Raw genomic sequence first — 72,089 nt, 5'->3', positions numbered from 1 at the left:
ACAGACGAATCGAGGTTTGAGGTGTTTGGATCACACAGAAGAACATTTGTGAGACGCAGAACAACTGAAAAGATGCTGGAAGAGTGCCTGACGCTATCTGTCAAGCATGGTGGAGGTAATGTGATGGTCTGGGGTTGCTTTGGTGCTGGTAAAGTGGGAGATTTGTACAAGGTAAAAGGGATTTTGAATAAGGAAGGCTATCACTCCATTTTGCAACGCCATGCCATACCCTGTGGACAGCGCTTGGTTGGAGCCAATTTCATCCTACAACAGGACAATGACCCAAAGCACACCTCCAAATTATGCAAGAACTATTTAGGGAAGAAGCAGGCAGCTGGTATTCTATCTGTAATGGAGTGGCCAGCGCAGTCACCAGATCTCAACCCCATAGAGCTGTTGTGGGAGCAGCTTGACCATATGGTACGCAAGAAGTGCCCATCAAGCCAATCCAACTTGTGGGAGGGCCTTCTGGAAGCATGGGGTGAAATTTCTCCCGATTACCTCAGCAAACTAACAGCTAGAATGCCAAAGGTCTGCAATGCTGGAATTGCTGCAACTGGAGCATTCTTTGACAAAAGCAAAGTTTGAAGGAGAAAATTATTATTTCAAATAAAAATCATTATTTCTAACCTTGTCAATGTCTTGACTATATTTTCTAGTCATTTTGCAACTCATTTGATAAATATAAGTGTGAGTTTTCATGGAAAACACAAAATTGTCTGGGTGACCCCAAACTTTTGAACGGTAGTGTATATATATATATATATATATATATATATATATATATATATATAAAAAACATGCAAATTGATGTTTTTTGGTCACCTTAGCTCTCCAAAAAAATAGAATAAAAAGTGATCAAAAAGTCACATGTACCCCAAATTGGTATCGTTGAAAACTACAGCTTGCCCCGCAAAATTCAAGCCTTCACACTCACTAGATTGATGGAAAAATAAAAAAGTTATGGCTCTCAGAATATGGCGAAACAAAATATTTTTTTTAGCAAATAGTTTTATTTTTTTAAAGTGGTAACACATAAAACAAAATATATAAATTTGGTTTCGCTGTAGTTGTATCAACCTGTAGAATTAGGTGAATATGTAGTTTTTACCACCTGATGGACTCTGTAAAAACAAAATCCCCCAAAAAATGACGAAATCGCTGTTTTTTGCCAATTTCACCCCACAAATATTTTTTTTGCAGCTTCACAGTAAATTATGAGGTACAATAAATGGTGCCATGATAAACTACAACTTGTCCCGCAAAAAAACAAGCGCTCATATGGCTATGTCGACAAAAAAACTAAGAAGTTATGGCTTTTGGAAGGCGGGGAGGAAAAATCGAAAATGACAAAGGTCAAATTGGCCGTGTCCTTAAGGGGTTAAAAATGGCGCCCGTACAGACCGGACCTTTCAAGGTATTTCGATTGGGGGGGCGACTCTGAGGTTGGCTCTTTTTGCGGATGATATCCTCTTATTTATGGCTCACCCGGATACAGAGCTGCCCAAAGTACTGGATGTCATATCGGATTTTGGCATTTTTTCAGGATTCAAACTGAATGTGTCAAAATGTGAGGCTTTGTTTCTGGGCACGACAGATCCACGGGGTGGGTTACCCACTCAGTTGCACAATATTCCAGTGGCCAAACGATCCATCAAATACTTGGGGATACATATTGGGCGCACAGCCGACTCCCTTTATCGTTTGAACTATCTCCCCTTATTTACGAAGATCTTACATGACTTGAAAAGGTGGCATGGTTTACCACTCCCTCTATTGGGTAGGAATCACCTTCTCAAGATGATGAGCTTCTCGAAGCTATTGTACCCTTTACAAACCCTGACACTTCTTTTAAAGCATACAGATGTCTCAAGACTACAGTCGGCTTTGGGTCACTTTCTATGGAAAGGGAGGAGGCCTCGAATCCGTATAGACAAGCTCATGGCCACTAAGGAGAGGGGGGGTATTAACTTACCTAATATACGAGGGTACAATTTGGCCTGTCTAGCAAGACATGTTATAGACTGGGTGGCGTCTACCAGTTATCATTCAGATCACACGCTTGAATCACATTTTTGTGCCCCATGGGACCTCTGCACGCTCCTACATTCGTCCCTATCAGCCATGGCTGGGTACATAAAGCAATCGGTGATCTGTAGAGATACTTTCATGACGTGGAGTGCGATGAGACAGAGTTATGGTTTATCTTTCCAAGTTTCCAAATATCTTCCCCTATGGAATCATCCGGAATTCGCTCAAGGAAGACAGAGTAGCCTTTATGCAGAATGGAGGACGAGGGGCATTTTAAGGGTGGAACATCTACTCCATGACACGGATCCGAGATGGCTTACGGGTCAAGAATTAATAGACAAATTTGGGTTGAGACCTTTCCAAAGTATCCAATATGCTCAGGTCCAGCATTTCTTTAGGAATGCGCTAAGGGAGGTGGGTCGAGAGGTGATCGCAAATAAAATGGATAAAGCAATTTTTCAACATACGGGAATGCTGTCTGTATCACAAATCTACTGCAAAATTAGGGACAGTTTGATTGTTACCCCGCCGGAACAATTTTTTATAAAATGGGAGGAACAATTAGGAGACGGGGACCTCAGGGACAAAATTCTGATAGGATGGGGTTCAGTTCGGAAACATGTGATGAGAGAGGTGTGGAGAGATACTCAGTTTCGCATAATGCACAGGGCAATCTTAGGTTTTAATATACCACCGAGCAATGCTATGCCTGACCGCCTGGTGGCCTGTCCTAAATGTCATGTCCAAAAAACAGATCTGTTCCATGGTTTATGGCAGTGCTCGGCAATTCAGCCCTTGTGGTCTCAGGTCCGTGACATGATGGATACACTATGGGATTTGGCCCTGCCAATGTCGCATGTCCTTTTCCTTTTCCACTATTGGGAGGAGGAGACGGATGGTGGCAGAGCGGAAGGGAGACACCTGCCCCAACTGTTTCACCTGATCTGTTTGGTAGTTAAACGACTACTGCTACAACAATGGTTGGTATCAACAATACCAACTATGCAAAATGTAGTGAACCAACTAAAGCAGTGTCTACACATAGAACGATTAGATGCGGAACGTATGAAAACCAAACGCACTAAAAGATTTTTCATAAAATGGAAGGCATTCATGATACGGCATTTATCTGAATCGGAACTTAAACAGGCGGTGTCTCCCTTCACGCTCACCAAATGGTACTTATTGGAAGTCTTAAAGGGTATGCTGGGTCGTCTGCATTTGCGGGACAGCTGAATTTCTTACCAAACTACACTTAGAATTTCTTCTTCCCGAGAAGGTGGGAGGGGTTTGTTTCCCCTTTTTCCTCAGTACTGCTTTATGAATATTCTTATTTTTTTAAAATTTTGATACAAACTAATGTGCAATTTCTTTATTTGTTATATTACACTTTGTGGTAATACTGTTTAATATGTTTGAGCCTGCGTGCTCTTATTAGTTGTGTGGTTTTGTATAACTTGCAGAAAAAAAAAAAAAAAATGTAAATAAAAAAAAATAAAAAATGGCGCCCGCTCAGAAGTCGAGCGGGCGCCATAGACACCGGGTGTCTGCTGTGTTGCACAGCAGGGACCCAGCGGCAATGCTTGCGATCAGAAACATTTCTGATCGCAAGCATTTAACCCCATTTATCCTCAGTCAGAAGTGACCACGGCATCTGTGGGGTTTTTACTGCCCCTTTATCTTCAGGGCCGGTCACCAACTCCCGTGAGGCGGGCTCGCGGGAGACGGTGTATTCCTATAGCAGCTGTGAGCAAAATTTAAGCCCTCTATTAAGCAAAATTTAAGCCCAGCGGCAATGCTTGCGATCAGAAACATTTCTGATCGCAAGCATTTAACCCCTCAGATGCCGGTGTCAGATGTGACCACCGGCATCTGTGGGGTTTTTACTGCCCCTTTGTCTTCAGGGCCGGTCACCGACTCCCGCGCGGCGGGATCACGGGAGATGGTGTATTCCTATAGCAGCTGGGAGCCTTGTGAACGCTCCCAGCCCTGCTATAGGAAGATTGCTATTGAGACCTGCAGACCTAATGATCGCAGGTTCAAGCCCCCAAGGGGGGGGGTAAAAAAAAGAGTAATAAAAAAAAAAGGTTTTAAAAAATTATAAAATTCAAATCACCTCCCTTTCCCTAGATCACATATAAACATAAATAAACAAAAATATACATAAACATATTAAATATCCTCGAGTCTGAAAATTCCCGAACTATAAAAATATAAATATATTTTTCCAATACGATGAACGCCGTAGTGGTATAAAAAAAGGTCAAAATGGCAGAATCACAGTTTCTTTGCCACTTCAACCCTCCAAAAAATTTTTATAAAAAGTGATCGAAATGCCAGACATTCCACAAAATCGTATTAATAAAAATGACATCTTTCCACATACAAAAAGACGCCTTACACAGCTCTATACACAGAAATATATTTTTAAAAAAACGTTACGGAAGCCACAATATGGCAATCCAAAAAATTGTTGATTTCTTTCAAACTTTTAGGCTTCATTTACACGAACGTGATATACGTCCGTGCGACGCGCGTGCTTTTCACGCGGGTCGCACGGACCTATACAAGTCTATGGGGGCATGCAGACAATCCGTGAGTTTTGCTCAGCGTGAGTGCGCTGAAAAAAACTCACGACATGTTCTAAATTTCTGCGTTTTTCGGGCATCACGCACCCATTGAAGTCAATGGGTGCGTGAAAACCACAAAGGTCGCACGGAAGCACTTCCGTGCGCACTGCTTGATTCGCGCAAGAGCTGTCAAACTCTGAATGTAAACAGAAAAGCACCACATGCTTTTCTATTTACAAACATACAAACGGAGTGTCAGAATTTAGAGATGAGCGAACCGAACTTCACCGGGTTCGGCCGAACTCGTTTTGACTGAACCCGGCAAAAAATGTTCCGGTACGCGACGTCAGGAGACAGTCACTGTCCAGGGTGCTGAAAGAGTTAAACTGGTTCAGCACCCTGGACAGTGACTTCCGATCACAATATACATGAACGTGTAAAAAAAAAAAAGAAGTTCTGACTTACCGATAACTCCCTGCTTCTTCCTCCAGTCTGACCTCCCGTGATGACAATTCAGTCCAAGTGACAGCTGCAGCCAATCACAGGCTGCAGCGGTCACATGGACTGCCGCGTCATCCAGGGAGGTGGGGCCGGATGTCAAGAGAGGGACGCGTCACCAAGGCAACGGCCGGGAGACCGGACTGGAGGAAGCAGGAAGTTCTTGGTAAGTATGAACGTCTTTTTTTTATTCACAGGTTGCTGTATATTGTGATCGGAATTCACTGTCGAGGGTGCTGAAAGAGTTACTGCTGATCAGTTAACTCTTTCAGCACCCTGGACAGTGACTGACGTCGACTAGCCTCATCTCTATGATGGCGGCTGCGCGAAAATCACGCAGCCGCGCATCATACACTGATGACACACGGAGCTGTCAAGTGCCTTTTGCGCACGCAAAACGCTGCGTTTTTTTGCGTGCGCAAAATGCACACGCTCGTGTAAATGAGGCCTTACACTGTATTAAAGGTACTAAAACATAACAAAAGCGATATAAATTTGGTATCACCGTGATCGTACTGACCCGCAGAATAAAGGTAATGTGTCATTATCACCGTACAGTGAACACCCTAAAAATGAAACCCATAAGAAAATGTTTCTTTTTTTCAGTTCCGCCCCATTCTGAATTTTTTTCCAGCTTCCAAGTGCATAACACATAATATTAAATAGAGCCAATAGAAAGTACAATTTGTTCCGTAAAAAATACGCCCCCATATGACTGTGTTAATGAAAAAATAATAAAGTTATGACTTTTGGAAGGCAGGGAAGAAAAGACAAAAGCATAAAATTAAAATCAGTCTGGTCCTGAAAGGGTTAAGTCTATTATCACCATATGAAGAATACATGATGAAGACCAGTGGCGTAACTACCGCTCTAGCAGCCGTAGCGGCTGCTACGGGGCCCGCGGCATGAGGGGGCCCGTGTCGCCGACCGGCACGAGCCCCCACCATGGCCGGAGGCTCCGCTAGCTGCCACTATGGCAACTACAGCGCGACGCGACTTAGCACTACGGCAGAGCAGGGAGGTATCTCCCCGCTCTGCCATTAAAGGGGTTGTAACTACAAAAGACGTGTATCCCCTATCCACAGGATAGGGGATACATGTGTGATCGCTGGCAGCGATAAGGAGAACAGAGGACCGAAAGTCCCCTGAAGTTCTCCATCACAAACCTCGGACTTCCGGGTCTGTGTCGGCACCTCCGTAGAAATGAATGGAGCGCCGGTCGTGCTTGTGCGCATGCGTGACCAGCCCTCCTTTCATTTTTATTGAACTGCGCAGACGCCGGAAGTCAGAGGTTAGTCATGGAGAACTTCGGGGGACTTTCGGTCCCCCGTTCTCCTTATCGCTGCCAGCGATCACACATGTATCCCCTATCCTGTGGATAGGGGATACATGTCTTTTGTAGGACAAACTATAGATCAGATTTTTTTGGGGGGTTGGGGCTGTACGGCGTTACCTACAGGGGGGGCTGTATAGCGTTACCTACAGGGGGCTGTATGGCGTTACCTACAGGGGGGGAACTGTATGACGTTACCTACAGGGGGGTTCTGTTTGGCGTTACCTACAGGGGGGCTGTATGGCGTTACCTACAGGGGGGCTGTACGGCATTACCTACAGGGGGGCTGTATGGCGTTACCTACAGGGGGCTGTACGGCGTTACCTACAGTGGGGTTCTGTATGTCGTTACCTACAGGGGGGTTCTGTATGGCGTTACCTACAGGGGGGCTGTATGGCGTTACCTACAGGGGGGCTGTATAGCATTACCTACAGGGGGGGCTGTATAGCGTTACCTACAGGGGGGGCTTTATAGCGTTACCAACAGGGGGCTGTATGGCGTTATCTACAGGGGGGCTGTATAGGGTTACCTACAGAGGGGGTGTATGGCGTTAGCTACAAAGGGGGCTGTATGGCGTTATCTACAGAGGGGGTGTATGGCGTTATCTACAGAGGGGGCTGTATGGCGTTAGCTACAGAGGGGGCTGTATGGCGTTATCTACAGAGGGGGCTGTATGGCGTTATCTACAGGGGGGCTGTAAAAAAGGCACTATCTACAAGGGGGGGTTGTGTAACACCCAGGGGAGGGGGGCCCAGTCTTTCCTAGTTACGCCCCTGATGAAGACCCTCTATGTAGCCGGCACTAAGCTCTCATTTTAGATTATAGACTGGAGAAACCATTTATGCATAACAAAGCATGGCACGTGCCCTATTCAATGTTATATGTACCATTTCCTGCCAGGGATCCCTCGTTGATGCCCAATCATTCGACACACAGTAAAATGCTTCCAGGATGAAATGATTATGAATTAAGGAAAATATGTTGATATGGACGATGCTACCTACAATGCTACCATGATTCTGAGAATAGAATATAATGGGAAACTGAATGCCAAGTTTTGACTTTGATTTGCCTAGAGTCAATCATAATCCAATGTATCCTAATACATGGCACATCCCCAATTGAATCGGAAATCAGTAAATCTCTGAATTTGCTCATCTCTACCTGTAAATGTCTGACCTAGTTTTCACATAAGTCTATAATGCACTGTAGTATACAGGTAACAGCACCACAACTCTCATAATCCGATGGTTTCATGGGTCAATGTTTGTGTTGTGAGCCTACAGGCAGTTGCTACTTGTCAGATGTTAACCTTGGTATATGGTATGTGCCACAGGCAAGGTGAATATAAAAGGCTACAGTAAAAGCTTCAAAGTTACCAAACAGGTATGTTGCCTCAAGAAACTCAACATGTAAATACAGGGTACATATAGCATAACTCTACGAGTAAAATGATGAGAAGATTCTGTGATATCTGTCAGATTATACTGTAGGGAATAAGAGAAACAAACATGTCTCAGAGGCATGCCTAGCGCTGAACTCATCCCATATCTATTTTTAAGGAATGGATTTGTTTCAAATAAAAAAAAAGGAAATGATCACCTAACGCAAAGCCAAACAGCTGAGTAGAGTACTGCATGGCGGTATTATTTTTGCACATGTGTTGGTATTATTTGGACACTATATGGTGGCATTATTTGTGCATGGTATAGCACTTTGATGTCGGCAGTATATGAGACTATTATTTGGGCTTGTGTTCCACTGTTATTTTCACATTGGATGACGGTGCTTTTCTCTTGGCATGAAGAGACATTGACGTAGCTGTGACCATATGGATAGAATGAGCCTAAGGGGTCATGCTTTACGTGCCTAGGATGGCAATCTGGTACTGTACACCAACAGTATAAAACAGGTAGATTATATTATATTCTGCGTCTCTGTCTCCAGTCACATCGTATAGCCGGAAGGATATAAGAAGTATGATGCAGGCAGCTGGTTCTAACACGTTTTAGTCTATATGAGTATACTATATCCGAACACACAACCATATAAACTTCTATTAAGCAGAATAGCTTCATTCCAGAATGTGTGACAGACTTACACACCTCTGGGCTGGGGTTATTACGCATTTTGTGGCAAAGGTTGAATGACTAAAGTGCATTTCATTTCTGCAGGGGTTGTCTCAGGGTGGCAGCCCGTGTACATATACCCTATTAGGGCATATAGGCCTCACAGAGGGGGGATCCTCTCGCCCAGCACCCCTCTGTGCCGAAGAATGGATTCTGGAAAACCCAATTCATCCATGCATTGTATTGACGGCCATTCATTTGAATGGCCACTATGTAATGCTACAGGGGAAATGTGCCTAGATATGCCTGGGCAAGTAAACCCAGATCCACAAGAGATCTGCTGATTACATGCCATCTTAATTTAGAAAAACATAGACTTTTTGACACTATAGAAACAATATCTTGCAAGTCAGGGAAAGAAAATCATCAGTCCAGTTGTCTCGAGTCTATGAGACCCTACCAAACAGCTCCCTATACCTCAGCATCCTGGAACTCTTTGACATGGGGGAAGAGCAATATTGGAGTTAGCTACAGTCCCATCTTAATTTTTGAGGTTTTAAATGGAGTTAGGCTTTAAAAAATGTCCTATCATTTGTATGTAGTGTAATCTAAGTTGTCACATTTTATGATTACGCAGTAATAGGTTTTATTTTTAACTGCTCCGTTCTCTCGGTCCATTAGTCTCTGTTATGGAAGGTGAAATATATTTGCATAGTATTCTACAACGGCCACTTAATATTGCTTTAAGTGCACTGCATTGTATACGTTTCTAAATTGAAATCATTTTACTGGGATACTGCAGTACATGATTTCCTGAAAGGGAAGCTTTTTCTCCGCCCATCCCCTGGCTGGGAGCCCATGATTGAACGCCGCCAAGGATCTGTTTTGAAAAACACAAAATGACTGCCAAAGCAACCAATCATCTTTCCCCAAGGAATGCCGGATGGGTTAGTCAGCTACATTAAGGCTTTTAAAAGAAGATAATGTAGACGGTGCATGACATCCGAAAAATCAGCAAACCGAATTAGATGATGATATCAGGAGAAAAATTGTGAAGAGGCCCAGTGGCACAAGACAGCGACTTAGATGGGGCAACACCATGGTATCTTATTGATTGTGTTGTGATGATTGGTCTATGGAGAGATTCTATTATAGCAAACATTTTTCTGCTTGTGTATTAACTATTAGGCCTCTTGTATTCATCGCGGAGCATTGGTAAACGGAGGAGTGTAACAAAACGCTTAGATCTGTGGTTTAGCTGAAACTGTATTGGCTATAGCCCTTCTGCCAATGTTATCATGCCTACGAGCCACCAGTTTAGGCAGACCTGCGGATACTACTGTTTAATGGCTACAAGATGCTAAGGGCTAAAGCCATGATGACACTCCTCCCAGAGTTGTAAATGATCCCCCATGCTACCAACTGGGCAACACTTCTACATAACTTGTGCACCACCAGTAGCGTTTGTTGGAGGGCACTCAGATTTCCTTCCTACCTTAACAGATTCGCTATCCAGCAGTGTCCACTGGATCAAAATGCTACTCTAATACCAGGACTGGATCTGCTGCGGGAAAGCGGGGTTCCCTTATTGCTGGAAGTAGTTGGCCCTGGACTTAATAGCCCTTTGTCAACTTTTTGGTAAAGAAAATCAGTGCCCAACGTCTGGTGATTCTCCAAGCAAATGAAGAGTACAGCTAAAAGTTACTGCTGCTACTATAGGACTTTCTCCAAAGACTTGATAGTCCATTCTCTGTCTTTTCTCATTTCTTTGTATAATCTCTCTCTACATATTTTCATTCTACAGTCTATACCCCCCATTTCTAATGCCTACAGGCTGCCAGAGGCTAAGACCATGATGGGGACTCGTCCCAGAGATGTGTTTTGCGTTTTCCCCATGCTGCCAACTTGGCCACACTTCTATTACACTCACATACCCACAATACCCTTTGTTTGAGGGCATTTATTTCCTTGCTATTTGACCTCAATCAATGGACTCTGCAGCAACATGTTACTTTGGAGTCCCTTACTGGATCTGCCAATTTGGGTAACTGAGTCCACTGGTGGTTCCCTTTTCCCTCTCTGTGGAATCTGAAGGAATAGTCTACACTTTGAGAGATCCAAACCACTTTTCATCAGGGGCTCGGCTCCCCGATGTGAACCTTCCAGGTTGGTCCAAACAGTGAGTCCTGGACCTAAAACCCATTTATCAGCTTTTGGTATGGTAAAGCCTTCAGTGCCTAAGGTCCATTGACCATCAAAGCAAACAGAAATTCCAGCTAGAAGACCATTCTGCTACCTTAGAACTTTCATTAAAAAAATGATTACGCTTTATTTACGTAAGACTGAACAGCCCCTTTAATACAAAGGTCATTCCAAGTGAAGGAAAAGTCACTGGTTCCAAATGTTGTAGTGTTTTATGCATGACTAACTATTGGGATCTTTCTAGATGAACAAAACACACTTTAATCTGAAAAGCTGATACATAGATTAATAGAATAGGTATTTTTGTGTGGGTTCCACCTCTATGATCTAATAACAAACACAGTGTATTGTAACACATCAGGTTTCCAGTTAGACAGGCTCCGGACAATACATTTGTGTCAAAGAAGAGAAAGCATTTAGTCATGGGCAACTTTATGTGGCATTCACAATTTAAAGAGGCTCTGTCACCAGATTTTGCAACCCCTATCTGCTATTGCAGCAGATCGGCGCTGCAATGTAGATTACAGTAACGTTTTTATTTTTAAAAAACAAGCATTTTTGGCCAAGTTATGACCATTTTTGTATTTATGCAAATGAGGCTTGCTAAAGTCCAACTGGGCGTGTTTAAAGTAAAAGTCCAACTGGGCGTGTATTATGTGCGTACATCGGGGCGTGTTTACTACTTTTACTAGCTGGGCGTTCTGACGAGAAGTATCATCCACTTCTCTTCAGAACGCCCAGCTTCTGGCAGTGCAGACACAGCGTGTTCTCGAGAGATCACGCTGTGTCGTCACTCACAGGTCCTGTATCGTGTCGGACGAGCGAGGACACATCGGCACCAGAGGCTACAGTTGATTCTGCAGCAGCATCGACGTTTGCAGGTAAGTCGATGTAGCTACTTACCTGCAAACGCTGATGCTGCTGCAGAATCAACTGTAGCCTCTGGTGCCGATGTGGCCGACACGATGCAGGACCTGGGGCAGGAAGTGAGTGACGTCACAGCGTGATCTCTCGAGAACACGCTGTGTGTCTGCACTGCCAGAAGCTGGGTGTTAACGAACAGAAGTGGATGATGCTGATTCGTCAGCATCATACACTCCCATTCCTAACGCCCAGCTAGTAAAAGAAGTAAAAACGCCCCGATGTACGCACATAATACACGCCCAGTTGTACTTTTACTGTAAACACGCCCAGTTGGACTTTTACTTTAAACACGCCCAGTTGTACTTTTGCAAGCCTCATTTGCATAAATACAAAAATGGTCATAACTTGGCCAAAAATGCTCGTTTTTTAAAAATAAAAACGTTACTGTAATCTACATTGCAGCGCCGATCTGCTGCAATAGCAGATAGGGGTTGAAAAATCTGGTGACAGAGCCTCTTTAAAGGGAGGTACATGTTACTGGAGTAGTGGTCAGATGTGCAAAAGAAAAAGTAAAGGTTGTCCTGTCCAAGAGTAATTGTTGGAAAAGTGTCTTAATTTAGCTCTAGAAATGAAAGAGTTATTCTACTTTTATGATCAGAAGAATAGTTAAGGATTAGAAGCTCAAGGTACAGGGTCTATATCCCAAGTAATGGGAAAAAATGCTATAAGAAAATGAAAACAAGAACAAGGATAGTTTGACTGGTGCAATTGGAAGTGAACAAGGTCCCAGCTACTACAGAGAGCCACAGACCCCTTTTGTGGTGGGTCGCCACCTGAAGCTGTAAGTAAAGTGGATTGCTTTACATTCCACTGACACCAAGCAGCTTGCTCATCTCAGTGTTTCACATTAAGTGATGTCACTGCACAGTCTGATGATGTCATTCTGCCACTGTTTAGTGGGGTTGTGGCTTAATCCGACTAAACACAAGCAGTAAAGGCTAAGGCTGGGTTCACACGACCTATTTTCAGGCGTAAACGAGGCGTATTATGCCTCGTTTTACGCCTGAAAATAGGGCTACAATACGTCGGCAAACATCTGTCCATTCATTTGAATGGGTTTGCCGACGTACTGTGCAGACGACCTGTAATTTACGCGTCGTCGTTTGACAGCTGTCAAACGACGACGCGTAAATTGACTGCTTCAGCAAAGAAGTGCAGGACACTTCTTTGCCACATAATTTGAGCCGTTCTTCATTGAACTCAAGAAAGAGCAGCTCAAGATATACGTGCGTCACAGACGCCTCGCATATTACGAGGAGCAGCATTTACGGCTGAAACGACGCAGCTGTTATCTTCTGAAAACAGTCTGTCATTTCAGCCGTAAATGACAGCTAGCGAGTGAACATACCCTAACAAATATTTCTATTCAGCATCTAACAAATTCATGGCCCAATTGTCATATATCTATGGACCTACACAAACGAAATTACACAGGACTAGAAATACATAGCACAATGTTTTTATTGGTGGGGGTCCAAGCAGTGAGACCCCCACCAATCGCTAAAACGAAGCAGCAGAAGTGCCCGTGTGAGCGCTGAGCTGCTTTGTTTCTGTTCGGCTTTTTTTGCAAATCGATGTATCGGAGTACGGGCTCAATAGAAAGTCTATGAGCCCGTATTCAGATACATCGGCTTTCCGGAAAAAGACGACCTGATTGATGGGGGTTTCAGTGCTCGGACCCCCACCAATCAAAACTTCTGACATGTAACTATAACATGTCAGAAGTTTGTTGAACGTTTAGTTATTTTACCCAAAGAATTGTGTGTTTTTTACGCTACTTGCCCCCCAATTCTCTAATATCATTTTTGTTGGATATGCTTCCTGATCACTTCACTGCTTGTAGGATACATTTGGATATTGTCATAATGCTCCTTCAATCATAGTATTTAACTGTGGAAGCAGCACAGCTTAGCAAAAGAAGAAAACAAACTCTCTTCTTGCGCTGCTGAATGGCATCTCCTCCACCCACAACACTCAAAGGCTGGCACGTGCTTCTTTGTGTGGTCAGCTTGGCACTGTATAATTTTCATCCTTGTGACTACTTAGTACTGAGATCAAATGACTGGAGTCATCTGATTCATCGCCGCTAGACTGAAAGGGAGATAAAACAATACTTGATAAGGAAATTAACTGATGAGGAATATTAGATCATGTTCTTCATATTAGTTTAGAAAATTGGAAAAAAAGAACTGATAAAAATGATTCAGGTACATTTTTGAACCTACGTATATGTGCAACTTGTTCTCTAAGCAGAGCCATGACCAGGAGTAGGCAGAGTAGACAGTTGCCTAAGGCGTCATTGGGGGTGGGGATGCAATATAGAGATTACGGCTTTAACTTCAAATTTCTTTGTACAACCAGTATGATACTATGTCCAAGCTTCAGATAATTCTGGGGTGCAATGGTGAGTGAATGGCGCCTGTCACACAAGAATACTCATTTGCTGTCTGATGGGTGCCCACTGTAAACAATCTGCTATAGAAGGAAGAGGCAGAAGACTGAAGAGACAAGTATCAGGTGACAGCGTATATATATTACCAATAACAGGTAGGGTGGACTGCTGGCCCTGCATTGAGAACTAAACATATGGGGAGGGGATAGAGGAGAGGGAAATGAGGACTAAGTATGAATCAAAACACTAGCGAATGGTGGGAAAGTGGGTTACAGGGAGCAAGTAAATGGTAGATTGTCCATTTGACATCTATCGTGCCCATCTTTAGCGAATGAGGGAGGGTGATAATTCTGAAACCAATGTATTGGGTACCAAGGGATCTGGTCTCACCCCTATGTAGAAGGGAGAGATAACAATATTCCAGAATTAAAATAAAGCATAAAACATTCTAAACTATGTGTCCAACTCCATGTAGCATTCTTTTAACTCTGCCCAAAAATGCTCAAACTCCACCCCAATGTACTATTTCAAGCTCATTGTGAATTATAGGAGATCCGAAATCATTTCTATTTGTAGTACAGTTGGATGAAATCAATTATTCCCTGTAATCATCCATTTCAGACTGTGAAGAGACTGATGTTTCTCAATTAGATTATTGACAGAAATATTTGCTCTAAGGATCGCTATTTTAACTCACATTTCCCCATTACAGAGAACTTCCAGAAACATTTACAAACATGCAGCATAAAATAAGTATAAAATGAAGTATACCATGCAATCTTCATACATAAACATTAGACACGGGGGCAATGGGTCGTACTAAAGAGCTCAGTGACCCTCACTGACTGTTATAGTGAGTGTATGCCACGTTAGCTACGAGCTGCGGGGCCGCACAAGCTCAAAGAATGAGGCTAGAAAGTTCAGAAGTACCAGGAGAAACCAGAGAACCTGGAGGAAACCCATGCAAACTGTAATGGCCTACACTCCATGCATTTTATTTACCTGATCACAGCGTCCTATTCGACATTGCTCCTCTCCTCCATGCTCGGCGGCCGCTCTTGCTGTTGACGCTCCTAGTGTGCGCGCGCTGACCCTTGCTGTCTTAAATGGCGAGTGCACCCCAAAATGATGTTTTACCAAGCCTTTTGGGTATTTAAGTTCCTCCCCTATCCATGCTCTTTGCCAGAGCAATTTGGTTCACTAGTGTTCCCTGAGTTCCTAGTTTATCTGCCTTCTTTATATATTGGATTTCCAGTGATTTGACCTCAACCTGTACCTTGACCATCTGGCCCGCCACCTGCCCTGACCTTTTGCCTTGTTGCCAGTGATGAACCTTTCCCTCCTGCCCTGGCCATTTGCTGCAATACCCGTGACAAACCTATGCTCCCTACCCTGATCTTTTGCCATACCTGACCATGCTATAGTCACTACACCTATTATGTTGGCCATCAACAAGGGAGACTACTCTCAGGGCAGCGACCTGGGGTTTCCCTGCAGTGAAGTCCAGATCCCTGCACTAAGGTTAAAGGGTGAAGACCAGGGGTTCCCTTAGACTCCACTCCCTGGTTTAGCCCCATATACAATCCCTCAGTGACAAGGTGGGTTCACACCGTCCTCTGCTGGCCCCGTGACAGATTATCCTACGGGTTCCATGACACAAACACTTTGTTAGATTCTAACCCGACTGCCTGACTTATCAAGATCCAGCACTTTGGTGACCCCCATGCGTGCCAGTTATTGACTTTTATTGTAATTTTTTTTTACAATGTTTTTTTCCTAGTCAAACATATACAAGGTCATCCCCGAAGAGCAGCTTACGCCAGTTTGTTGTCGACTAAAGAAGGTCAAAGTACAGACTCCCATAAATTCCTGCAACTGCCATCTCGGTAGTAGCAGATATATCCAGTAATGAAATAGTTTATATCTGATAATCAATGTATATTAGGAAAATGTTGTGAATTAAAAAGTATACATCAAAGGTGGAGCAACACTTACCATTAATGCAAAGAATTCTAGCCTGAAGCTACACGGAGATATAAGTTACATATAAGATTCTCTGACATCTCTGATCCAGTACTTCAAGTTCTGTCTTGTTCTTCACTTTATTCGAAGAAGAGAAAAAAAAAATTCTTGATAATTCAATGTAGTTATTGAAATTCACAACCTTCTGGAATGTAGTATTCGGGTGAATTGATTTGCATACATTGAAGTTGATTTAGTGTTCAACATTCAAAAATAAATTATGTTTGTTGGCATTATGAAGAAAATAAATGAAGGCAAAATGATCCATTAGTTGTGCCCTGCTGGTTATTGAGGAGAAATCTTGTATCTTTAATTATATGGAAGGCAGAAGACATCAACAACCTGATCTATTCAAATATCTATTGACGTAAAGTGACAGGCAACGCGTTTTGGGACTGTGACTTTTTTTAGATAATTTACAAACTGCTTGGAGACCATATGGTCCTCCGGTTATATAAGAAACAGCAGCTAGAATTTCATAGAGCACAACCCCAAAATTGTGATGATGATGTCTATTCCTGCTCTAATAACATTGTCTCTGCAATTAAACAAGATTGGGGATAGTGCCGCATGGAGCGTCTTTGTGCGCTGTTTGTTTAGTTTTAGATTTTCCATTTTGGTGAATAACTTGGGTCTGTCATGATGATGCTGGATTTCTAATCAGTAATGGTCACGCAATTTCTACTAAATGGAAAAGTGTCATTGGCTTTAAAGAGGTTGTCTGGTTTAGAAAACACACAAAAATTCTCTCACGGCTCCGGTCATGGAATAGCGGCCGAGCTGCAGTACCGCACCTATTCAAGAGAATAGGAGCAGAGCTGCAGTTCTGCAGCATGGCTGCTATGCAATGTACAGAGCCAACTACTTCCGACTCCATACATTGCTTACTGTGCAATGACATCCGGTGCCCGTAAGCAGCTGGAACAGCTGATTGATGCGGTCGATAGGTCATCAGTTGTCCGGTAGTGGAGAACCCCTTTAAGGTGGATTATGGTAGATATTACTACAGCTACTGAAGCCAGACTAATGATGTGAATTCTTTTATATTATTTTACTGGGCAACTTGCAGCTCATTTCACATCAACAAATATGTGTTTTTGCTAATAATTTCTGAACAGCAACATATCAACTTTTCTATCATTATTATTATTAGTGGCTGCAACTAGGGGAAGTTTACTGCATACCGTTCTATTATTGGGCTCATTATGTACATAGTATGCAGTAAGCTCCTTAGCTCCCCCTGGTGCTGGCTGCAGTATCTTGTTTTTTACTCTGTCTATGCAGAAGCTTTGGAGCTCTGTATATATATAAAAAAAAACTCTGTCTGCTATAAAAAATATACTAAGAAATTTCTCAGCACCGAATTTTGGATCTATTAAGATTAAAAAAAAACTAAACAAAACGATTCAAGGGTTGACATTTGCTTTATGCTATGACATAGGGCCAGTATGCTTTAGAGAATGTTTGAGGCCTTTAAGAAATGGTCAGAGCCAATGTAAAAATTGTCACCAAGATGTGACTTGGTGAGCCTTTAAATAAACACGTATGGAAGACGCTCATCATGTGCAGTTCATTATATAACACTGGGCTATATATTTAGGAGTGTTTTCCTTGAGGCAATCATTCACTTTCAAACAGGAACATGCAGTTCTTCAAGATCATGCCAAAATGCGGCTCTGCTCCCAGTCTTCAGAAAGAAGATAATCTCAACCATCACGTATGAAATTGTGTCAAAGTGAGCTAATTCCACTGTTCAGTCTCCACATATTCTGGCGTGCCTTCAATCCTTCTAACCACAAGCTACACATACACAGAAAGATCTCTATTTAGGAGATGGCTACATGGACAGCGTTTACTGATGTCCAAGGTGTTCTTTCATCGTGCATTTTGGATATAATTCTGTGTTTCCTAAAGCGTACCTTCAGCCAAAATGAAAACATGACTGAGCTTCTGTGTAGTAACTATTTACAGGCTTTCAATATAGTTTTTGCTCCTTAGTTTCTGAGACAGGAAGTAGCTGTTCAAGGCTATATTTTCCGTCACCTGGTCACCCAGAAGGTCATCCTCCCACTATCAACTTTTTATGACAGTCAATCACAGATAGAGAGAGACATGGACATGTCATGAAGGTCAAATTGGTGGAAGTCTGTTAGATAGTACACCCATTAATGTTAAGAGTCCCAGCACGAATTGCTGTGAATGAGTCCTAGCGCTGATTTAAGTATATCTACAGTTCGAAAAAAAATTACTTCTGATCCAAGAGACATGTCTAAAGATTTCTTAGTAAGTGTCCAGATGATTCCAATAAACTCAGAGGTCTACATAAAAATTCTAATTCTCCGCCACTGCCCTGCAATCCACTTAAATCTAAGTCCAAAGGAAATCATTTTTCAGTCAGTGGCATACGTAAGGAATAGAGGCCACTATAACAAAGATAAAAATTCACTACAAGTGTACTGAAAGAATGTTGAAATAGCGCTTCATAGGGCAACAGCCTAGTAAAACAGAAATCCGGGGAATGGATTCCCTTATGCTTCTCCCTCTGAAATGGGCACGGTCACCTTTTCGTGAGGGGAATAAATTAAAGACCTTATACCATTATATTACCATACAAAAGGTGAACGCTTGTTTTGCGCAAAAAGGATGTAAGGACCACCCCACATCATCTCATCATGTGACCAACCACTTCTTAAAGTCACGTTGTAGGGTTTATGCCGAAGAATAGACTGTTTTACTAGTAGCGCTAAACATTTTTTGTCTGGGTGCTGATTAGTTAAAGAGGTGCTGTGTGATTTTGGGGTGAGAGGTTTACGATAAAAGAGGCAATATGAGGGTTAGTTTGATCGGGCATGAGGAGCATGGTGAGGGTGGGCACGGAGTTCCGGGAGAGGACAAGATGCAACAAATTTCTTGCATCTTTCTCCAGCAGGCTTTAAGCTAAGACTGGTGTGAAAAGCCAGTCTTAAATCTGGGCCATATAGTATACCTGCTGCTGCAGCCTTCCTTCTCCGGGCTCCCTGGTCTGTTAACATGCAATCTGGGAGCAACGAAATAATGAAGGATCACTTCTGGTGGCACTGCTGGATGAGAAGCCTCCAATAGGCTCGATGTCAAGTTCCAATAGATTTATTAGGTGCAAGAATTGCAAACGCATTACGAAACCGTAGTGGTCTCTTTATCAGGTTATTACATGTGTCAGGATGCCTCCGCGCCCCCCCCCCCCCTACAATGTAGAAAATTGGATTCTTTCTCATGGGGGTTGTTTTGATTTCCTATGAATCAACACTACAGGGTAATGGATTCACCAAATTGACTAAAAAAGTTTTCACGTTTTAACGAGGCTAAAACAAACTAAATTGTAAAAAAAAACTTACCTTAGCAATTGTGTGTCATTCCCACGCTGCCGTTCACCTTCGCTCCTTTGTCCTTCCTGTTCATTATCTATACGCAATGACATGGCGTTCATGAGACATTACATGATTGTGGCAGACAATTGAGGCTTACCACTAAACAGCGGTGATTGTCTGCCATGGTGACATTTCATGGACGCCAGATCATAAAAGATCGCAAAAAAAGATAAACAAAAAGTAACGAGGCGCGGCGGACTGGGAAAGGATACATATATTACAATTTAGTTTGGTTTTCATATTAAAACTTAGTTAAAAATCTCTGCAAAACCCCTTTAAGTCGACCATACTAACTGGCTACTGTGTTATGTAGAATACAGACTGTCATAAAAGCTTCTGATGGGCTTAACAACCGATGAATTCCCCCTGCTCCCCAGCTGCATGACCAGAATCCTCCTGCTTGTAAGGGGTGCGTCCCCGACAATAACAATTCAAGTTCACCATTTTAATAAAGGGAAGATGCAAAGATAAAGTTTTTTAAATCAATGTTTTTTTATCTTTTTGACTTTGATATAAAGCCATGTAGCTATTGATTTCTGCTTTAGCAAAAATATCCAGATGTAAAGCTAAATAATTAACACAGATCAAGAACAGCTAAAGTCTATTGTTGAAATGATTACAACTTTACGCCCATGATATCCAAATCTCCATTTTCTCCATGCGAGCAGCTGTTAAAATAGGGACCGTTCAAAGGGGCTATCAACATTTCCACAAAGATGCTATAATACTTTCATTATCTCTTTAGCTTAATTATACTCCAAAGGGTCTGGATCAGCAAATACATGAAATATCTAAAAAGTGTATGTAGCTAGCTAATCCAAGGCAAATTATGGGTTAGTCTCACTGTCCCCAACCTGCCAAAATGGCTTTTAAGCAGAAAGCCCCTATTATCAGAATCAGAGGGCCTACATTCTGCCAGTCGTTGGACACATAGCACAGCCCATTTCTGAATTTCCGTCGCTCTGTGCCTTTGTAGCAAATTATACATTTAAAGTAACACAGTCATTTGCAGATATAAATAATACCTGTCCAGCCACATTGTTTCTAGGAGATTTGGAAACACAAATAATTCTGTATCTAACGCCAAGTTATGGGTGTTGCCACCCAGATGATAATTATATTGAGACTTAGAGAAATTGCTTAGACATGCCTGAGGATAAGTTTAGATTTTCTTTAGGAACGCCTTGTAAGGTACCAGCAGAAATTCCTTTGAAGTCATGCGTATGTGACATATAACATGAGGTTTCATTGGTGGACTCTGTTTTTGTGTAGTAACCATGAGCAGTCTTTTTAAAGGGAAAGTCTATTAGAAAATGCCATATAATTTAATCAGATTAAAAAAAATTTGTTGCTATTCTCATAAAATCTTGTAATATTCCTGTTTTTACGCTTGCTACTAGAGCAGTCACAATAGGCTGACACTTCTGTTTTCTGTAGCTCACTCCTCAGCTTTGCTGTATAGATTGGGACAGAATGAGCAGAGTCATATCATTATCATAATAGGCTGTTGGATTTCTTGACAGCTCTCTTGTATGGCCGGAGGTGTAGGTAAGGTAGGATAGTAACACTATACACACAGATACGGCTCCGTAAGCAGTTTCCCTGTCACTCCCTGGTCTCTGTACACCATCACTTCTTGAAGTCTTTAATAATGTTTGACATTTTCTGTCAATTTACTCACATTCCTTGCAGCTGCCATAAAGCACCCACACCCTGCTGCACTATGTATACAGACAATACTGGAAGGAAGTGTGTATCATTAACACGGCCACCCACTGCTATAAGGTCATCTTTGGGAGAAACGACTGTTGGATATGGGTTGTCCAAAGTATCCTGGTCTCAGGTTCCCTTTAATTATTCCAAACAAGAAGTTCTTATTTTTTTGCATTAACTTCCTATCGTACACAGATTTCCCAGGTTAGGGAGATTTATGTAAGAGCCAGGGGCTCTTGTCATATAATGGCCATGAGAATAGCATGAGCAGGAGGATCTTGTGCAGTCCAGTTGAATAGCTTCCAGCCTTGTTATTGTGAACAGCAGAAGGATCAAATATGTGAATACTTTTTGTTTTTTAACCACATGCATTTTTGTGGCTCCGTGGGCTTATGTCACTGCTGCTTTCTCTATATGCAGATGGAAACTATTGATATGTTTATATGTTTGAAGTAGAGCTGCCTTATATTGTCCCACCCTATACATTTCTAATATGTTCCGTCCACGCTCTTTAATGAGATAATTTTAATATTTCATAATAAAGAGTAACATATGAGAGGCTGCTGACTGACTGATTACACGCAGGGCCGACCGTACGTTAAATGGTGCCCTGTGGCGCCCCTCGTATGGTGTACTGTTACACAGTTTACAAATAGCAGTGTGTACTTAACAGTGTCATACAGGATGGTGCCCAGATAACAGAGCGTAGCAATCTGATTTCTGCAATACCCGGAGAAAGTACCAGATGGCGCAATTTCCCGGACAGCACCCCCCTTACCCATGCCTTTGGTTAGGGTTGAGGTACTCGGCTGGCCTCAGCACTTTCATGTCTCTAGCTGGTCCAGTGGTTGATTCCCTGGATAATGGCTAACTGGGGTGGAATCAAACCCAAAGGGAGTAGAAGGATTTACTTTTGCTATCGGCAACAAGAAACGTAAAAGTCTCTTAAACGTACCGGGAATTGTATAGCAAGGAGATGGAAACAGACGCATGGTCGGGCATTCCAGAAGTTGGCAACGGGAGTCAGGCGGTTACAGATGCGAGAGAGGGAGGTATATGGCCTATTTTAAGTACATACTGGAGTCCACATTATTAACTAAATAAGTGATCATAGGGTATTACTTTGTAGTGCATTTTGCATAGGTGATGTAGGAATATATGGTAAATTGGTAGTAGTATCTGTTATTTTTAATTTGTATATATCTAGGTATAATAAGTATATTTTACTATTATTCCTCTAAAAGGGCAAGTTATTTGTAGCTTCGACTAAGGTATTGCTCCCAATCCAAAAAACATTTGCTAATTACTTCCCTTCCCATGCTGCTTAAGGGTGCCTTTGGGTGTTTTGACGTGGCCCTGTATGGTGGGAGCTTGACAGGCATTTTTACGGGGGCAGTATGACTGGCACTTCTTATGGGGGCATCATGCAGGTGCTGTTTATGGATTTGTGACTGTCATTGCTATGGCAACTCTCTCTGATATGGGGCCCTGCAGCTGACATTTTAAAGGGGTTTTCCGGTCTTGAAATTTTTTACATGCAAGAAGATCGATCACTTACTAACGTACTGTCTGTAGCTGAAATGTCTGTAAGCCAGTCTCACATAACCATGCTCCTGGTGCGGATCTCCTGTTTGTGTGACATTCTATACACTGAACATGTGGTTATCTCCCCTCTCCTCCCTCCCTGTAGTATGGGACATCACACACCTCTTATGTCTGCTGCTCCCTGCTCTCCCCTCTGCTTTCTTGTCTCTGGAGGAATAATTTATTTATTTATTTTTTTTTGAAAGCCCGAGCCGTGCTTTCTATCACCCAAGTGCATAAAAAGTGCAGAGGTGCCACACAAAAAGTGCACAAGGATGCGGTCTATCGCAGCCCTTCTCTTAAAAGAGAGTTGCCCCGCATAACCATTCCCCGACCCTCCAAACCATAGGCCTAGAGGATTGAGGATCGATGATCCCCCCTCGCCGAAGCTTAGGGAGACCCAAACACACTCCTAGGCTTCTACCTGGGCTGCCACCCCAGTGTCCACCTAGAAGCCTGCATCAAGGTCGCACCTCCCCTCCGAAGAAGGGAGGCCGGGTTGCAGGGGAAAATGGAACCAGATAGCCACACATTTTCCTCCTAGACCTCAGGAGGGTCCCAAAAGGATCCCACATCCCAAAATCCTTGTGACAAACATGACAAACACAGAGTGAAAAAACAAAATTAAATAAGTAGATGTGCGCTGTGATACAACCTGGACATCCGCCAGGTATTAAAATTCCTCATCTCCCAGCCAGAAGGCTGGGAGAATAAAGGTGTGTGCTCAGAAGTGTGAAAGAGGAGTGCGTGCAAATGTGCCTTCACTCAGTGGGATCCCACCCCCAGTGAGTTAGGGCACCCCAGGGTAACCAGCCCTGGGGCACATAGCAACCCGGGCTCTAAACTACCCGACCTCCTTACCTCGATCCGGCGGACGGCTGGTCACCTACAAATGGTACCTTTAAACCAAGTGTGTACACCAGATCGATGACTGTTGTGGTTCCCTGCCCTCACCTCAGTGTTCTGTCATCCCCCTACGATGGCCGCTGTACCACCGGCAGGGATGATTACTAACCTCAGCTTGAGCAGGTACTACACTTGATCTTAGCCAAAAGGCAGAGAAGCGAGGAATAATGGAGGAATAATGTTTCACATGCTGGGCAGCAGATAATGCAGAGTCAGCGAGCAACAGAATAGCAGAGCAGACCGAGGGTAATTACAGCACTACCTTACAACTTGTAATAGAGGGGCACGCAGGTAGTTGCAAAAAGAATCAATGTCAGTGATAGAGGAGAGCAATGATGGGAACTACATTGGTAATCCCACCCAAAGTCTTGACAGCATCAACACAAAGGTGAACATAATATTGATACAAAAAAATAATTACTTCTGAGCTAAGGTGACATCATCTGCTGAGCATTCAGACACATATAGGTACTTTTTTGTGTTTTTTTATGAACTGGAAAACCCCTTTAATATTTTTCTATGCCACCTTATACATTTCTGTGTGTGCTGCCCAAGAGTTAGGCTCCATGCACACAAATTTATTTTTGCGGCCGCAATTTACCCTCAAATCTGCGGGTGAATTGCGGCCCCATTCATTTCAATGGGCCCATGCACACGACCGTGGTTTCCACGGTCCATGCATGGCCCAGGAGCCTGAACCGCAAAAAGAACGGACATGTCTTATTACGTCCGTGTTTTGCGGTCCAAGCTCATAGAAATTAATGCACGTGGCCCTGTGCATGGCCCGCGATTTGCGGGCGGCTCGCGGGTTACACTCTGTGGCCGTCCAAGCTGCAAATCACGGCCGTGCACACCACTACGGTCATGTGCATGAGGCCTTACTGTTTTTGTTGCCAGTGATAGGGAGATATCTTCTGTCAAAGAGTGTAGGGCTATGCTGCAAGAGTGAGGAGAGGCCAAAGAGTCCATGTGACAAACTCTGGAGAGGCAAGTCATAGATGGAAAAAGCCTTCATGACGGCATTGGCCACATGGAGAAGAAAGGGAAAGTGAATGCCTGAAATCTTCCTCTATGGCAAGGTACTGTTATTACGGCAGTATTTTGTGGCCACTATAGAAGGGTAACCAAACGTTCGACAAACTTCTGACATGTCATAGTGACATGTCAGAAGTTTGGATTGGTGGGGGTCCGAGTACTGAGACCCCCACCAATCGCTAAAACGAAGCTGCAGAAGCGCTCGTGTGAGTGGTCAGCCGTTTCTGTACGGCCTTTTCCGGAAATCAATGTATCAGAGTATGGGCTCAATAGAAAGTCTATGAGCTCGTACTCCGATACATCGGCTTTACGGAAAAAAGCAGCGCAAAAACAAAGCGGCTGAGTGCTCACACGAGCACTTCTGCCGCTTCGTTTTAGCAATTGCTGGGGGTCTCCGTGCTTGGGACCCCCAGCAATCAAAACTTCTGGCATGTCACTATGACATGTCAGAAGTTTGTCGACTGTTTAGTTACCCTTTAACAACTATATGGTAGTGTTGTCATGTCACTGTATGGTACGGTATTATTCGGTAACTATGGTGGTATGATTAAAGGGGTTGTCCGGTTTCAGCAAATTAATGTTATTTTATGTATAATAAACAGTTATACAATTTTCCAATATACTTTCTGTATTCATTCCTCTCCGTTTTCAAGATCTCTGCTTGTTGTTATTCAATTAGAACAATCATTGTTTACTTCCAGTGGATAGAATTCTGTCTATGGTCATGTGATGGACACACAGGCGCTGGGATCGTTAGAAGACACAGCTCTGATACACATACTGTAACTGTAACGAGCCGTGCACCTGTGTGTCCATCACATGACCAGGACAGAATTTTTTCCACTAGAAGGAAACAATGAATGTTCCTACTGAATAACAACAAGCAGAGATCTTGAAAACCATGAGGAATTAATGCAGAAAGTAAATTGGAAATTGGTATAACTTTTAATTATACAAAAAATAACATTGATTTGATTCAGCCTGACAACCCTTTGTCATTTTTTGAGGCATTAATTCAGTCATTGTAAGTGTTATTCAGTGACCGTATCATGGTATGATTTGGTCACTGTATGTCGGTATTACTCAGTCATGATATGGTGATATTATTTGGCGACTGTATAGCGATATTATTCAGTCACAGTATGGTGGCATTATTTGGTCATTGTATGGCAGTATTATTTATATATATTTATATATTATATTATACTATATATTCATTTGGGCCATTATTTGTTAAATAAATCAAGCATTCATATGATATTAGTTTGTAGCACAATTTTTGGATGACGAAATATGTGGTGTATTTGAAGTAGCTACAATTGATATATTGACGTATAATAAATATGTATAGATCCAAGTGTCTATGAAGAGGAAAATCAGGGGCTACAAGATACATCTGTTTCTGAGAAAGTTGGATGACCCTAAAAGGGTGATATCTATTATAGCCATCATTACCCCCACAAGGGTTGCCACTCAGCTTTTCTATAGATGTTCTCTAGTCATGACACAGTAATAAAGTCGAGATAACTCGTTTACATGTCAGGGCACGAGAAGCTTGTAATGAATTCCTGGATGTTTTTTCTTCACTGTGATACATTTCTACTCCATATTAATATGTTGTGGATGCCCTCTAGTGTTCTCACATGGGAATGATAGAAAATGGAAAGGTGAAAAAAAACCAGAGCTTTTAAAGGGAAAGTCTCATCTATTCAATATTAGTTTTATTAATAAGATGTAAGTCGGTAAAGCAGAAAAAATGTTTGTGTGGGGACAGCCATATTGGAGAAAGTCGCTTCCTTCCTGTAATGTGTGTGTAGACAGGGCAGCAACGTGTGTGGGGTTTATGGCAGCTGCAATAAATGGGTATCAATTGACAGAGAAATTTCATAAACTATTAGGCTGGGTTCACACGAGCATGTTACGTCCGTAATGGACGGAACGTATTTCGGCCGCAAGTTCTGGACCGAACACACTGCAGGGAGCCGGGCTCCTAGCATCATAGTTATGTACGACGCTAGGAGTCCCTGCCTCGCTGCCGGACAACTGTCTCGTACTGTAATCATGTTTTCAGTACGGCACAGTAGTTCCACGGGGAGGCAGGAACTCCTAGTGTCGTACATAACTATGATGCTAGGAGCCCGGCACCCTGCAGTGTGTTCGGTCCGGGACTTGTGGCCGAAATACGTTCCGTCCATTACAGACGTAATGTGCTCATGTGAACCCAGCCTTACAGTCTCCAAGAAGTGAAATGGTACAGCCCCCCTCCCAGAGTGACCTGGGAGTGACAGGGGAGCGGCATCCATATCCTTCTTTGTGTGTACAGTGTTACTATCCTGTCGTATCTAGGTCTCCAGCAGTTCAACAGAGCTGTCATTAAATTACCCACACTCTAACAATCATGAGATGACTATTATCATTCTGTCCCAGTCTATACAGCAAAGTTGACAAATGAGCTGCAGAAGACCGTAAGCATCAGCCTATTGTGACTGCTCTGGTGCCCAGTGTGAAAACGGCAATATTTAAAGATTTTGTTTTAGGTGGATAATAACAAGAATAAATAAAAAACACTTCCAAAATGTTTTAAAAATATATGTTTAATATTAAGACCTGATTTAAATAATAAGTCGACTGCGCTATTGATTCCTTCAAAACGACGGAACCCTGTCACAACGATGACAGACGGAAACCATTAGGCAGGTTTCCTTTTGACTTTCCGCTGAGGGGGTTAACCCGACGGAAACGTCCGATGGAACCCCTCAGCGGAAACTAACGCTGATGTGAACAGGCCCTAAAGCAGTGCCCTAGCAGCCATGCAACAGCTGGAGAAGACCAGGTTGGAGACCACTGCTTGAAAGGGCACTCCAATGAAGGCATGTAATATATATCAGGCATGTCATAAGGGTAGCATTGGTAAGGGTCTAGAAGCTGTTAGTCCAACAGGGTCCACAACTAATAACTGTAGGCACTGATTTTAATGGACAGATGACCACGCATGCACCTTTCCAATTTTATTATAAGTCCAAATTAGGGAAATCTACGAGCACATTTGTTAACAGGTTCTAGCATTGTTCTCACCCATACAAATAGAGAATCGATGCACGCAATATATCATATTGCCTGATGACTTGCAAACTACTAGTGACCACAGGGGTAATGCACCCTAGTTTTGTCACCCGCTGTTCAGATATGCATGTATAAACAAACCTACCACACAGAGGCGTAGCTAGTGGATTAGCACGGGGGGGGGGGGGTGAAACACATCTGAGTAGGCCCACACCCAGTGTGCCCCCACACACAGTATAATGACCCCACATAGTATAATGTCCCTATAGGTGCCCCTACACAGGATAATGCCCTTATGGTTGGCCCCGCACAGAATAATGCTCCCATAGCTGCCCCTACATAGTATAATGAACTCTTAGTGCCCTCCACATTGTATAATGACCCCTTAGTGCCCCCCCCATACAGTATATTGATCCCTTAGTGGCCCACACACAGTATAATGCCAGATAGCTGCCCCACACAGTATAATGTCCTATAGTGCCTCCACACACAGAATAATTCCCCCATAGCTGTCACCACACAGTATAATGACCCATAGCTGCCCACATACAGTATAATACCCCATAGCTGCCCCCACACAGTATAATGCCCCATAGCTGCCCCCACACAGTATAATGCCCCATAACTGCCCACATACAGCATGTCCCTATAGCTGTCCCATACAGTATAATGCCCCCATAGCTGCCCCACATAGTATAATGTCCCCATAGCTGCCCCCACATAGTATAATGCCCCATAGCTGCCCCATACAGTATAATCCCCCATAGCTGCCCCATACAGTATAATACCCCCACATAGTATAATTCCCCATAGCTGCCCTCATACAGTATAATGCCCCCACATAGTATAATGTCCCCATAGCTGCCCCAACATAGTATAATGCCCCATAGCTGCCCCATACAGTATAATCCCCCATAGCTGCCCCATACAGTATAATGCCCCCACATAGTATAATGCCCCATAGCTGCCCCATACAGTATAATCCCCCATAGCTGCCCCATACAGTATAATGCCCCCACATAGTATAATGCCCACATAACTGCCCTCATACGGAATAATGCTCCCATAACTGCCTAAGCAGTATAAGGCCTCCAAAGCTGCCCAAATACAGTAAACGTCCCTATTGCGGCCCCCAAACCTAGTATAATGCCCCCTTAGATGCCACCACACAGTATAGTGCCTAATAAAAAATAATAAAACAAATAGTTACCTATTCCGTTCCCATGACGAGTGGAGGAGATCCCTCTGCTCCTCCGCCCTGTGCAGCGTGTGGCTCTGCGCAGACAGGCGCAATGACGTCACTACATCGCGCCTGTCTGCCTCGAGCCACTCACAGCTGGAGCTGGCATTACTAGGTGAATGCTGCAGCTTGGAGCTGTCGGCTCCGTGCTCCAGCATTGAATTCAACTGTATCTGCGTCCTGAGGACACAGATACAGTTGAAACAGGGACACACCACCGATGGGGAACCGGCACTGGGCCTCACCATCTCAGTTGGCCCAGGGCCAGTACCCCCCCCCCCCCACCCCTGCTAGCTACGTTACTGCTACCACATAACTTTTAATGCTTAGAGGGGTTGTCCCATAAAGACAATTCCTGCACATATTCCCTATTAGGTCATATTGACATGATAGAGTGATCCCCTCTCAGGACCCCCCTCTATGAGCAGAGACGCATAAAGCTGCTACATATGAGAGTGGACCCAACCTAGGCATGCAGTGGCGTACTTCCAATGGAGGCAGACCACGGAATTGCTTTGAGGCCCGCAACGTTTAAAGAACATTTATGTACGGGCCCCTTCAATGGTGTCGTTAGCATCGGGCAGCCTCAGGATGCAAATACAATTGAATACTATGGCGGAGCAGGGAGCTATCAGCCCCCTGCTCTGCCATTTAGTAGGCTACAGGCCACAGTAGGCCTGAAGCCTATAAGATGCTGGGACAGGATCCCTGTGCAGGCCGCGATGATGTCACTGGATCGCACCGGCCTACGCAAGGGTTCCGTCCTGGCGTCTCACAGGCTGCAGGACTGAGGAGGCTGTGGAGCTCTGTTCATCGCAGGGACGGGGTTAGGTGAGTATAACTCTTTTTTATTTGTTTGGGGGGCACTATCTACAAGGGGGGTGGTAATATCTACAGGGAGCTGTGTGTGTCACTATCTACAAGGGGGTTATTTAGCACTATCTACAGGGGGTTGTGTGTAGCACTATCTATGGGGGGGAACTCCCCCTATTTTATAATGTACCATTAATATATATCTAGCATAGATCCATATTAATGGGATCTCATAAAATAGGGACTGGGGGAGAATGCATACAGGGATAGCTGGAACAAAACAAAAGGGGCTATACTCACCTCTCCCCTTTACACTTTAAAAGTTAGCAAGAACAGATGGAAACAAGTCCTTCCTGTCCCGGTGCTTTCAATTTCAGGTAAGTTTTTTTTTTTTTTAAATTAACTATTAAGACTATGTAATAGCATAATTATTAAAACAATAAATCTAACAAAAAATTTAATAAATTATTAAATCCTCAGGACGCATACACAATTGAATACTATGGCAGATTAGGAAACTATCTGCTTCCTGCTCTTCCATTCTGCTGCAGGAGGTGCCACTGACGTCACTGCCCTTATATGAACAGTGAAGTCAGGTCCCTCTCTATGAGCAGAATTCCCGGCTAGGGCGTCAGCAACGCTTTGGCCAGGCATTCCGGGGCTCCAGGAGTAGCCCATGACTTTACTGTCCATATAAGGGCAGTGACGTCAGGGCACCTCCTGCAGCGGAATAACCGGCCAGAGCCACAAAAGGAGCCACAATGGCTCTATCTATGGAGGGGGTGGGGGCTATCCACAGGGGGAGTATGTGGCACTATATACAGGGGGAGTATGTGGCACTATATACAAGGGGAGTATGTGGCACTATCTACAGTGGGGCTGTGTGTGGCATCATTTACATGGGGGTGTGGCATCATCTACAGGGGGTCTGTGTGGCATCTACAGGGGGCTGCATGGCACTATCTACAGAGGGCATTGCGGTATTACCTACAGAGGGTACTGTGGTATTATCTACAGAGGGTTCTGTGGCACTATCTCCAGGGGGGCCATGTGGAACTATCTACAATGGGCACTGTGGCATTATCAACAGGGAACAGTGTATGGCAATATCTACAGGGAACAGTGTGGCAATATCAACAGGGAGCAGTGTGTGGCAATATCTACAGGGAGCAGTGTGTAGCAATATCTACAGGGAGCAGTGTGTGGCAATATCTACAGGAAGCAGTGTGTGGCAATATCTACAGGGAGCAGTGTATGGCAATATCTACTGGAGGCAGTGTGGAGCACCATCTATAAGGAGCACTGAGTGTGGGACTATCTACGTTGGTTTTTACACTACCAGTAGTGGTCAGCACATATAACCTAGCTCTAGTGATAAAGTGAGACATCACCTGTCTGTAAACAACCAGATAACCAGAGACATACTGACCACCATAGTAGTTGTTAGCATAACTAGTGCAGAAATTTTGTTTGTTTTTTTGTATGCAGAAATTCTGGGAAGCTATGTCCCACCAGCCACACCCACTAGATAAACCATGCCCCCATAAGACACATCCACCAAATACGAAAAACACCATAAGTGTCCCTAGAAAAAAATTCAACTATGCATGTGTGATTGCTCGGTGTCCGACCGCAGGGACCCCCAGCGATAAGGAGAACGGGGGACTAAAATTCCCCCAAAGTGCTCCATGAGAAGCATGGGACTTCCGTGGTCTTTGTCCGGCTCGTTTGTCCGGCTCGTTTGTCCGGCAGCTCCATAGAAATTAATGGAGCGCCGGTCGCGCTTGTGCTTTATGGAGCTTTCGGATACACAAGCCGGACAGAGACCCTGGAAGTCCCATGCTTCTCATGGAGCACTTCGGGGGACTTTCGGTTCCCAGTTCTCCTTATCGCTGGGGGGCCCAGCGGTCGAACCCCCAGCGATCACACATGTATCCCCTATCCTGTGGATAGGGGATACATGTGTTTTGTGGGACAACCCCTTTAACTAGGCTACAGGCTTTTTTTCTTTTTTTATGGGGGGGTTGGGGCTGTATGGCGCTATCTACAGGAGGGGGCTGTATGGTGCTATCTACAGGAGAGGGGCTGTATGACTCTATCTACAGGAGGGGGCTGTATGGTGCTATCTACAGGAGAGGGGCTGTATGGCTCTATCTACAGGAGGGAGGCTGTATAGCACAATCTACAGGGAGGGCTGTATGGCAATCTACAGGGGGGCACTATCTACAAGGGGGGCTGTGTGTGGCACCCAGGGGAGGGGGGCCCAGTCTTTCTTAGTTACACCCCTGGGCATAATTATATAACTAACAAATGATTGAATATAAAAAAAAAGGAAGACTCAAGTACTATATTGCTTATACTAGAAACTGTAAAATAATGTTTGGTCTGATGGCTCAGTGGTTGGTGCAAAGCACTGGGGTTGTGGGTTCAAATCCAACCAGAGGAACATCCGTATGGAATGTGTCATGCTCTCCTGTGTTTATGTGGGGTTACTCCTCCTTCATCCCACATTCCAAAAACATACTATTGGCTTCATATGTGCATGACCCTAAACTGTGTGTGTATATGCCTGAGATAGGAAAATTATACAGTAAGATCAATTGGGGTAACTACAATCTCCATACAGCCCTGCAGTATATGTTGGTACTGTATAAAAAATGGTGAGTACGTTTACTGGATGAGACGTGATATTGTAATACTGATGACAAAAATTATAAAGTGTTTTGCATCGGGTTATAATCGTTGGTTACGTCAAACATGTGGCTTAACGTTGTCAAAGCAGCTTATTATAAAATCTTATTACCCTAATGCTGTTTTTAAGGAATGTTGGAGCAAGGAAGATTAATTTTGTTGCATTCAATACTCAGATTAAAGGGGTTATCCCATGAATCATTTTCATAGCAAAGTCCTAAAAAACTGTTAATAGCGGTATGAAAGCAATTTGCATAATTTTTGTTTCCTTCTCTCTGTCAGGTGTCCATTATTTTTACATGAAAGAATAGCGCAGCAAACTGGCCATCATAAAGCAACATAAACCTGATGAATAAACTATAGTGTGAACAGAACCTATATAGGCATTTCTTTATTACAGTCTCATCGCTTCACCATAGGAGTACTGATATCAGTAGGTATGACGTCACGACTTCTTGAATTTTCTTGCTTCTTATTTTTGCACAAACATCACGTTTGCTTTTCAGATTACTGCGGGTTAAAAACAGGCTCAGCCAGAGGACACAAAGGAGAAGAAAAAAAAAATCTCTGGGCGTGTAGTCATTAACCTACATTGCAAAAGTGCTTCTCCTGCAAACCGCCCTCAATGCTGGGTCATAGAGACTCCACCTGCCCGTCACAGTCCTACCTCTATGTCCTGCAGCTGAGGCTTTAGTCAGCCACAAGGAAGTAGTCCCAGCTCTGATTCTTATAATATCCAGAAGCTGCCGGGCACCGCTACCCATCATGGTAAGACATTTCAATTTCCTCCTGTAATGACAGAACTCTTACATTGCTACTATTGTCTAATATTACAGATTCTCGCGTCACTAAGATACAAGTCGTTAGCAACACTCTGTGTTGTCAAGACGCGTTCACCACTAATTACATACGAAATGATCGGCCCCTTTAATCCGGTACTCACAAGTGTATCCAAATTCAAAGCGATTTTTAAAGGAGCCGCCTTTGGGTGAACCTGTGCTTGTATATTAGAGAATCGCATAGACCGCAATTCCCTATCGTATGTCTATTATCAGAATCGCTCCCTTTATAAGGCTGCGTTCACAAATCTTATGTCGTTTTTAAGCCTGAGCCGGACGTAACTGATGACGTTTTGGACACCGGTCCGTCATTCATACTCCGTCCGACGCAGGGAACGGTCTGACCTCCTATCTGATTCATTGAATGCCAAAACTGTTCCTCTAGGAAAGCGTGGGAGAAGTTGTGGCATCCATTTCTTTTCGGGTATGTTCCCACACACAGGATATGCTGCAACAGAAAATCTGTAGCGGAATCTAAAAAAAAAGCTCATCGATCACAGAAATCCGCACCAAATAGTGTTTTTCCTGCTCATGTTGCTGCGAAACCGCATCGGATTTATCTGCGGATTTAGTGTTAAACATTGATTATAGCAAAGTATATGCGCCCCTGTGGATTTCCTGCGGATTTTATCTCGTTTCTGCTGTGTAATCACTGTACAAATCGCAACAACACATCTGTTGCGGAATTTCTGCTCCCCATTGAAGTCTATTGGCCAAACACGCAGCATCTCTGCAGAGAACACGCAGCGTAAATTGACATACTGCGGAATTGAAAGCCGCACCGCAGAACACTTTCCGCACTGCTTTTCTGCAGGGTTTTTTTCCGCAGCGGGGCATGAGATTTTTTGAATTCTCGTTAACTTAGCTGTTGCTGTAAACACTGCGGAATTTCCACACAGAATTCCGTTGCGTTTACGCTATGTGGGAACCCGGCCTTACTGATATAAAAGCAGCGTTCCCTATAGATATAAATTGCAACCTGGGTAAAGGTAGGGAATTGGATTTCCCCGTTCTGCTTTATCAGATCGTTCCTGCTCATAGATGAAGGGAATTTTTACACATGCAATTAACAATCATGTTTATTATGAGCATAAAAGTATATTTACATGAGAGGTTTTTACGAGAATGGTGAGGTCTTGCTGCAATTAGCAAAATCGCATCAAAAATTAGATTAAAACAATCCATGTAAATATACCCTAAGGCCCCAGGCACACGACCGTGCCCGTAATCACAGCCCACCGTATCGGGCACGGCTGGCCGCTGACGACCGCCCGCATTTTAGGGCCGTGCTCCCATACAAAGTATAGGAGCACGGCTCGAAAAATAGGACATGCTCCATAATTCCCGGAACGGACACCCATCGATAGCTCTATGGAAAGGTGTCCTCAACCGATAGAACCGAATGGGTCCGTAAAACCGCAGACCGTGATACGGTCCGCGGTCTTATGGTCGTGTGCATGGGGCCACACGTACTGCGGATAAGACCTAGACGGATACTACTCTTAACTTATAATGTGTTCTAAAGGGATATGAATAAAAACTTGAGGAAGTTCCTCTCAGCAACCAATAAGATGCCAGATCTCATTTTTTTCAAATGCCCTCTAGATAATGAGACCTGATTGGTTGCTATGGGCAACTTCTCCACTTTGTCTTTGCACTAGTTTTGCATCTGTGTTAGGCCTCATATACTCTCCTAACCCTGTGTGTTTCCATATAAAATCAGAAGCTCACAGAGGTGCAGTATGGGGCCCGTATATTCCTATCGGTGCGGTATTACAGATCTGTACAACACAAATTAATAATACGGTTGTGTGCATGAGAACTCATAATTCTAAGAGCTGAGAGGGGTTGTCCAGGCATTGTATATTGATTACCTATCCTTAGAATAGATTATCCATATCAGATCAGTGGGGGTCTGACTCCCGGCACCCCCGCCGATCAGCTGACTGAAGGGACCGATGCATTTGTTGCAAGACATAGCACCGTACACTTCTGTAGATGCTGTGCTTGGGATTGCAGCTCAGTCCCATTCACTTGAATGGGACTGGAACTGCAATTCCAGGCACAGTCGTCACAGAATTGTACGGCACTGGGGAAACAAACACCGCGGCCCCATCAATCAGCTGATCGTGGGGGTGCCGGCCGTCGGACCCTCACCGATCAGATATTGATAACCTATCCTAAGGATAGGCCGTCAATATAAAATGCCCAGACAACCCCTTTATGGGTCACAGTGGAGGGCCACAGAACTTATACGTGTTAATATACATTGCTAAAAAGGCCAAATACAATGGGGCACATTTGTAAAAAAAAGAAGTGTAATTTTGCTGATAAGTCTCTGTTATGAAAAATTGTGCAAATGAGTAAAGTAGGGGCATGGATTTATGAGAATTTGGTGAAGGTTGGAGTGTGGGCCCTGAAGCATAAAATGTCTCATAAATGTCAAAAAATTAATAATGTCGCGTACTTTGCCTGACCGTTTTTTTGCATAGAAAATACATACAGACACTTTATCAAATTTGGCGCACGTATGTTAGACTTAGAAATTAAACCATTCCCTCAAACCAAAAACTGTTATGTATGAGGAAAGACTGCAAAAATGTCTAAACTTGGCACATCCTCTATGCAAATCCGGTGCTCATGATGGTTTCTTCAGATAAGGAAACGTAGTAATTTGTGTTGGTGTCTGTGAACTTTGCTATAAACTCTGAGATTGTGTTTGATTGCAAATCTGCAGAATGTGATATCTGTAAGGTTATATTCCCACAAATTGGATGCACTGCGGAAAGGTCTGCAGCGTATCGGACCAAGAACCGCAGGAAAATCAGGCTGCATTTTCGCACCAAGTGCTGCTTTAATTTAGTGCGGATATTAGGCCAGATTGACCGCTGTGGAAAAATGTTCGAGAGGAATAAAAAAAAAAACTATATTCCCCTCTCCTGGTTGCTGGGCTGGCTTATGTTAAGGCCTCTTGCCCACTTCAGTTATTTTCTTCAGGTTGTTAACGGATAGCATGCTGACACATTCATTTCTATGGGGCCACGCACACTTCCGTTGTTTTAACGGTTCTGTACGTCCGTTCCGTCAAAATTAGAACGTGTCCTACTTTTGTCTGTTGTTCAGTGTCCGTCTCGCCCGTTGAAGCCTATGGGTCCGTCAAAACAACAGATGGCACACGGAAGTAACCTGTATGCTGTCCTTTTTTTTACGGACCCGTTGCCAAGCAACGGCAGGGAGTGCCAAACTTCCCTGCATTTAACACACAAGATGGATTTTAACGGACCGTTTAAAACTGAGGGGAAGCGCAACGTTCGTTTAAAACGGGACAAAGGAAACCACACGGATGTCACAACGGACAAACTGATTTGTTTTAAACGGACGTGAAAACGGTGAAGGATGTGTGCACGGGGCCTAAAGAAGGGGTTATCTTTGTGGGACAAACCCTTATAAGATTACAAATTCCGGTACTAGAAGTGTAGTAAGTGTATTGTTTGTTCTGGAATTTCTAATGCAAATACCTAATAGACAAAGGTTAATATTTGCAAACGCCATCTCAGGTCTTGTCAGAAAACCATATGTCATGTTCATGTTCCCCCTACATATCTCTTTTCACCAGTAATGGGAGCAGTACCCAGCAGGAGAAAGACAGACAGAAATATGGACTTGACTTACTAACGTAAAAGTGAATCCTAAGAGTGTGCGCTAGTGTTTATGGTGACGTCAATGCACAACTCAATATATTAATTGTCTGCTGTGATTGTGATCCTACTACACAGCATTTAGTCTTATTGGGTTTGACAATTGGGGTTTCCTGTGGTAAATTGTTAGATTAAATCAGGCCCCTAGATAAAACAACATCGTTGGGTTTAGGCCTCAGAAAAACATTGTTAGTCCTCATGCCAAAAGCATTATTACAGATCCATGTTGAAGGGATCCATATTCTGCACCCATAAAAGTCTATAGGGGTAAAGGTACACCATTTTTCTTTTGAATGCTGTATTATGTAGGTATTCTTCCTTCGAAGCAATGTGGTTCCATACAGGGCCACCTGGATTCCCTACAGCTCTGTAGTAGGGAACCATAGGGACCTTGTACAGGCTAAGTGTACATGACTTTGCTGTGTGCATGAGGCCTTCGCACTGCTTATGGTGACTTCCTTACATTTCCTGGGGACACTAGCATACAAGGGAGGGGTGGGCAAGGCATGTGAAGAGAAGAGTGGGATGGGCAAGGGTCAAACATGTGCCGTTGCCTTGATGGGGGTTGTGGGGGCATGACTCGGCACCAGTGAGGGGAGCCTATTATGTTCTTGCCTTGGGGTCCCCTTTTCTCTATTTATAGGGGATGTGTGTGTGTGTGTGTGTGTGTGTTGTGGTTTTTTTTTGTTTGTTTTTTTACATTTCTCTATTTTCTCTTGGCATAACATCCAGTTATTACCGTAGGACTCTATTAGAAATTCCTGGCTACTCAAGAGACCAAAAGACTAGGAGAAGCTATTATGATTTTCCGTTCATTTGACACAAAAGGCTACTGTACAGAATATTGCCCGGGGCCGCGGGAACAAAGCATTCAGCTGCACAAAAAGTATCCGATATGCAAGCCTGGATGTAGATGGCACACAGATCCCTAGTGGGAGACTCTATTTAGCTATAGAGCTGTTCCCAGGTTGCCAAGCAATTCTCTAGCTTCTTCTAACACAGACTAGTGTAATACCGAGAGGAACATGTACGTACAATAATAGAATGTATTAGCAGTGACCGGCCAAGTCTTCAATTGTGTTACTGCAGATTATGCCTAGTTTACATATTTATCACTTACACGTGTACATTGGGATTTTTTTCTAAGCGCAAATTTTAAAGGGCACCTGTCGTCATTTAATGAAGTTCTCTTTTTCAGGTTATGCCTTCTCTTGTGTCCTGTGTGTATGTGTGGCTAAAGGAGCAGGGGGTGCATCATCCATAAGACAGGGTGAAAATTTTGCCAAGGGTGGCACCTTTCCATTGCTGGCTTAGGAAGCATTTTGAGGAGTTTACAGTTCATCTCTGCACTCTGTTATTGCCAACTAGGGGAGAAGCAGGAGTGGGGGGCTTTTCAGTTGTCGCCTCAGGCAATAAAAGGCTAGAAGTAACCATGTAAAAATGTGGATTTCTCAATTTAGAACCTTCCCCTATGAGCTAAAATTCGAGATCATTGGGCACCGCTACAGCGGAAATGTGCATTTAGTCCTTATTTACCCAGTGCAGTTTTTTATTTGTGGACGAGACTGGATCCTAAAGAGGAGAGACATAGCATTCCTTAGATGGGCAGACAAAAGTGCGTGCAAATATTGCTCCAAAACTGCAGCGTATGAACCATGCCTTTTGTATTTTATCTATACCGGTATGCCCTCTATTTTGATAAAGTCCACCAGATTTTAGTCTCATGAACTGTTTAAGTATGCAGCGCAATGCAAAGGATACTAAGCAACCCCCCCCCCCCCCCCCCCCAAAAAAAACCACAAAAAAAAAAACCTGCAGATCAGGGGGCTGCACTGTTCCTCTATTAGTAACAGTCTTTCCTGTAAACAGTGCAATGTGTCCCAATGTTAGTGAATGGGCTGTGATGGGGTTGCCTCATCATTCCTGCCATGGCCTGTGTAGTGACCGCTGTAATACTGCCGCGTTTTAACATCTGTATTAGGGTGTATACACAAAGAGACACACACATATTTACAAGCAGTTTTTCTATGGTATCTGGCGCCATTTTATCACCCAATCATGTAAATGTATTATGGTCACCAGACCCTGCCCCCTCTGGGGTTCTAGATGAGTAGATAAACATTTTGATATAAGTTTGGTTCAGCCGGAATGGGTCTTGCGGACGTAATACAGACGTTAAAATGTCCAGCACATTGCAGATTAACCCTGTAATGTTTCCCCTGTCCTGTAAAGCGCATAAATAAAGGGAGAAATGATAATGACGTCCCTTATCTGTCTCTAATTTTATGACTAGCTTCCTGTATAAAGCAATGTCTGTTACCACATTCAGCCTGAAGGAATGATGTGAATGTAAACAAGTAATGTAACAATGTTGCAACATTTCATAGTTTTGCTATTACGTGCAGTATATGATGCATTGTAGTCTTTATTATTACAACAACCTCCATTGTAAGATTTTGCATTCAGTAGAGTGTGAGCTCTCCAGAAGTAATGAAACAATTGCTGAACGCACAAGGCGATCTATAGGTATTGGATATATAAATGTTTTTTTTTGCTATACATAATAGGAACTATTTAAATATGCAATGGCCTGGAGTTCTTTGTGCCCAACAGAGAACTATTCTAAGGGCCCGTCCTCCAGCTACACAGAACATGTCCGCTATACGCTCTCGTCATTGTACAATTGGGTCGAATCATTAATAAGGACTAAAAGGGTAAGTACAAATACAAAGCTATAGACCATAGTGGCAAATACAGTGCTCCATAGTTATCTTCAGATGGGTTTGTCTTGTGCTAGACCTCATGGGATATGTTGTGGCTGGACCCTAACATGGTTACAGAACCCACCGTAAGATGCTCTCCTTGGCCAGTCTGACCCTGCTTCCTTGTAGGCAGCTCCTTGGCCAGTCTGACCCTGCTTCCTTGTAGGCAGCTCCTTGGCCAGTCTGACCATGCTTCCTTGTAGGCAGCTCCTTGGCCAGTCTGACCCTGCTTCCTTGTAGGCAGCTCCTTGGCCAGTCTGACCCTGCTTCCTTGTAGGCAGCTCCTTGGCCAGTCTGACCCTGCTTCCTTGTAGGCTGCTCCTTGGCCAGTCTGACCCTGCTTCCTTGTAGGCTGCTCCTTGGCCAGTCTGACCCTGCTTCCTTGTAGGCTGCTCCTTGGCCAGTCTGACCCTGCTTCCGTGTAGGCAGCTTGTCCACAGAATCACTGTATAGACATACCTGTGCGAACAATCATACAATGTTGTCTTGGAGTTGTGATCAAACTGACAGGTAGGGTGCACTTGAGTACTTTTAGCCCTTGCACCAGTAATGTAAATATCTGCGGTTTCTATCATGGTTGTGCTGTGGGTGCAAAAATAACAGGTGTGAAAGTCAAAGGTCTATGTAATCTCTGTGCCGAGGGCAATCCCAGTTCAATAACTCTAAACCACCGCTTAAAGAAAAACTGGTTCAATGTGCAATATCCTAATATACCTTCTGTAGCCAAATTGCCAGGACTGGACATACAGGAAAATGGGCGTGAGCAAAATATGACCCCCCTCTTTGTTCTGGGTCATATTTCCATGTCATCTGGTAACAGGACAGTCTGTTGCTTGTCCTATCTCATGCTTAATAAATGGGACTTGTGGGTCTCGGGCTGCCGTCCCCCTCTTATTGGTAATGTGGAGGTCCTTTGGAGGGAGTCTCTTGTGCAGGTTCACACTACCTGCTGAGAACATGTGGAAAATGGCTTTTGGCTCCCATCTTTCATAAATCCCATAGCTTTGACCTCTTTGGTATGTAAACTCTTGCAAATTGCTGTTGGAAGAAATAGAAAATTTAATGCAGAAAAGGGAATCTGTAAAGAGTTGCCATTTCCTACGGTTATTCTTTGAGCCATTCATCATTTGACAGGCTTGATGTTGTATAATTTGGCTACGGGACTGTACGTAGGCATAAAGCATGTCAATGAAGCATGTGTAAGACTGATTAGGCTCCACATTTTTAATCACACAGCTGTATTCTGTTCACTGACAGCAAGCAGAGATCTTAAACTGAAAATAACTAATAAAGTAGGATTTGGTTGGTTGACACGTGGCACTGTTGTTCTTCCATAGCAATGCCAACGCTGTCCACAAAATGTATGCTTTGTAACAACCATAAATACTGGCTGTAATCCGTTTCCTGCATTTTCCAATTTCAGATTTACATCTAGAAACTTAATGAAATTTCTGCAAAAAAGGTCCCAAGTTCAGGTATATTCTCAGCTGGTTTCAGTCCTATTTACCTTCAAACCCCATGAAGGAGAATGAAGGATGGCAGTGAAGTTATTACTGGATGTAATGATGATGGAAAGACGTTACCTGTGCCATCGACTATGGACCGTGTCTGCTCAGAGAATGGGCCTGGCGGATCCCTAGGTCTAAACAAAGACTGTGATGAAGAAAAAACCACCAATACATGGGGGGACTTTGAAAGTTTTAATGAGTTCACACCACAGTCTGAACAGATTCTCTATGAAGATGGACCATTGCATGGAGATGGAGAGGACTGCACTGACCAAACAGATGGAGACCAATGGGATGCGTTTAATCTAGGAAATGAGGTATGTGTTTGAGATATGTAAAACTTGTCCGATGGCAGCGATCCTGCTGAGATCTGGAGGCGTGACCCCTCATTACAGTACAATAATCGAGATGTACCTAGAAATAATGCACCCCTGTTCACTAATACTGTTCGAATTGTCCTGCAAACACATTTCTGTGTTACAGTAATTCTTGGCATTCTCATTCATTCAGCTGGGTTGGAGATAACGGTGTGACGGTTGCGTGCTGCCGCAAGCCAACAGTCAGGGCTTGTCCAGAAAATGTCTGCAGCAATTCCGTTGAAAGTAGCAGACATTCCGCCGCGGCAAAAACGCACCATTTCCTGTGTTTTTTTTACTGGAGAAAATGGTGCGTATTTTGCGGCGTTTTTCACAATGCTGGGAGATGGTGACATCTCCACAGAAAACTGCAGCAATTCAGTCCACTTTACGCAGCAGGAATTGACATGTCTCGGTCCGAAAAATACGCATCGCAGGTCAATTTCTGTTCTGAATTTTTACGCAGCGTGTGGATGAGATTTGTTAAATCTCATCCACTTTGCTGCTACTGTATTCTGCTGCGGATTTTCCGTCCACAATTCCGGATGGAAAATACGCAATTCCGCTACGTGTGGACGAGCCCTTACTGATCCTATAAGTGCTACGGTATAGTCTTATGTTACATTATGGCCATAACCCTCAAACATGTATCTTCCTCCAATTTAAAGGTATTGTCCCATCATGACAACCCTCCTTTCTAAGAACAGTCCCTGGCGCTCAGCTGTTTGCTGCAGGTCCAGCTCTTTGAACCTCCATACGTAGTATTTCATGACTACAGACCTCCATGAACAGTAGTCTATAATCTGTTTCTTGTGGAAGGCTGAGTGTTGTCGGGTGGTTCCTGCAGATGATCGGTTTGACATTGTACTTTTTGTTTCTAGAATTTCTAAAATGTAGATAAACCTGTGTTAGAAGATAAAAAGTCCTCATACGAGTGTTAAAGCTTTCTAACTGGGCAGGGGTGTAGCTATAGGGGGTGCAAATGTAATAGTCGCACCCAGGGACTGATAGGCACATAATGCACCAGTGTGATAAATAGCACATGGTAGGTGGGGGGCCAGAAGTTGCTTTGGAGACCCCTAGAGGCTTCAAGTTACACCTCTTTGACTAGGACTCCTCTTGAGAAGACCTCAACCCAATCAGTCCCTGGTTATAACCAGTCATGGACCTGCACAGAATATAGTAGTCAGCACAATCTTAAGTAAACTTTGATATGACTAAACCCATTTATGACTTTGAATATTTTCTTTGCTTGTCATCTTGCTGCAGAACAGACAGGAATGTGAACGAATATTCAGGTCGAGCTTTCCAGCTGTTCCTATAGAAGATACAAATCCAGATGTGAAAAGCCTGCAAGAACTGCTGACGTCATCTGACGAAGAAAACATGGCCAAATTAATAAAGACCCGATTATGGTAACGCAATTAGTATATGCTTTTAATATATTCCGTGTATGGGAACTGGCGTCATGTGTCAAATTTTATTTGCAGTAGACTTTTGGGGGGATTTATCAAAACTGGTGTAATGAAAAAGTGGAGTAGTTGCCCATAGCAACCTATCACATTCTAGCTTTTATTTTTCAGAGGCACTTTGGAAAATGAAAGCAGCAACCTGAGTGGTTTCTGTCAGACACTGCTCCACTTTGACTTTGCACCAATTTTGATAAATCTCCCACTTTGTCTCTATTGCAGTGTAATTGGAAATGGCAGAATCTGCGACCGATTTAAAAAAAAAAAAAAAAAAGTGGCATGAAATATCTGTATGAGAGGTCAAGTCTGGCCATTTTTCTCGATACGTCGCAGTTTCCTAGTCACTTCCTGGCAGATCTGTTGGTAGTTGTTTTTCTGATCGTGTCACTTAGCGTGTTGCGTTACCCATGTTGTGTTGTCAGTGGGATCCCGAACCTGGTATGGGGACTGGGAACGGGAACTGAAATCCGTTCCTTGTCCAAAATACAGTGCTCAATCTGCGTTCCTGAGTGAGAAAGTTATTGGCCCTAGAAAAAAAAAAACACTGTGTATTTTTGAACAGTATCATTTGCTTTCCAGGCTGGAATGTGACCCTTCAGGACAAAGAGGTGATGGCTGGTCCACCAAATCTGGGTGCGAGTGGCAGAATTCCAAGGGATGCAAAGATCTTGTGTTGATGCTTGGATCTGCGGCTGAGAAAGTAAATCTCACTAGTGCATTTGTTTTATATATCATTCACAGATGTAAATATTTGGCTATGATGCAATGGGCGGTACTTTACTTTTTTTTATAAATCTGAATGCTTGTCAGGAAAGGAGCATATAGAAAGAGATTAACCACAGTACAAACCCTTTTTCTGATAGTAACTGAACTTTTCATCATGGCAAGTAGAGTAATGTAAAATGGACATAAGGCCACTTTCACGCGGCAGAATTCTTAATTCGTATCTGTAAGCCAAAACAAGGAGCGGGTCCAAAACATGGAAGAGTTACAAATCGTTCCACTATACTTATTTCTGTTTATGTTCCACTACTGGTTTTGACTTCCAAATACAGTTTCAAAATACTGTTCTGTGAATGAGGCCTTAAGGCTCACTATATATGGAGCAGCATAGGTTTTCTTGTAGTTGCCTACTATATAAGAAAGCATAGTGGCCTACTGTCTATGCAGTGTAAAAAAAAAAAAAAAAGTATGCCAATGTGTACCATCCCGACTGAGGCCAAAAGGACACACCTTTGGCCCCCGTTGGGTGAATGGGGGCCTAATGCTACGCTCGGTATATGTGTCGGGAGCTTTTCCAGTGCATACGCCGAACGTGTTCACATATCTTTCAGGTAAGGCATTTTTGTTTTCTCACTGGTCTGTTTTTTTGTTTTTAAGGTTAAAACACCTGTAGACCTAAAACCCGCAGCAAATTCCACCCAAAAACCCACATCATATTGTGGTGCGGTTTTTCAGGGTGGAAACCAGCACTTTAAAGAAAAAAAAAATTCAAACTTGCCCTCGGTTGTAGTCATGGCGACGCGTCCAAGCAGTCCAGCCTCCTGGGATGACGCTGCAGCCTCTGATGGGCTGCAGCAGTCTGACGGGACGAAATATTGGTGCAAAGTACGCGCCAGTCATGAGGTGGAGTTAGTAAGAAAAAGTCTAACGTGTCTAGCGAGATGTGCCAAATTTATCATACGGTGTGCACCATTGGGATAAATTTGGCAGTTTCCGACCGGGTGGGTTTTCTCCTGAATTTAGGACACTTAAAAAATCTCCCCCATTGCTCTCACTATAAACTGAGACTTTGTTAAAAGTAGTCTACAAAATAACGAACTCTGTTTTAACCACCCCCTGGCCGCTTAATATCAGCAGTTCCCACCCACCCTGAGAACGCTAAAAAAAAAAAAATGTTCATGTAACTTTTTGGAAATACCACACATTTTATATCTGTTTTTGATTTAGTCTTCGGAAGATAGAAGGAAAACCAATGATGCCTTAACGGATATTGAGCAAAGATATTGTAACGAGAGCACTCCCCCGGCTGGCAATAAATACTTAATACAGACGAAGGTGAGATTTTCTGGTTCATTTCATGTTCGGTACTATGTTTTGAAAGAAATATTCACGGCTGATTCAGAGACTTATGCAAAGTAGCAAACACCCAGCAGTACAGGGTCCAGTATATGGTCTTCAATAGCAGCCATAATGTATGGTTTCTGTCATTTGTTTTGGAAAAAGATCAGAGTAGTTCTATACCTCACTAGAAAGCGCAATAAATGTAAAGTACTCAGAACCAAAATATTGAGCTTTACAGTTTGTGAAGGGAGGAGTGAGATGGGGTGCAGAGGTAGCACTCACCCAGGTCCTAGAAGCCTCCCTAGGGCCATTCAGCCCCATAAGATGGCACCCATATTACACATGGCAGGTTTGGGCCCGGTACAGATTTTGCATTGGAGTCCAGGAGTTACGCCTTTGCAGCGGGAGTTGGGTTGGTTACCGTTCTGTGTGTATTCTTTAGGACCCATATGTGCGAGAAAAACACCTCAAGGCCTTGTTCCCACAAGTCGGATACGCTGCGTAAAAATCACGAAGCGTTTGCGAATGGAATTTACGCTGCGTAAAAAAGCACTCATACTTACCCAAAGGTGGGAGGCCTCCTTTTGAAGTCCACTCCGGACTCCTACGATGGCGTTGCAAGCCACGTGACACATGGGATGAAACATCATCCCACGAGGCCGGAGTGCAGTAAGAAGGCGGGCGTCCTGTGTAACTAAGTGTTTTTGTTTTGTTTTTTTGGTGCAGGTGTTACATCCCCTGAATTCAATGGGGTAATCCCGCAACAGAAAATCAACTAAAACGCAGCATAAATTGACATGCTGCGGAATTAAATTCCGCAGCATGTCAATTTATCAACGTTTACGCTGTGGTTTTTTTTCCCCGCAGCATGGGCATGAGATTTTCTAAATCTCATCCACTTTTCTGCTGCTGTAAATGCTGTGGAGTTTCCGCACGGAATTCCATTGTGGAAATTCTGCAGCGTTTACGCTATGTGGGAACCCGGCCTAATATGTGATTTGGGATGGAGAAAAGTAAAGCTCCATCTCCTCCTACCAGTGGTTTAGGCATGTCCATAAAAATAGAGGATAAAAGCACAAAAACAAAAAAAATCGAACTATTTTGTGTGTGTGTGTGTGTGTGTGTGTATATATATATATATACACACACACACACACACACACACACACACACACACACACACACACACACCCCCTTCTCAATGAATTAGAATATCATCAAAAAGTTAATTTATTTCATTAATTCAGTTCAAAAAGCGTCTCTCATATTCTATAGATTCATTACACACACACAGTGATCTCTTTCCAGCATTGTTTTCTGTTAATGTTGATGATTATGGGAACAGTTAATGAAAACCCAAAATTTAGTGTCTCAGAAAATGAGAATATTAAATACGCCCAATTTCAAAAATGATTTTTAATACCAAAATGTTGGCCTACTGAAAAGTATGTCCAGTATCTGCCCTCAATACTTGGTCGGGGCTCCTTTTGCATGAATTACTGCATCAATGTGGCGTGGCATGGAGGTGATCAGCCTGTGGCACTGAGGAGGTGTTATCAATGCGGCGTGGCCTCTCCACTCTTCCTCCAGACTCTGGGACGGGGATTTCCAAATGAAATGTAAATTTAGGGTATGTTCACACGAGGTCATTACGTCCGTAATTGACGGACGTATTTCGGCCGCAAGTACCGGACCGAACACAGTGCAGGGAGCCGGGCTCCTAGCATCATAGTTATGTACGACGCTAGGAGTCCCTGCCTCTCTGCAGGACAACTGTCCCGTACTGTAATCATGTTTTCAGTACGGGACAGTAGTTCCACGGAGAGGCAGGGACTCCTAGCATCGTACATAAGTATGATGCTAGGAGCCCGGCTCCCTGCAGTGTGTTCGGTCCGCTACTTGCGGCCGAAATACGTCCGTCAATTACGGACGTAATGACCTCGTGTGAACATACCCTTACTTTCATCTGAAAACAGGACTTTGGACACTGAGCAACAGACCAGTCCTTTTTCTCCTTAGCCCAGGTAAGACGCTTCTGACGTTGTCTCAAGGAATGTGACCGTTGTGGCCCATGTCCTGGATACGTCTGTGTGTGGTGGCTGCGGTTATCCCTGTTTGTGCACCTTTTTCTACCACAATTTTTCCTTCTCAACTTTCCATTAATATGCTTGGATACAGCACTCTGCTAAAGAAGCTGGCTGCTCACAATGTCCTTTTGTGGCTTACCCTCCACATGGAGGGTGTCCAATGACTGTTTTCTGGACAACTGTCAAGTCAGCAGTCTTCCCCATGATTGTGTAGCCTTCTGAACCAAACTGTTGGACCATTTAAAGGCTTAGGAAACCTTTGCTGGTGTTTTGTGTTGTTCGCTGATTTGAGTGACACCAAGAGTCCACAATCTTCAACTTTTACCCGATATTCTAATTTTCTGAGAGACTAAATTTTGGATTTTCATTAACAGTTAGCCGTAATAATCAACATTAAAAGAAAAAAATGCTGGAAATAGATCACTCTGTGTGTAATGAATCTATATAATGAGTTTCATGTTTTGAACTGAATTGCTGAAATTAACTTTTTGATAAGTTGTAATGGTTAGAAACGTAGACATCTGACTGCTATGGGGTTATATAGCGACCATTTACCAATGGCATATAGAGGGTCATGCAGCTAGAGCCTACATCACACGCCCACACATCTCAGTCTGTCAGTACAGAAACACAATACGTAAGATCCAATAAAACGGACGTCTGAGAAGTGAAGGAAGCACAGTGACCTATAAACATATTTTAGCCAGATTTCAAGGGGTGTTGTTTGACCCCATTACCATCCCAGTTCTGAGTTGTATTGTTTTGTTCTCAGGTACCTACAAATGCATCAGCATAATTCAGATGCATGTTACTATTAACACGTCTTCTCTTTCAGTTGGATGTTGCCTCGGGTTCCAAGAACGGACACACTTTTTCTTACCAGTTGGTTCTAAAACAATCGCCGAGTGATGTGTCTTTGCCTTTTCTCACTTTTTTAGGAAAAAGGAGTTTTTTCAGCTCAAACCAATTGCGCTTTAATTTTTAGGTATTAGTCTTTTGTATAAAGTTGTTCTGAGTTATTTAAATAGGTTTTTAGCTTTTTGCATAAGAAAATCTAATTTATACTATTATAAATTTAAGAAAATATTAGTTCTTGCACTTTATAGTCCAATCTGTCTGACCTATGATATGACACTGTTGTGTGACCTGTAAAACAGAATTATGTGGTGGGCAATTAAATTATCCTAGTTCCCCCACCTGTCACTAATGAAATCTGCACTCCAATAATCCACCTGCAGGATAATTCAGATTCTTTGCTGACAATGCGTGGAATCAGATAGCCCTGGAAGAGAATAATTAGGCTGTGTTCACACAGCATATTTAGTCAAATTTGGGAGCATCAAACACTTATTACGCAACTAAATACACTTTACATATGCCTGCAAACATCTTCCTATTGACTCCAATGGGAAATATGCTGTGTAGTTAATACAGGGCATATATTTACAGCGCCGAATTAAAAAAAAATTGTGTCAAATACGCTGTGGGAAAAAGTAGTGACACTAATTAAAAGCGGTTTACAAGCAGATCCCCCCAGATCTAGGTCAAATTTGCTGCATACTTTTGCGCAGCATATCTGACCTGTGGGAACCCACATCAGAATTCCTTCCATTAGGAGTCAGGCTAGCAGTCTATTAGGGAACAGATAGTTCTACAACTCCGTAATGTAATATTTAAAGTGCATTCACACTGGAGCTTTACTTGAATTAATATGATGCTTGGGCATAATTGAGGTGAGTTGTGTATATCATGCTTAATGTTCAGCTGGCCTGAAGAATTTGCAATAAAGCATTGAATTTGAGTTAGAGGTTGAAGTGTGAACTGTATCATCTGGCCTACGTTGTACAGTAAAGCAGGGCACACACATCGCGTATTGGTTGCAAAATCCACATTGTGAACCATGGTATACTACAATAAAAGTAAATCGTGGTAAAACAGAAGATTTGAAAGCCGGGCTCCTAGCATCATAGTTATGTACGACGCTAGGAGTCCCTGCCTCGCTGCAGGACAACTGTCCCGTACTGTAATCATGTTTTCAGTACGGGACAGTAGTTCCACGGAGAGGCAGGGACTCCTAGCATCGTACATAACTATGATGCTAGGAGCCCGGCTCCCTGCACTGTGTTCGGTCCGGTACTTGCGGCCGAAATACGTCCGTCACTTACGGACGTAATTAGTGTGTGTGCACATACCCTTAAGGGTTTGTCTGGTTTAGAAAACCCACCTTTAAATGCACGATTTAATATTTAAGTTAATAGTGGAGGTCCTCTGGTGGGCAGCTCTGTCTATATGGGACTAAAATCCTTATGTTGTATATATTCAAAATGGCTAAGAAAAGAAGAAAACGGTGAAGAACTTACAGGTGTAGAGATCAGGCTTAGGCTACGTCCACAGACAGCGTAAACACTGCAGAATTTCCGGCCTGGATTTTCAGTGCGGAAATTCTGCAGCGTTTTTGGAAGAGAAATTGATAAGCTGCAGATTGAGAATCCACGCCGCCGGTCAATTTTCCGCTCATGTTTTCTGCAGAGTGTAGATGAGATTTGTACAAATTGCTACTTTTATACACTGCAGACTTTCCAGACCTTTATTTCAGTGCGTGGACGTACCCTTAAGGCCGGGCTTCCACGTAGGGTAAACTCTGCAGAATTTCCGCAAAGGAATTCTGTGCGGAAACTCCGCAGCATTTACAGTAGCAGCAAAGTGGATTGGATTCAGAAGATCTCATGCCCAGGCTGCAGAAAAACCGCAGCGGAAGCGTTAGTTTACATTTTTGTTGATTTTCCGTTGTGGGTTTTCCTGCAAAAGAAAGCCCAGTGTTATATTTGCGGTGTATTCTTAGCGATTATGTCGCAAAAATCGCAACTTATAAAAAAAAAACACTTGCCCAAAATGCATTCCACCTTCCAGCAGTCTTACGACCTGGGATGATGATGCATCCCATGTGACCACTGCAGCCAATCACAGGCTTCAGCGTTCACATGGGCAGCGTCATCCAGGGAGGCCGGACCGTACTAGCAAAGGAGGGATACATCGCCATAACAACTACCTACGTAAGGTATGAGCGATCTTTACCACTGCTTTCTGCTACGGAACTTCCGTTTGAAAAACGCACCACCGTGTGGTACGGTTTTCAAATGTAATGTACTGCGGGTTCCGGGTCTGATACTCTGTGTTTTTATGCAGCGTACCCGTCCTGTGAGAACCCAGCCTGAGGCCGAATTCAGACAAACGTGGGGAAACGGACGCAAAAAAACTGCAGTTTTCCACGTCAGAGTTGCCCCCGTGCGGGTCCAGTTTTCATGGAGCCCTCCAATAGGACATGTTCTATTTTTCAACAGGCTCTTCACACGGTCTGTTGAAAAAACAGCCGTGTGAATGGCCCCATTGAAATGCATGCGCCTGTGTGACGGCCATTGTTTTAACGCCTGTCACACGGACATATACTACGGTCGTCTGGGTTCGGCGAAAGGGCCAATGAAGCCTATAGAAAAAGGTTGATATATGCATATATTATAATGAAGATTTACCATAGGAGTGTCACACTTTTTTTAAACAAGATGTGGAATTCATGTTTTTAGCATTTGTAATATTTTACAATATTAAAATTTTTGGTGTTATTGTTGTGCTTCATTCTTGGATAACGAAAACTGAAGTATGTTAGAAAGCGACTTAACTTATTATACAGTTATTACAATTAATTTTCAGAAAACTATTCCTGGATAATACACAATCAAATCTATCTGTTCAATATTAATTTAGGGAGACTAACTTTTTTTTTCTCCAGTTTAAGTGGAGCAGTTGCCCATAGCAGCCTATTAAGTTGCAGCTTTAATTTTCAAAAAGGGCCTCAGAGATGAGTGCTGGGATGTGATTGGTTGCTATGGGCAACATCTACTCTTCATTTGCAAGTTTTGATAAATCTCCCCATCGTGTTTCTTTCGCCCTCTGCCTGTCCAGAGAACGGCTGTCATGTTGCAATCCTGTGTTCCCCATTTTATTACACAATGTAATTTTATGCGACTTGTTAGTTCTGTTATGAAGTAAGGCTTCGTTCACATCTGCGTCAGACCTGCCTTCCGCCGGAGCTTTCCATTGGAACGTAGCCCTGACTGACGCAAACCATAGGTTTCCGTTTCTATCACCATTGATTTCAATGGTGACGGATCCGGTGCCAATGGTTTCTGTTTCTCTGTTGTTTAAGGGTTCTGTCGTCTTGACGGAATGAATACCGCAGTCGACTACGGTACTGATCCCGTCAAAACGACGGAGACAAACGGCAACCATTGGCACCGGCTCAGTCACCATTGAACTCAATGGTGATGGAGACGGAAAGCTTTGATTTCTGTTGGTGTCAGTCAGGGCTCTGTTCCGATGGAAAGTTCAGACGGAACGGAGCCCTGCTGCAGATGTGAACGAAGCCTTACATGTGAATCAGTGTTTGGCGGGGCAAAGAGCAACAGCCCATGAATAAATCCCTACACGCCATACAGGCTCATTTGCATATCGGTCATAAGATTTTCAGCCTTACCTTAAAAGGGGTTGGGGCATCAGACACTTATGGTTTATCTACAGGCTATGCCATAAATGTCTGATAGTCTGGTCCCAACGTTTACTCACTGGAAGATACGGAAACAATGTAGCTCAGCCAGCCCGACCTTTTCCAGAAATATGTTCTGCTGTGCACGAACGCTCCAACTAACTGAGGTGTCCAGTGTCCGTCTCATCTTCCCTGACCTGCCTGGTAAGTTTGGGGGATAGGTGCTAGTCCCAGGATTAGGACCCGCAGCTATCGGACGTTAATGGTATATCCTGTGGATATGCCAGAAATGTCTAATGACTACCCATTTAATGTAATCTGTATATTGCTACCCTCAGGGTCAGATCCTTATTCCAATGCCCTTTAAAAACCACACACTGGAACTAAATTTTGTTCAAGTGACATGCAAATCTATATGAAAACATGTTCATGTTCACCGTATTTACCTGTATGAAATGGCGTCTTGTGGCTGCAGCCATACATCTAACGGCCAATCTCTTACCTGGTCTGGGCCTCAATCAGAGCTTCAAACTGTCCTGAATTGCCAGTAGTGTCCCGTGGGCCAATCATCTGTCAAATGAGCATTCACAGAACGCTCGTCCATCGGCTGATTGTATAGTTTATGATGCGAGAATTATTATTATTGCCGGCAGCTCATCTCTCTGTGCCAACATGATAGAAATGTATGGGGACGAGCGATCAGAGTAACGTTTGCTTGTCCCCATGCATTGCTCCTTGCCGGGCCGTATAAGAGGATCCTTAGAATCTGAGTGAGCCCTTATCAATCGCATCTGCCAGATCTTATGTGATCTCTGCCACAACCCATAAAATGCAGCTGACTATCGCACAGCACACGGTTACCTTACGTGAATGGGGATTTGTAATTACTTATTGCTTTACATGTGGCATCTGGCTGGTATCTTTATATTTCCAGCGCTTTCTTTCTACTTGTGCCAAACAATACATCTAGAGAAGGCGAAACGCAAAAAAGAAAAGTCACTCACACTTCTGTATCACAAGCAAAGCAAAGTACCTCTATGGCATTCACAAACTGGACACCCCTTTATAGGTTTTATTCATATAACTTTATTGAATTAACAGTCTGCAACAATCTGTTGTAATTCTGACCTTTAGCAGCATATTTCCATAGGAAACCTGTGATTTACAAATGTCATTACCAGCGCATACATAGAAATGTTCCAGAATTCTGCACAAAGAGAAAAAAAAACAAAAACATTTCTGCCATTTAAATGCTATAATAAAACAAAAGCAAATCTGTAAAAAGCCATCAGAATTAGGTAGATATATAGTTCATGGAGATGCATCCAATGGCCCCCAGCGTTCTGGGCTGCTGTCCTTACTTTGGACTGTGCAGGGTGTGTATATATATATATATATATATATATAGATATAGTTATTATAAGAGCGAGAACGGATCTTCAGAGACTTTACAAAACTGTACATAGAGTAGTGCAGAGAGAAGACAATACAGCGAGATTAGCAAATTCCAGAGACCACTAATAATTTATATGAAATACCTGCATTGTACTTTTGCTTCTTTTCACACCGTCCATACATGCAGTGACTTACATATCAAATCCACACAACGGAGGCAACAGCATTGTGTTCATGAAGACAAACGTAGGACGTGGCTACACAGTGATTTCCGCAGCGTGATTTAAGCCACACATCCATATTTAAATGCCACACCACAGTTATGGTTGCCATTCACTTCTATTGCCATGTGGAGTCAAAGATTCAGCGAACCTGTTATTTTAGCACCACAGGCGCACACAATGTGCATTCCTATTAAAATGCGAATGCAGCGTGAGTTCAGATGTAGTGCAGTCTCAATCAACGCTGGACCCAAGGGAAGAGTTCACTGATGCACAAAATAGAGGCTTCAGCTTGGAAATTGGCGCTTAGTAATGTTAGTGTGTACTATAAATTGAAAGAATAATTTAAAAAATAATCTAAGTTCCTCATTATGTTCATTTAGGCACAATAACAACTTATAAGTGCAATTATTTACCTTTTATGCAGGTTTCTATGGCTTATTTATGCTGGAAGCTGCTGTTCTCACCCTTTGGGAGGGGGGGGTCCATCCTGCTTGTCTGCCTGTTTCTAACCTTTGTGCTCCAGGATCTCTTCACTCACAGACTGTCACTATACTCCTTCTTGGACCAAAATGTTTAAAATTATAGTTTCTCTAATGGGTGAGCAAACCTCTTAGGAAGAAGCGGAATACAGGACCTGCAAGTCCTTCAACAGGCACTTCATTCATTATACATTTTGATTTGCTAATGCAACGTAAGTCATAAGGGAGCATGGAAGTAAAAAAGGTATTGTACATTGCCTAGTAGACAAGGGGGAAGGAGCAGGACAAACATACCCGAAGAAGAGCTGTGGGAAGAACCTAGCCATGGACCTGACACACAGAGCTCTATGGACTAGTTACTAGCATGGCCTGCCAATGAAAAACAAAACTGGTGCAAGTGACAAAAATAAGGAGAGGAAGTTAGGAAAGTGCACCCAGAAAATATATACAGGATTCTCTTTTTTTTTTGTCATTCCCAAAAGTTAAACAAATTTAGCAATACAAATGGCCAATGGCCCTTACACTGGCTTATCGGCCATGACCCTTTCCAAATAAGTCAAACGTTTTCCAACAGTTTTTTTTTCAGTTGTTCGTATAAGACATTTATATTGTTGCCAACTTAATGTCGTCACAGGCTCCTAATCAACGGTCAGCATTTTCATTAATATTAACCTAAAGAACAAAATCGTTGCCTCCACATTGTATAGACTAACACGCAAAATAAACTACCCTCTAAAAGAAACACATGATTTTTAGGTTATAACTAGCAGGTGACTTGCAATAGTAAAGATCTTAAGAGTAACTGTCATTTCCTAAAACTTTTGACACATAAGTTTGGGTCAGTGGGGGGGGGGGGGAATCGGGTACCAAGACCCCCACCGATCGCTGAAATGAAGGGGCAGAAGTGCTCAGCCGAGTGCATTGCCCCTTTGGTATAACTTCAGCTCGCCTCGGCTCTTCTCGGAGAGGCGGAGATAGCTGAAGACTCCTCATAGAAGTCTAGAAGCCCATCTTCAGCTAACGCAGTCTTTCCAAGAAGAGCCGAAGTTTCACCATTATAGCTGATGGGGCAGAGCGCTTCTACCCTTTCGTTTCAGTGATCAGTGGGGGTCTCCGCACCCGGACCCCCACCGATCAACACTTCTGACAGGTCACCATGACATGTCAAGTTTTATGAATTGACCGTTACTCTAACAATCATATATAATCACACATATACAATATATATTACATATATAATCACACACATACAAAACCATCTGTTTTTAGTGGAACATAAAAGCAGAACCAATATAAAATATAATATCAATGGTGAGGGAAACGGAAGCTAAGGTTTCCGTTTGCCTTACCGCTGAGGGGTTAACCCGACGAAAACCTCAGACGGAACTCCTCAACGTAAGGGTAACGGTGATGTGAATACAGCCTTGAAAAGCAATTCCAGTCACTATTGCTAGTAAAAATGTAACATTTCAAATTGAAATACGAAAAACACTGAAAACAATTCTGATAAATAACTTTCTAGTCAATTTTGAGCTTCACTCCCATCAAGAATCATGGAGAAGCAATTACATATTATCTTTATTCATTGGGGTAGATTTCGCCTGTGCTCAAGGTTGCCCCCTGCTAAGTAATACACCTAATGACCTGCATTAAGTCGAATAGGGGGGTATGAATGCAAAATGTCTAATGGTCACAGTTTAAATCTGTTTAGGGTTCATGTACACGGCTAGGCCACGTTACGAACCCATAGGAACTCCTTGTTGTATGGCGCCTCTGTGAGGCAATGCATTCTCCCCAAGAAGCAAGAGGAGAATCAGGAATCCATTATAGAAGATCAAAGGGACAATATGGGGCCCATAGAGGTCAAGTGCACTGTACTATTGATCCAGAATATGGCCATGTACCCGAGCCCTTATCCATTGGCCTGACAAACATGATCATCGATTTAGTCCACCATTACTATAATACTGCTCGCTATGAAAAAGAACAGGTAGAAGCTTCGTACCGGACTGGAGTTGCTTTTTATATGGTTGTGTTTTTGGTCCATGTTTACATCCTGCTAAAAATGGAAGCAAATTCCATCAGGGTAAAGCGGCCGGCTGTAATACAGTGCAAGGGATTCATTTACACTGTGGACACTGTATCCAAAAAGTGGCAGAGAACCCCAGCATTATGGCTAACGGGAAAGTCCGCGCAGTAAGAACCCTTCACAACCAAAGTGCAGTGAACATGCGGTTAGTGAGGTTATAGGAGTAAGTTCAGTGTCATCGTTCTAGATTTATAAAGGACTAACTTAGTACACAATGAGAATTATACATCGTATATTAATACAACAAAAAGGGTTTTACTACCTGCAGGGGTTTTTTGGTGGCTTTTTTTTCTGAAAAATCACCAAAAAAACTCAAGAAAAACACAAAACATAAAAACGCAACCAACTTTGGACACTAGTTTTTTTTAAAAAAAGCTATGTTTCTAGGTGATTTTAGATTTTTTTTATTGACTTCAAGCTAATATCTGGCCGCAGTGTTTTTTTCCTTTATCCTTAAAATGCGGTTTGTGAATCATTCCCTAGTTTGCATACATAAGGAGCGAGCTGCTGATGGTAAAGTGAGTATTCTGTGCATGCAACCGACTGTACGAGTAGAAATACATACTCCACATATTACCAAAGATTTTCTCATCCCTGCTAATCATTTAGTGAAAGCATTATTATTGGGTTTTGTTTTCTACTACTAGGCCGGGTAACCACGTAGTGTAAACGCTGCAGAATTTCTGTAATGAAAGTTGGTGCGGAAATTCTGCAGCATTTACAGTAGCAGCAAAGTGGATGAGATTTAGAAAATCCCATGCCAACGCTGCGGGAAAAACATGCAGGAAAGAAAACACACATTTTCTGTGTTGTGACTAACAGTTCTGTAACATTTCAATTTATGCTGCGTGTTTGGCTCAGACGTCAATGGGGGAAGAAATTCTGCAACAGATTTGTAGTGTTGCGGTTTGTACAGCGGAGAGGCAGTAAAATATGCAGGTGCGCGTATACCTTGCTATAATCAATGTGTAACACAAAATCGGCAGGTAAAACCGCTGCATAATTTTCACAGCAAAAACGCACGATTTGCTGCAGATTTCTGTGACAGATTTATATGCCATTTTATTTTTTAGATTCCGCTACAGATTTTGTGTTGCAGAAAATCTGCAGCATATTCGGTGTGTGGGATTATACACTTATACTGTTCTCACTTGCAATTATCAGTTGTCCATCTTCAGATTGTGGAGGGAATAAAAAATAAAATAAATAATAATAATAAGACTGGCAACACAGAACTTTTTCAATTTGTGAATATATCCCAATTCCACCCATGGACCTGACAGACCTAGAAATATTCACGCTGTGCCTTAAGTTTGGGCTGTTTCCTATGAAGTCTATAAAAGTTCTCCACGGGACCTGTCATCTCGCCTGTCTGTTACTGTAAATATCTGTAATCCCTATGAAATAACAATTCTGGAGTATCTTTTTCTTAGAACTCTGCGTTGCATCATTCCTCCTGGAAATTTATGAATAAATTTACATATGGGTGTTACCATTTGGGGATGTGTCACCCATTTACTAAAACAGAAATGTCAGGAGAGGAGACTAATAAGGGGGAGTTCACACAGAGTTTGACGAGTTTTTTGATGCGGAAACCGCGTCGGAAAATGCGCCAAAAAACATCCGAAAATGTCTCCCATTGATTTCAATGGGAGGCGGAGGAGTTTTTTTCCCGCGAGCGGAAAAACCGTCTCACGGGGAAAAGAAGGAACATGTCCTATCTTCGGGCGTTTACGCCTCTGACCTCCCATTGACATCAATGGGAGGCAGAGAAAACGTATTTCGCGGCGTTTGAGCGCCGCAGGTGAAAAACGTCGCGAAAATCGGCGTGCAGGCCGAGCAAAATCTGCCTCAAAATTCCAAACGGAATTTTAAGGCAGATTTTCCACCTGCAAAAAAACTCTGTGTGAACCCGGCCTAACTCTATAATGTATTGTCTGTATCAAAAAAACAAAACAAAAAACCCTCTAAGCTGAATGAAAGGGAGGGGGTCACGTGGAGACTCCTGCGTTGTAAGGATGCCGTGGAGTCTGACATGCGATCTCAAATCAAACAAGAATGCGTTGAATGACATACAGCGCCTGCTAGGGCGCACCCGCTAGCTTACGTTCATCTATCAGACAACATTTCTATGCACTAAATGGGAATGTATTGAATTTCTATTCAATACCTATTTTTCTAATGCGATTATAGCGCATGCTGCATTTTCTTTAATTACGAGACATACTTAAACGTTTTTACATGCACTTTCTATTAGCGACAGTTTTAGGAACACTTCACCCTATTTGCCGCTGTTCATCAGTGTGTGAATTAGGCCATACAAAGAGTCAGCAAATTATCTATGACTTCATCACACAATGCGAACCAAGTAGTTCATGGCCGCAGTACTAATAAATATAAAATGTTCACAGTGCAGGGAAAGATAACCAGCCAACAGCATTTTACATTAAAGAGGAGTAGTTGGCACACACTGAAGTACTTCATGTACTTCTCTCCCTGAAACATTAAGAAGCCATCAGGTACTGACTCAGCATCTCGTGTGAAGCTTTACTCCCGAGAAAATGTATTTCAGAAGACTAAGTGCACCCATTAGAGGATGGACTCAAACATAAAAAGGATTTAAAAGGCACCAGCGTTCGCTATTTCAGTCCAATATTGAACGCTTCTCTTTCATACAGGGACTTTTAAAATCTGAAGATGGTAACTAACATCCGTGTGAATGAGAACTGTTTGCATCTGGAGATGAAAACAATTATAATAAATCATTTAAAGACCAGCAATTCATGATTATTAATAATTCAGTAAAAAGTGTGAAGATGCAGGTTACAAAAAGAAGATATTTCTGGAAACGGGCCATGTACCACATGCGGAAGTCATTGGTCACGTTTAGGCCTCATGAACAGAAGCTTTTAGGGTACCATACAATCTCTGAATTTTACATGGCTGTAATAGACTTCTTGATGCCATCTGATTTTACATGAAGCCTTTTTGCTGTCTAAAGCCAACAGGAAAACAATGTTCCACAAGAGGGCGCCATACAGCGGCACACGGAGCAGGGACTCCATGTGCTACTGTGCAGCTTCCATGAGCACACACCTGCCGGGTCCATGAGGCCTTACATAATTATTTATTTCTTGCACTCGTATGGTCAATGGAAGAGAGACTGGATCCCAGAAGGAGATCCATTTTACCATTTTAAAGCTTTACTGCGCTGTCGATTCCATCCATAAAACGGAACCTTACGGAACTGAGACAAACGGAACCAATTAGCCACAGAAGCATTACCAGTGAAATCAACGGTAATGCAAACGGAAGCTATGGTTTCCGTTTGTCTTTTCGTTGATTCGTTGATGGATAACTCAGACGGAAAGGTCTGACGAAACCCATCAGCGGAACCGAACACTGATGTGAACATGCCCTTAAGGATTTGTTCCACTGATCTTTCTGGCCTGAGGTCTCCCGCACACATTTGTATTTGAGATGTGTCACACAGACCTTGAATAGGGCACCCACCCAAATTTATGTGTCTATACTGCCCTCCATGTGCCAAGAGGAATGTGATGCTTTACACTGGCACCACATGGTAGCACACCGTGTGGCGAATGGTTTGTGTTAACAGCCCATAACACAGCCCGTGCAGCATTATATATGGATCTGTGCACAGGAGCCCTTAGGCCGGGTTCCCACAGATCAGATACGCTGCGTAAAAAAATCACGCAGTATATCAGACCTGGAACCCGCAGCACCTTGTGGCAGAAAAAAAAATAAAAATAAATCGCACCGTTTTTTTGGACGGAATTTCCGCTGCGTAAAATAAATTAAAAAAAATCGCTAATACTTACCCCCTCCTTCCTTTTAAGTCCGCTCCAGCCTCCTACGATGTCATTGCACGCCATGTGACTGGCTGCAGTGGTCACATGGGATGAAAAGTCATCCCAGGAGGCTGGACTGCAGGAAGGAGTGCGTTCTGTGTATGATTCTTTTTTTTCCCCCGGAGTTGCGATTTTTGCGACGTAATCACATCTGTTGCTGACTTTGCATCTACGTCGAATTTAATGGGGAAAACCCGTAACAGAAAATCAACAAAAACGCAGCATAAATTGACACGCTGCAGATTTAAGTTCCACCCCGCAAGTCAATTTATTAACGTTTACGCTGCATTTTTTTTTACCACAGCGTGGGCATGAGATTTACTAAATCACCCACTGTGCTGCTACTGTAAACGCTATGGAAATTCCGCAGCGTTATCGCAATGTGCCACATCCAACATACATTATAGTCCATTTATGCATTAATTATTGCACCCAAAAACATTTGAATTTCAGATGTGTCCGTAGACAAAAAATAAAATAGTGAATCATATCCAACAAAGGACCAGCAATTCCACGTATTTAGGGTCCATTCACATGTTGCGGTTAGAACTGCATAAACAAAACGCATGCATTTTTACCGCGATTTGATGCATTTTTGTTGCGCTTTGTTTTCTGTAAAGACGCATGCAGTTTTCGGATACGTTTTTTTAATGCAGTTCTTGCCGCACCTCAACATGTGAATGGACCCTTATGGTCAATGCATAAATCATGATCTCAGGCGTAACACGGACCATAAGGATATTTTTTTCCAAATTCATTCAAGCTCAGCTGGAACAGGAGGCATAACAGTCACAAGCCCCTATAAACTACATGCGCACTTATGTCCAAGGGTCACGTAAGAGGAGGGGGGGGATAAAATACGCAGACATATATATAATAATAATAATACACACACTAAAATATTCAGAAAACAACTCTGAGGGTAAGGAGACCTACATGAAAATACTATATAGGAAATTCTCGTCCTTTGCACATTTCTTAGTCTCTGTTACAAAGTGTTAAACTCTTACACTTAAAAAAAATCTATTTTCTATAGAAAGATGAACATCGAGCAATAAGTGCCTTCCAAAGAGATATAATTGCTGCACTAGTTGCATACATGCTCACTGCACATTTGGAACATCTACAAATGCATAGCTCGGAAAAAAAAAAAAAAAAAAGTCTTAAAAAGCACAATAAGTATTCACAAGCAAAATCCGCAGGCTTCTTTTTCCAGACTGAATCAGAGGTTTAGAAAAATCACCACAAAAAAGGAACATATCTGAGGTAGAAAAGAAGTAAAGAGATCAGATCTAAGAGAAGCCAATGACTGCCTCGGAAGTAAAGTGCCAGCATGGTTAGAACGTGTACCCGCAGCCTATACTCCACTAATATTTGAGGCGATCCTACTCACTTGGAACCATTGACAACATTGAATCAATTTGTGCTTAAAGAGGCTCTGTCACCAGATTTTGCAACCCCTATCTGCTATTGCAGCAGATCGGCGCTGCAATGTAGATTACAGTAACGTTTTTATTTTTTAAAAACGAGCATTTTTGGCCAAGTTATGACCATTTTTGTATTTATGCAAATGAGGCTTGCAAAAGTACAACTGGGCGTGTTTAAAGTAAAAGTCCAAGTGGGCGTGTATTATGTGCGTACATCGGGGCGTTTTTACTACTTTTACTAGCTGGGCGTTCTGATGAGAAGTATCATCCACTTCTCTTCAGAACGCCCAGCTTCTGGCAGTGCAGACACAGAGCGTGTTCTCGAGAGATCACGCTGTGTCGTCACTCACAGGTCCTGCATCGTGTCGGACGAGCGAGGACACATCTGATTCACATTTGATTCTGCAGCAGCATCAGCGTTTGCAGGTAAGTAGCTACATCGACTTACCTGCAAACGCCGATGCTGCTGCAGAATCATCTGTAGCCTCTGGTGCCGATGTGTCCTCGCTCGTCCGACACGATGCAGGACCTGTGAGTGACGTCCCAGCGTGATCTCTCGAGAACACGCTCTGTGTCTGCACTGCCAGAAGCTGGGCGTTCTGAAGAGAAGTGGATGATACTTTTCGTCAGAACGCCCAGCTAGTAAAAGTAGTAAAAACGCCCCGATGTACGCACATAATACACGCCCAGTTGGACTTTTGCAAGCCCCATTTGCATAAATACAAAAATGGTCATAACTTGGCCAAAAATGCTCGTTTTTAAAAAATAAAAACGTTACTGTAATCTACATTGCAGCGCCGATCTGCTGCAATAGCAGATAGGGGTTGTAAATCTGGTGACAGAGCCTCTTTAAATGAGGGTTTCCCAGGATTAAATAAAAAACAAAAACCTTTTCTAGTCCCAGACAACCCATTTCATTCCTCATTGACGTCACAAGTTCCAAGTGATTCAATAGGCTGATTATGCAAACATATGGGTTTGGATCACTGGTTAGAACATGGCTCATACTACGCCAAGCACAGACCACGGTACACCAACAGCAGAACCAGGTCAACTAATACCTCGGATTGCAATTTATAAATTAACAAAAGTAATCTGAAATGTACAATATCAATACTGAGAGATTGAAAGAAAATAAACACAAATCACACAAGTAGATTTTTGCACTTCGTCTTAAAGAGGTAGTGTCCACTATATACAAGAAGTGACATCTCGCGTTGGCTCTTTTAGGTTATTTTACGATACGAAAAAAAAAAAAAAGGTTTAGAAATATTGTCATGGCTACAAAAATATTGGTTTTCTTCAGGGAGTTCACGTTGTGTTTTGCTTCAGATCTCCAGTTGCATAATACTGAAGGACAATAACTAGGCAGTTTTGGATTCCGTAGGCATGACATAGATATATATATATATATATATATATATATATATATCCTGATCATTTGTGCATCTGTAAATTAAAATTGCCATCCATGTTTCTAAACGTGGTTTAAAATACGTTTCTCCTTCAAGACCACATGGTCTGGCTTTAGTAACTAGGATCAGGATCCAACTAGAATCTCCATGATGTGGTCCAGATCGTTCAAATCTGTCCTGCAGACCTGCAAGTTGCTGTTTGAGGAATTATTGCACATAGTATACAGCTTGTGGGGTTCTTCTACAGCAGGCTGCATTCGTGGCGACATTAAGGAAGAAAAGCTAAAATCCGAGTCGTACATAGAAGTATCAATGTCGTCAAAGATATCATCCACCGACAAGTCCTTTAAGTAACTGGTGGAGCTTGTCAGTTCAAAAGAACCAAATACACATTCAGTTCCCCTTATATCCTGCTTTTCACCTTTGTATCCGCTTTCCATGGGTTTTGGTGGTTCCTCCACGGCAGGGCACTGGGCTGGAGTTGGGCTGATGTCTTCAACAAAATCCAGATCCTTGAGAAATGAGGAAATGGCAGAAGACATGTCATTGTCTGTAACTTCCATCAAACTGTCCATTGGGTTCTGATTGGGCCAGGAATCCCTTGTAAATTCAGAGTTAATTCCAAAAGGTAAATTTAGTGAGTCGTCTAAGGAGTCGCTTCCCGTGTACATTAAGCTGGAGGGGATGTCACTGCCGATAATTCCCGGCAGCTGGCCGGCCTCCTGCCTTGTTTCCTCCTGAATTTGACGTACTGTATTGGCTATGAGAACGGATCGGTGCAGGTTGGGTTCAGCCAGCATTTTGTAGCTTTGCAGCTTGTTGAGGCACATGTTGAGCACCAGTTGCCTTTGATGACTGTACGGCATGGTTCGGTTGCATTCGTAGGCACAAGGAAAGTCGGTCATGGTCTCTTCACAATCATTCAATTTGCGTTTGAGTCCTCTACCAAGCATGGGTCTGTCAAAATAAAATTGGTTTATAGCTGTTATGCTAGGCAGTATCTTAAAGAGCCAATGGCATAATAAAGGTATACGGCCATCGGCAAATAAAAATATAAAGCCTTCCTGCACAGATACTGAATACATTGTGTAATCACACATACTTCTAGAACAGACAATACTTTACTGCAGGGCTGAACAATCCCAGGAGCAGGGCGGCTAATGTGCTAGTGCATGGAGGGGTTTACTGGCTGGCCTCCCTCACAATGTTCATGCAGCGTACCTGTATCAATGCCACATGAAAAGAGCAGGAATAGGTCCTCAAAGCTGCTGAGGCAGAGCAGTGAGCCCCAGGCTATCTGCTGCTTATCTGGCATTGGGGCTAATTTTGCCCCATGCCAGGTTAGCAGGATTTCCAGACCAGTGGGTGCCAGACTAACACGTTTTTCTGGCCATGTGTGAATCCAGCGTTGTGTCGTGTCAAGCTTGCTTGGCTGTTTCTGTAACTCCCATAGAAGTGAATAGAGAAAGTCATTCATTCTGTTCTTGGATGCAGCGGCTACCATCACCAGGCAAGCAGGGTACCAGGGACCCCTGTTCTCCAGAGGTGGGACCTGCACAATATATTTATGGTATATCCTGTGGAATACACCTTTAAAAAGTGTAGCTAAACGTTCGACTAACTTCTGACATGTCATAGTGACATGTCAGAAGTTTGGATTGGTGGGGGTCCGAGCACTGAGACCCCCACCAATCACTAGAACGAAGCAGCTGAAGCACTCAGCTGCTACTTTTCTGTTTGGCTTTCTCCGGAAAGCCGTTGTATCGGAGTACGGGCTCATTGAGTCCGTACACCGATACATTTATTTCTGGAAAAAGACGAACAGACACGAAGAAGCTAATCGCTCACACGATTGGAACCCATGATCGGAACCCAAACTGAGACAAACGGAAACTATAGGTTTCCGTCTGCATCACCATTGATTTCAATAGTGACGGATCCGGTGCAAGCTGTTTTCGTTAGTCACCGTTGTGCGAAGGTTCCGTCATTTTGATAGGATCAATACCGTAACAGACTGCGCTATTCATTCCGTCAAAATGACCGAACCTTTACACAACGGGGACAAATGAAAACCATTTGCACTGGATCGGTCACCATTGAAATCAATGGTGATGCAAACGGAAAACCTATGGTTTCCGTTTGGATTCAGTTGATGGGTTCCCCTGACTGAAAGCTCCGATGGAACCCATGAACGGAGCCCTGACGCAGATGTGAACGCAGGCTAAGAGAAGACCTTTAACGGTTGCTTCAACCTGTAATATTAAGGGACTTTAGTAGGAACAACAGGTATTTGCAGGTTATGATACACAAATCACAGGTTTGTAACTATGGAGTACTCAGCATAGACACTTGTAAATCAGTTTGCTTTGGCAAAGACTTTCCCAATCTCACAGGATGTAAACGGATTGCTCTGGCTGGACAGTGACATCAGGGGCTTCCCCGGACTCCGCGCTTCAAGTAGCACTGTGTCGGGGGAGTTTGGGCGGCGTATCCCACTGTATGCCTATCCATGCTTTTTCTCTGTTTATATTCCACATCTGGTTATGTATTCCAAATACGGATTCAAAATACTGTAGTGTGCAAGTGGCGAAAACAGCTCCTGAATTTCAGACGTTTTTGCATGTACGAGAGAAAGGTAGGATCCAGCGAGGTATAGTGATAAAAGGAAACTCGGTTTCCACTTTATTAAGCGTGAACGATAAAATAGCAAACACAAGAGAAGGAACGCAGTACAAGGTGGTCAAAAATGGCAAATTGAGGGAGCCTACGCGTTTCGAACACGATCTGTGTTCTTATTCATGGCTAGATCTAGTGTCTTTGCATGTACTTGCGTTTTTCGCGGTGTTTTTTACGGACGTAATTGGAGCTGTTTTTCATTGGAGTCAATGAAAAACGGCTCCAAAAACGCCCCAAGAAGTGCCCTGCACTTTGACGCGGGCATCTTTTTACGCGCCGTCTTTTGACAGCGACACAAAATTACACCTCGTCCGAACAGAACATCGTAAGACCCATTGCAGGCAATGGGCATATGTTTGCAGGCGTAATGGAGCCGTCTTTTCAGACGTAAATCGAGGCGTAAAACGCCTGAATTAGGTCCGAAAATAGGTTGTGTGCACATACCCATAGGGTCTGTGGAACGAACTTAGACCTCATATGAACCAAGTTTGTTTCAGTATAACCGCAGGGCGTTTGGTTCGTGCAGCCGGAATATGGAGACTAAAATGTGGCACTATTAGGCTATGTTCATACGGATCGGATGCGCTGCGGAAAAGCCTGCAGTGCAGTCGACCCCGAACGCGCTGGGAAATCCATCCGAATATTCGCACCGAATGCTGTTTCAATTTGGAGCGTATAAATTGGGCCAGATTGACCCCTATGTTTCATCACGTGACCGCTGCAGCCTCATTAACTGCAGGTGTCATGCGATGAAACGTCATCACGGGGGTTGCGGAGCAGCTAGAAGAGCAGGGAAGCGTTGCTATGGCAGCGCCGCAGGAGCAGAGTATGTGTATATATAATTTATTTATTTTTTAACACATGTGCAGTGAATCCGCACTGTAAATTGACATTTGCGGCTCGACAAACTGGTAAGATCAATTTTTTGGGTTGTGGATCTGTGAACACTGATGCGCAACAAGAGGTTTTTAGCAGCAAAAACAGATCTGGTCGTGTGAATAAGGCCATAGACATTGAACGGAGCGCTAGCGTTGATACTAGATCGCCATTCTATTTAGAGTCCTCTTCACTGCGGTCGAGCAGTGAGGAACGGGGGAGGGGTTCAGGACCCCCTTTCTTGCGTTTGGTAGGGGTCCCAGCGATGGCACAATCATCACCTATCCTGTGTATAGGTGATAGTTGTCGATTCTGGAATAGCCCCTTAAAAAGCTGTTTTCCCACAATTAAAATGTATCCACCCAGCCCCGTTCCTCCTCACTGCACCCCCCACAGCGAGGAAAAAAAAACGCGAGTGAAGCAGCGGTAGAGTATGCGCCCTGACGCTCCACTCAGTGTCTATGGAGCGGACGGAAATAGCCGAGCGCCATCTCCGTCAGTCCCAGACTTTGAAAAGATTGCGGTGCCGCCCGGCCGGTGTCTCAGGTAATGACAGTCAACGTGGCTGTATTGGGACCAGCAGGTTGCCACGACTGACACGACAGTTGCAAGAAGTTCGAACCTGCTGGATTTTTTTGCAACTATTGTGTCGCGGTAACCCACAGGTCGCAACGTGGCCACAATGACTTTCATTGGTCAGGGTCACCATGTAGCGCTAGCCATCATCTCAGCATATTATAGAAACACGACCTTGAAGTAGGGAGCCACTTTCCTCCTCTGAGAGGTCCACGGTATGTCACATGACTGTTGTAGCAGAGCTCAGCAGTGTCAGATCACAAAAAAAATAATGGCGGCCATCACATCTAGGACACATCCGAATTGCAGATATTGGGCGACTCGCCATATTTACCGGATACAGAATACATCGCAGATATGCTACAGATGGGAATACCACTTAAAAGGGGTTTCCAGGATCGGGAGCTATTCAGTCACATGACTAGATCCTCACATGGATAGGGGGGGGGGTGCCCCCCATGGCAAAAGTTTGAATAAAGTTCTATAGGAAACTCCCTTTATTTAGTGAGGGGTTTATGGTGAACACAAACACTAAATACCCTTTTAAGTACGTCGTGTCTGGTGTTTCTGAAGTGTCGTCATTGTGTGGGAAAAACGTAAGTGTCGCCTCACGTGCGACATATTCCTCATAGCCCGAGAGACATTTTCTCCGAATACAACGTCTAGGTAAAAATGTCTCACAGGAGGTGAAAATAACATTTACCTGAGGACATGTCGCTGACAGAACTTGTAATGTCGCAGCCTGTGCCGTCTGACCAGTCACTTACCTCACGCACGGCTGCTGGTGACACTTCCTCCTCGGTTTTCCCGTCTCTGACTGCGGCTCCAGAGCTGCCCCCCTCCTCCTCCTCCTCCCGGTGTCACCTTAATCATGAGGCGACAACTTCTACAAGCAGGGGGGCCAGGTCACATTCCCTCTCTACTCCCCGAGGCCGTTGGGCTCACGGCTGGCTCCCCCCCGCCCCGAGTTCCCCTCAAGTGTGCGCATCCGAGGGATCCGCTGCCAGCACTAGGCATCGAAAGTGCGTGAAGGATACCCAGCTGATTGACTGCCCTTGTCAGGTGCGTGGCTTCTGATTGGATGACAGCTGCCAGGGCAGCACAGCAACCATTTTCTGATTGGTCAGAGGGGAGGAGACACGGTGATAAGCAGGATGCGCAGTTTAGACGACCAATGAGGGCGCAGGGCGGGTAAGGTGACGTCACAACCGTTCTATAAGCCCAGGCAGCGCAGGCAAGCAGCTCACAATGGTCGGATCTGTGATGGTGGTCGGACGAGAAGCGCTTGTATTGCGTAGGCAGTAGTGTCGTTTCGTACATGTCACTTTCAAGCGACCCCATTACCTAGGGGGACCATTTGCTGCAAGGTCACTCGTTTTCCACATAGGGAACAACTGAAGTCACTGCTCTGTTTGGCCATGGTGGCCCTAATGCCACCGCCTCATTTTAGAACTGTATTAGGCTAGAGCAACAAGTGTCACAGATGTGGATTTTGTTGTGGATTTGTCGGCCGGTTCACCAGCGTAATATTGAAGTGACGTGTGAACCCGGCCTGTGAGATAAAGGCTCTATTTGAGACAGGTTTCGTTGTAATTTCTAGTAGTACACCGAGAATAAGGTATCCATGAGGTAAGTTTGGACCAGAATTTGCGTAAGTGAGGCCCCACGCACACGACCGTAAAAAATACGGTGCGCAATTACAGACCCGCCGAGTTCTATTGGCCGTGGAAACCTTTCCGTATCGCTACGGATAGGTGTCGCTGCTGGGAATTATGGCGCATGCCCTGCTTTTCGTTTTTTACGGGCCATGCTTCCGTACTTCGGGAGCACAGCCCGAAAATGCAGCCGGCAGTGCCCGCAATCACAGGCCGTAATTACGGGCATGGCCGTGTGCATGAGGCCTAATAAGGAGGCAAAAGTGGGCTGTATTAAGACGCCTGTGAAACCGGCCCAACACCACAAACCATAAAAAGTCAATTTGAACAAATCTCATCCACAGGCTGCGGGGGGAAAAAAAACCTGCAGAGAAATCATGCAAACATCAGCCTGTTCTCCGTGCAGCCCAGTCTCCTGGGGTGACATTTCATCCAAAGTGACTGCTGCAGCCAATCACAAGATTTAGTGGTCACAAGGGCTACAGCATCATCACAAGAGGCCAGGCTGCACAGAAACCAGAGGGACGCGTCGCTATGATAACACCTGTAAAAATAAGTATTTGGCTTTTATTTTTTTACTGCTCTTTCCGCAGCAACAATTCTGCCAAAAACATGCACCACAATTTGGTGCGGTCTTTCGGCCAGTGTTGCCTACGGGTTCTAGGTCGGATACGACGTGTACTTTTAAGCAGCATATTCAACCTATGTGAACAACCCCTTAAAGGAACATTACAGTTATGACCGATACATTTTATTTGGCTTAAAAATGTATCCAATTAGCCCAGAGCGTTCCTTTAGAGCAGAAGCATGCAACCTTAGCGAGGTAGCAATCTACTGTTGGAACTCAGGAGGGTCTGGCAATCTACTTGGTACTGAGTTGTGACAGGACCATACGGTGAATAGTGTATAAGTTATCAAGGGCGTTGTTGGGGCCTTACAAAGACACTGTTCCTGGATAAATATTACTTACTAAATTCAGCACTACAGAATATACAGGAGAATCCAGCGCTGATCAAACCCAGACAAAATACACAATTACATCGTGACTCACAGGTGACATCTTCTCTTTCATTCAGGGCCAGATCACCGTGAGCACTTCTTGCAACCACCACTCGTCTCTGCACATATTGCCCTCAATCAGTAATTATGCCCACAAAATAATTGTACTAGAACGCCTCCAGTCACACCTCCCAAACTTTAATGAACGACGAAAAGGGAAATATGAGGCATGCCACACCATGACAAAATTTATTTATTCTTGAGCCATGCCTTTAACCGTGCCCCAATCCCCACGCAGCCTCCTCCAGGAGTCTACTACCATAACTCTACAGAACACCACCCAGCTCAGACCCACAGGCAGCCAGGAATACATGCAGCACAGTGATAAGGCAAGAATGGCCGTGGCACAGAGCCAATGGCTCCCAAGCTCTGCCGCAGTTTTCAACTTCATCCATGTCATGGTGGTCATCTGTCAGCGATAGATAGCCAGCTTTAGTCACTGTATCGCAAGGGTCATATAAGTGATTGGCAGTGGAACGGACATCCACTATGTGGCACAACGCAAGTCTATGACGCTTGGACACACGCCTCAGATTATAAAAGCACTGGCCATAAACAGACACAACCTGCAAAACACACAACTTTTTGTATGGCAGGAAGCTAAAACGTTTTATTATGAATTTGCTAAAACCAGACCACACCTTGGGGTATTCTAATTCAGCAAATTAAAGGTTATTCTTGGTATATTTTAAAAAGTTCTGTAGCATTTAAACGATTTCAGCTGGAAATTGGGTCTATAGGAGGTACTTGGGGCCTGTACTGCAGCTCCCTATGCCTACAATGTCATACAGATAAGTTGTTTCTTTCTATGCCAGACTCCACATAAATCCAACAGGACAAACAATGTGGCACTGTATGTATCAAGGTATTCTCATCTAGAAGCATTGCTTCTAGAGAATATCTCCATACATATGGCACCCGACAGTGCACAGCAGCCTTGTGGCTCCATGCTAAAGAGTCAGACATCCTCTGTGCAAGGTCATACAGGCTCCACATACGAGGCTCTGCCAGGTGTATGAGCAGCCACAGAACATGCCCCGGAAGAAATCTGCATACATTTTAGGCTGGGTTCACACGAGCACAATAACGTCCGTAATGGACGGACGTATTTCGGCCAGAAGTCCCCGACCGAACTCAGTGCAGGGAGCCGGGCTCCTAGCAGCAGTTATGTACGATGCTAGGAGTCCCTGCCTCTCTGCAGGACAACTGTCCCGTACTGTAATCATGTTTTCAGTACGGGACAGTAGTTCCACGGAGAGGCAGGGACTCCTAGAATCGTACATAACTACGATGCTAGGAGCCCGGCTCCCTGCACTGAGTTCGGTCCGGGACTTCCGGCCGAAATACATCTGTCCATTACGGACGTTAATGTGCTCGTGTGAACCCAGCCTCAGGGTATTCTGGATTTTCTTCTGTTTTTGAAGCAGGTTTAAATGATTCTTATGCACAGGGTAAATACACAAAGCCCAGGTGAACCATGGACTTTGTTGCAGGTTTCAGGCCATCTCCAAAGTGGAAACTATCCTACGTGTATCATGGCCATTGTCTCCATCTAATATTATACTGATGCAAATACATGTGACTGATCCCAAACTGTGATTATTAGCAGTCCTTCCAACTGAAATTAAGTCAGTGCTAACTTACGGGGTTTTATATGGGAACACCCCTTTAAGTGACCAGCCAGAAAATAACAGCCATTTATGGCATATCCATAGGATATGCCATAAATGTCTGAGAGGCTGGTCCCAGCTCTGGGATCCACTCCTATCTCAAGAACAGGGTCCCCGATCGAGTCCTGTCAGACGGCCACCACATCCAGGCAGGGATTCCATGTGGAAGTGGTCAGGGTTCCAAAAACAGCAGTTTGCTGTGCTATGCCATTTCTGTCCTCCCATTATCTTCTATGGCAATTACAGAAACAGCAACCACCTCTGTACCGATTACCTGCCTGAATGCGGCAGCCAGCAGTCATCTCACCAGGCAGGGGTCTTCCTGACCCCATAGACATTCAAATATCTCAAGAACGGTCCTAAAGGCTATGCCCATATTTTATGAAATTTTTGTTGCTCCAATGCATCGAAAATGAAGCAGCTTTGCAACAGGTCTTGATTAAAAGTGTCCTACCATTGGGTCTACAGCTACTTTGCAGATCTATACATCTCTATGGTTACGGACTAGTCTGATCCTTCAGTCATACTCCCTTCCATTTGTCCCATATTGTTTTCTAACATATATGCTGTAGATTAGCTTTTAATTTTAGATGCAATTTGAGAATAAATAAAAATATAATAATAATATATATGTATGAATGAATGAAAAATAACTGGTTATGAAGTGGATTTAGTCTTAACGCCCATCTGCTCTGTCACCTCCTTAGATATTTAATCTAAATATGAAAGCAGAAATTAGAAATGTATTAAACAAATTCAAAAAGACTTGTTTATTAAAACATACTTAAAACTACATTCATTGCAAAATTGTATGTATAATATCACAAAGCAGGCTATAATAATAAAAAAAAGAAAAAAAA

The 72,089-nt window shown here is 43.4% G+C and overlaps 3 protein-coding genes across 4 annotated transcripts in view; 1 reads left to right on the top strand and 2 right to left on the bottom strand.

Annotated features, from left to right (window-relative positions):
- Positions 1 to 33,111: 33,111 nt before the first annotated feature.
- Positions 33,112 to 49,229, top strand: LOC142664465 (uncharacterized protein CLBA1-like). The gene is made up of 6 exons (XM_075843537.1): positions 33,112 to 33,261; positions 41,216 to 41,617; positions 42,926 to 43,071; positions 43,705 to 43,825; positions 45,076 to 45,183; positions 48,112 to 49,229. Exons 2-6 carry the CDS (start codon positions 41,321 to 41,323, stop codon positions 48,259 to 48,261), a joined length of 822 nt encoding a protein of 273 aa, XP_075699652.1. The 5' UTR covers positions 33,112 to 33,261; positions 41,216 to 41,320; the 3' UTR covers positions 48,262 to 49,229.
- Positions 49,230 to 62,458: 13,229 nt separating this feature from the next.
- On the bottom strand, positions 62,459 to 67,967 carry LOC142664637 (SERTA domain-containing protein 2-like). The gene is made up of 2 exons (XM_075843814.1): positions 67,613 to 67,967; positions 62,459 to 63,674 (listed from the first exon to the last, which is right to left on the bottom strand). Exon 2 carries the CDS (start codon positions 63,668 to 63,670, stop codon positions 62,843 to 62,845), a length of 828 nt encoding a protein of 275 aa, XP_075699929.1. The 5' UTR covers positions 63,671 to 63,674; positions 67,613 to 67,967; the 3' UTR covers positions 62,459 to 62,842.
- A 4,013-nt stretch (positions 67,968 to 71,980) lies between these two features.
- The window catches only part of CDCA4 (cell division cycle associated 4), a 12,849-nt gene continuing 12,740 nt past the window's right edge, over positions 71,981 to 72,089 (bottom strand). For both annotated transcript variants that reach the window (XM_075843811.1, XM_075843812.1), the window contains one exon: positions 71,981 to 72,089. This exon is cut by the window's right edge and continues 5,134 nt beyond it. The gene's annotated coding sequence lies outside the window, so the exon portion shown is untranslated.

This window comes from Rhinoderma darwinii, chromosome 12 (genome assembly GCF_050947455.1).
Source record: "Rhinoderma darwinii isolate aRhiDar2 chromosome 12, aRhiDar2.hap1, whole genome shotgun sequence".
NCBI lineage: Eukaryota > Metazoa > Chordata > Amphibia > Anura > Rhinodermatidae > Rhinoderma > Rhinoderma darwinii.
Note: the sequence above shows the minus strand (reverse complement) of the source record. Positions and strands in the feature narration are given on the sequence as shown.

Bases quoted from the DNA above. Each gene is read 5' to 3' on its own strand.
- LOC142664465 (XM_075843537.1), top strand. From the start codon at position 41,321: ATGAAGGATGGCAGTGAAGTTATTACTGGATGTAATGATGATGGAAAG. The intron at 41,618-42,925 runs GTATGTGTTTGA...ATCTTGCTGCAG, and splicing joins CGTTTAATCTAGGAAATGAG to AACAGACAGGAATGTGAACG. The intron at 45,184-48,111 runs GTGAGATTTTCT...CTTCTCTTTCAG, and splicing joins AATACTTAATACAGACGAAG to TTGGATGTTGCCTCGGGTTC.
- LOC142664637 (XM_075843814.1), bottom strand. From the start codon at position 63,670: ATGCTTGGTAGAGGACTCAAACGCAAATTGAATGATTGTGAAGAGACC.